At 40.3% G+C, this 72,089-nt stretch overlaps 1 protein-coding gene across 1 annotated transcript; it reads right to left on the bottom strand.

Annotated features, from left to right (window-relative positions):
* Positions 1 to 19,953: 19,953 nt before the first annotated feature.
* On the bottom strand, positions 19,954 to 53,671 carry SLC39A8 (solute carrier family 39 member 8). Its single transcript, XM_067553567.1, has 8 exons — positions 53,346 to 53,671; positions 40,118 to 40,283; positions 30,944 to 31,113; positions 28,893 to 29,015; positions 27,648 to 27,815; positions 26,065 to 26,272; positions 25,710 to 25,894; positions 19,954 to 20,801 (listed from the first exon to the last, which is right to left on the bottom strand). Exons 1-8 carry the CDS (start codon positions 53,571 to 53,573, stop codon positions 20,652 to 20,654), a joined length of 1,398 nt encoding a protein of 465 aa, XP_067409668.1. The 5' UTR covers positions 53,574 to 53,671; the 3' UTR covers positions 19,954 to 20,651.
* Between the last annotated feature and the right edge of the window lie 18,418 nt (positions 53,672 to 72,089).

Genomic DNA, 72,089 nt, shown 5'->3' with positions numbered 1-72,089 from the left:
GATCATGTAACTCAGTTTTCTTTTTTTTTTTTTTTTTTTTTTTTTTTTTTTAAAGTACATTTCTAGCCTTCATAGCTGTGAAGTTTGAAAAGGAATAAAGTTAAGGGGAAGGGATGACCAGGAAAAAAAATATATATATAAATATAATATATCCCATTGTATCCAGTAATTAAGAATCTTGCTTTACTTTGCCAGGAGAACTTAGGTTCTCGTCAGTTTGTCCTTCTGAATGCTGTTGCTGCTGTCTTTCTGTAATTTAAACAAATGCCACTTAATTTCAGACACAAACTATGATTCCCATCTCATATCACCAGGAGAAAACTACTTGAGCATTGTAAAACTTTTGAAGCTCATTTTCTAGTGTAAATAACAATTTTCATGGGTGTTAACTGCACAATTGTCAATGCAGTAGAGAATCCGAAACACAGGTTGTCCTGCACAAGGGTTATCCTCTTACCTGGCTAGATTAGGTGCTCTTATGCATGTTGGTACCCACTCACTCCTTTATGTGAGTAGTCCCATTGACTTCAGTGGGATAGTTTGTACACCCACATGAGGAGAGGATGGCCCAGTCCTTCATAATCTATTTAATACCTGAATAATTGTTGGTATTTAAAACAAACCAAGAACAATTTCTTAAATTACAGTTGATATCTGAACAGGATCTCAAGAGCATTCATGTCTTTGGAGGATATTGTCAGTGGCATTACGTGCCCTTTAGAACAACATGGCTCCTGGCCAGATGACCATATTTGTAGCCTAGAACGTCTCGGGATTTCTCTTCAATGGCGTAACTGGAGAGACTATATCTTAAAATGATCAGATATTGTACAGTTATTTCAATTTCTTAATTGCAAACTCACAGTTGGGGTTTGGTGAGGAAAGTAGTTAGTCACTAGCAATCAGTATGCCACATTCATTACATTTTTAAATGTCTTTGAATTGTATCCTGCTATAAAGAAGTGTAACTTGTTCGGTAGGGAGACCCCAGCCTTAGCAGTGAAGCTATGCTGGGCTAGGAGATGATTCATTGGCAGTGATAAATGTATGACAGCTCAGGGCCTTATTTTTGCCTTGAGAAAACGCGAAAGTGCCTCTCAGTCCTGTAATTAGTGTCTGCCTTTAACTTTGAGTTCACCCACACTGAAGAGTAGTGCTTTCTCTGGAATCTGGTTTATTTTGGGGGGAGTCTGAATGCTGTTGATTTACCAACCCAGAAGTTATTTTCCCTCAGATCTAACCATGGACTTTATTTGCTAGCAATTCACCTGTTGCAACCTTTCAGCAAATTATGGTGATTAATCCACTTTCATGGATCTCTAAAGTGTGAATTAAAGTAGAGTTTGAGCAGAAGGAGTCGGAGTATGTGATCACAATGAAATTCCTCTTTCTGCATGTAATGTCTCTTGGAAAAGAGATAAATTTGCCCATGAGAAGGATGAACTAGCCTTCACATTGAGCTATGGTGCCCCGGAGATAGAAGTACAAGAAAAGTGATGGATAGTGCCAATCTGAACTAGCCAAACCTCTCAGCCTTGCTTTGTGACAAATAAACATTGATGTTAGTAACTATAGACACTCCGTTTAAACCAATGGAGCTATGCTGATTTACACCTGCTGAGGGATCTGGCCCCTGATTTCTAATGATTGCAGGTTCAGATGTGATTCTCTTTAAAAGTTGTCTCATAAGCAAATCCAAAATATTTCAAGATGAAGATACATGTATGCAGCAAACTGTGTGACTCATATGCCATGTTACATGACTGATATCTTTTCATTCCTCAGTGGCAGCTAGCACTGTAGTTTACTGTTGTATATACTGACTTCTAGGTGACACCTTTTGGCTGACTTTAAGAGCCTCAGAAGTTGACTCTCCCATGATTTTTCTATCAGGTTGTTCAGAATGCTGGGGGGGGACAACCAAAATGTTGAGGAGATAGCAGAGAAGTAGACTGTGGGGAAGAGGAGGGAATATTATTGGTAGTGACGGTGATATACATGGAGCATTATTCTTTCCTGGCAGTGAGATGAGATAATGCCAGGGATAGACGTATCAAATAGAATAGATAGATTATGACTTAATTGCTCAATCGAGGGGGCCATAGGGCATTTATCTGAAGAGTCTGAGGGGACTATGACTACAGGCTCTCACTGCTAACGAAATGGAAGGTGGCTCACCTCAGCCACCAGCTGCAGCAATTCAAGAGGGAAGAATGAAGACCTTGAAACCAGGGTTTATTTCCTCTCGCAGCAGGAACTTCTGCCCACTTACTGTTCCCTCAAAGGACATCAGATCTAAAGGAAGGAATCTTATTTAACTGGACTGTCACATACAAGTGGCTGTTATCCGCTCTCCACCATCACCCTCCCAGAAGCTATCATCCCCAAAGGTGGTGAGGAGGCCCCTATTGCCATCTCCCTCCCAGAAGCAGATGAGCGTCACCTCCACTACTAGGGCCCTGGTTGACAGCAGCCTTGGAGTGGTAGGGGAGGCAAATATAGTTTTGGGTCTTTTTACATGTCAGCTATGAGATTTTATTTGTTGAGTTGGTTTAATTCTCTTTTGCTATAATGGCTCCAAAATTATGAGTAAATAATAAGAATCTTTGTAAAGGCAAAGTCCAGGTGTAGCAGGGGAGGGAATATTTCATGGGAATTTTCTCGTAGGGACCCCTCTTTCTCCTATATGCTCCGCTGCATTATTTTGGGAGAAATTCTTTAAGAGCATGTGCATCTTCAGACACTACGTTAAACATGGTCAAGATGGCCATTAAAGCTATGGAGCAGAGAGTGGTTCTAACCTGGAATCAAATGAGTCCTCAAGACAAATTAGAGACAAATCTGGGAAAACAGATGAAAATTTTTTAGTTCTGGTTGTTTGAAATCTGATCTTAGTAGCCTAACATCTGTCTTTGCTATGATAAGTGAAGAAAATGCCAAAGTTTATAAACTATATAAAAGCACATAGAAGAAGGAGCTTTCAGATGGTTTGTGTGTAGGATGTTAATGGTAGGTATAAGATGGTAACCAGAATTCAAGGTATTCAGTCACTTCAGACCAATTTGATTTTTAAACCTGGCACATGCAATACAATTATAAAAGCACTCAAATGGAAAGCTCTTGAATGGGGAAATTGTAAAGGTAATTGTTTACCAAATATAAGTAAAGGACACCTAAAACTCATTGGTCCACATCCTCTGTTGATATAAATCGACTGAATTGGTGCTCTAGTGACCTACACCGGCTGAAGATCTGGCCTGTGATCTCCACAGACGGCAAAAGTGAAGACAGACCCGTATGAGAAATCCAAGGCAACCTTTGTGACATTTGCTTCACCCTCAACCTTCCTTGCAAACTAGTAGTTAAATAATCAAAAGAAATAGACTTTTTTCATTCTATTTTTATCTTGCCATGAGGTGGCACGATCTCCACGCTTGTCTTAATCAGACAGAGTTTTTAGGGGGTGGGAAAACCTCTTGCATTTTGATGGAACCAATTTATAGCTTGCCAGGAGAAGAGTTTAGGGAATCTGAGCTCCTAGTCCCCCATTCCCCAAGTAAATTCAAATTTACCTTTTAACTTTCACTACTGATCTTGCCTCAGTACAGTCTTCCAGCACTCATTTTTCAACAGAAATCTTAGGCAATGGGTCATCTTCTTTCCCTCCCCACTCCAGTCACTAAGAAGTACGTGTACTGGGAGGGAAAATGGAGGTGGCAGATGTAGTGGAACCTGTTTATCTTCCTCTCCAGACCTCTGTTCTGTGCTGCTGTCCCTGCTCCTCCTCTCCCAAGGTGCTTTCTCTTCAACTCTTGTCTCCTCATTCTCTATCCCCCTTATGCATTCCATTCCTCTTCCTTGTTTAGAGAGACAAAGTGATGGGATGCTGTTGTCTTTTTAATGTTGAATGCTGTGTCTTTGTCACTGATGACCTCGCTAACCCAGGACTTTCCTTTCTTCTTTTGCGTGTGCACACACATACTCTTGTTCCAAGAGAGATCGTACTGCACTGATCTCATCTCAGACTAACAAATTACTTTCAGCCTTAGCCACATGTGGGTTCACTGGTCCCACAGGCTTGACATGAGTGGTACCACTCCTGTGCTTAAAGCTAAGGAGGTGTGCAAGGGTTTGCGCAATCAAGACCAAAATTTGTCTGGTTACAGTTTAAATGTTGAATGCTTTTTTTTTTTTTTCTTTTTCCTTCAGACTTTTTCTTCATCGGGAACTCCAAGATGCATCAGATTCAGCCGTAGGATAATCACGTATAGCTCTATTGACTTCAGGGGAGTGCTTATTTCCACGAGGTTTGAGTTGACCCATTCACACCAACCATGTAGATTCAAACTAACAGGCAAATAGCTGATGAAAAGTTTTTGTTCAGTTTGTCTGTGGGGAAAATGAAATTGTACTATACAAAAGCACTGTGTCATGGAGTCTCTTAACAAGCATGTCTTCAAGGGAAGATTGAAGAAATCAGACCACTGTTTGTGTTTGACCAGGGATTTATGGAGCCTATTCTGATTTGAAAAACAAACTCTTTGTAACTAACTACAATAACATGTTTTTGCAGGATTAAGTTAATGAACTGATGTCATAGGAATGAGTTAGAAGGATGGGGAAGCTTTCAAAGACATTCAGTAGGAACTGGACACACAGCTACACTTAGTCAGGGGGATTATCTCCCCACTATGAATATATGATTCTAATTTTTTCAGTCAAAGTTAGTCAGATTTTAAAGTCAGAAGAGACTGATAGAACATCTAGTCAGATTTTAAAGTCAGAAGAGACTGATAGAACATCTAGTCAGATCTGCTGTAACACAGGACATGGACTTTATCCACGTGGACTGCACATCCTCTCAAATTCACTGAGTTAATTGTATTTCTTTTTAACGCTCCGTATTTATTTAGTTTAATGTTCAGCCCTTCAAAAATGGAAAAACATTTTATATTAAGTAAAAAGAATAAAGAACCTCCTAGCCTGGGTTGCCTTAGAGGCCTCAGACTAAACCAGGTAATTTATCTACATAATCTGGTGGTGGTTTATCATCTTGTCAACTTGAATGTTGTAATTTTTAGCCCCAATGCTATTTCCACTTAGGCCAGTCGTGTAAAATAATGTTGACTGGCTCCTGCTATCATACCAAATCCTGTTCATCTTACTCCTGAGAGTTGTTCGAATGAAATCAGTGGGAGCAGGATTTAGCCCATCACGTACTGTGCTCTGGTGGCACGACAGTATTTATAAGTATGAAATGGCAACTTTGCTGTCACTGTGTATCTGAAGGACAGTTGTGGACATGAAGTCAGATCTATGGATTTCAAGCACAGTCCATTTAAACTAATATTGCTATCTATTGCTGTGTGCGCTAAAGGAGCAGGGCCTCCTTTAGTACACATAGTCAACATCACCTGATGAGCTGTTATAGCCTCTTCTCTCTGTTTTCCTCACCCCATCTTTTCTGTTGGTCTTTTGGTATCTGGGTGTTTTGTCCTTTTACCATTCCCAGGTCTCTTCTCTGCAAGGCTTAACACCATGTTCCTTTTGCTTGAAGTGATTTGCCTGCAGCGAGAGCATTGAGGTGGGCTGTGTGGTGTTTTCATTCTGAAGTCCCCAAGCACTTTTCTTCCCTTATCTGTAGTTTTTGGAGACACGACCGCAAATAACTCAGTTGCTGTCACCTGGATTTAAAAAAAAAAAGAAGCTTCTTCAGATATGGATCTTGTTGTTGTGCCTGGGGTCATAAATGGATCTTTACGCAGACTGCCACTGATGTGTAATTATCTTTCAGTGGAGAGGATGGCATGGCAATTCTTATTTGTCTGCTGATCCTGCTTTTCATTTTCAAAGGGCTTCACAAACAGTAACTGGTTATGCTTGACAGCGCTGTGGGGAGTTAGATAAGGAAGATGTTCCCGTCTTGCAGAGAATGGGAAAGAGGTTAAGCAATTAGCTCAAGACCACAGTAGCAGTCAGACCTGAGCTAGAAATTCAGCTGTTCCTATCCCCTATGACTGTGCTAAGACCACTAGACAATGCCACTGTTTATTTTAGTGTTAAAGCACTTGAAAAGTCTGTCACTAGAATAACATGTCTCACTTTAAAGGATTTGAAAATGTGACGTGTAGTGATACACTATGGGAGCTCAATTTATTTAGTTTAACAAAGAAGGTTAAAGGAGTGACTTGATCGATTTTTGTGTACTGCATGGGGAACAAAAATTTCATAATGGGACTTTTTACCCTAGCAGACAAAGATGAAACAAGATCTAATAAGTGGAAGCTGAAGTTAGACAATTTCAGAGTGGAAATAAGGTGCAAATTTTTAACAGTGAAGATAATTAACTAGTAGAATAACTTATCAAGGCTTGTGGTAGTTCCTCCATCACTAGCAATTTAAAAATCATTGATCTTCAATCGGGGCTTTGTTTGGGACATCATGAGTGGCCACAATGCTGGCATCATTTCCGTTGTCCTGTAGCACTAATGTGTGGATCCAGAAAGGCTTCCTGGATTGGAGTTGGAAGAGTTTTTTTTTGTTTTTTTTTGTTTTTTTTAAATCACTTTAAATGTTTCATTGATGTTCCTTTTAATTATTGTACATAAACAAAGGTGGATAGGAATGCCTGATTCAGCATTCTCTATACCAGCGGTTCTCAACCTTTTTTTACAGAGTACCACTCGGGTCAGGTACAGTTCGGGTCAAGTACCCCTTCACCGAACTGTACCTGGCCAGAGTAGGACTCAGTAAAATTGAGGGGTTGCGTAAGGGATCAATGCCCTACGCCGAAACCCTGCCGCCGTTTCACACTTTTCGGCGGCAGAGAGGATGGTGCATTCGGTGGCGGCGCGGCAGCAAATGCGTTTCGCGGCGGGGGGGGGGAGGATTTAATTCAGCGGCAAAAAGTTTTTTGACAGGAGGCGGGGGAAGAGATTCGGCGGCGGCAAAGTTTCCAGGCGGCGGAAGGGGGGGGTTCGGCGGCGGCACGGTTTAGCGGCGGCGGCAAGGGGGGGAAATCGGCGGCGGCAGGGTTTATCGGTGGCGGTGAGGGGGATTCGGCGGCGGAATCGGCGGCGCGTTTTCCATTGCGTACCACTGGTGGTACGCGTACCACCGGTTGAGAACCCCTGCTCTATACCATTGCACATTGCTATGCTGTCTTCTGAGTCAAGCTCCGTATACCTCTGCATTATTTGGCATACTACTTCAGTCATGTTCTCCAAGGGTAGCCATTGTTTCAGATATAAAACCTGCTGAACTAATGACTGCAATGGAACATGAGCCACAGCTATAAGAAGCAAAACACCTGGCAAACAAGTCCTTTATGTCTGATTCTGGGAACAGTAGATTTGGTCTCTTGGGGGTTGTTTTTTTAGGGTACATCTACATGGGGGGGTTAACAAAAAAAGTGGCAGCATGTCTCAGAGCCCAGATCAACTGACTCAAGTTAGAAGTCTAAAAATAACAGTGTAATGTTCCTGCTCAGGCTGGAGCATGGGCTCTAGAACCTGATGATGTGGGAGGGTCCTGGAGCCTGGCCATTTACATTGCAATTTTTAGACCCACAGCATAAATCCAAGTCCATTAACCTGGGCTCTGAGACTCTCTGCTGCAGAACTTTTTTTGCAGTGAAAACATAATCTTTGGTGCTTCAAAATGAGGGACTGGGCTAGGGGGCAGTCATAGCCAGCTGCCCTATATTCCTTGTTTGCAGTTCACTCACTTCTCCTAGTGCTGTTTGTCAGGAATGGGCGCTTCACTAGCATTTGAAATGACCTCCGTGGCACAGTATAGAAAGCGAGTTGAGCAGTGTCAGATGCAGCTGTGTGACCCTCTCATTCGCTATTGAAAGGAAGCTTTGATGGTCTGGGAAAACTGATTCTCCAGAGCTGAGAGTGATTCTCACTACTTCCCCCACCATTGTCTTCACTTTCATATCAGTTGTTGGTTGGAGAATTTTACTGCAGACATACTGTGGTTGCTGCCTCCCCAGCATGCCAGTCTACAACTGCAGCCCATCAGTCAGTTACCATACTCCCACTGCCTGTTTCCACACCAGCATGGCTACTGTGTAAAGCCATGTACAAAAGGGATTGCAGAGATGCGATTTTTTTTTTCAAGGCTATTTATCTCTTTACATAGCACAAACTGAAAAACAATTAGCGCTTTTAGACTGTACTGATCAAGAGAGAACATTTTTTTTCTGCTCCTCCAGTGGGAACTGGGCTTGAGCGGTAATCGTTGAAGAAGGAGAACTCCCTCCTTTCTATTGTCTCTTGCAGATCTGTTTCAGGGCTGCCAAGCATCCTGCATCTTAGGTGACATTTAGTCATCATGCATCCACCTGGATGTGGGCAGGAGGTGCAGTTCCCATGCCAGGCACCAGGCAGCCTCTCTGGCTCCCATCTCTCTTTGTGGTTTGTGGGTGCCAGGCTGACTGAGGGAGTCTGGAAGGGGGCTGGGAAAGGAGAGCGAATGAGGGGACATGGCCTAAAAACAGCCAGGGAGAGAATGGAGCAGCATGGCTCTGATCTGTCATGCCCACAACAGCTCCTGCAGGGTCCTCCCCCACTCTGTTCTTTCCTCCCAACAATCCCTCTTCCAGATTCTCTTCTCCCAGCAACAGCCTTGCCACCCCACTAGCCCTGGTCTCCCATCATTAGCTTATTACCTATGGGCTTTCCTAACACCCACCCACCCACTCAGGGCTTCTGGTTCCTTGTAAGCCCCCAGTCACGATTCCATCCTTGGGTTCCCCCCCCCCTTGTTCCAAGGGAAAGTGAACTGGATCAGCTCTTTTCCATGCCCACCTCTAGAGCTAAGGGGAAGTGAAGGCCCCTCCAAAGCCTACTCTTCCTTCTGTGCACATACTATCCATTGAGGTAATCCTTGCAAAGGAACGAGGGTACATTCCTGCTTACTCTCCTCTTCACTGTGGGCTAGCAACCCAAATACATATCCAGGGTCCCCAGCAGACATCAAGTGGGGCAGCTCGCCCATGCTGAAGCCTGTGCTGCCACAGCTTCACAATTATCGCCACCCATGCTAGCTAAATTAAAGGTAATGCAGATATGCCTCCCCCTGTACAACCACACGTTAATGTGTGGTATAAATGTAATATCTGGGGCAGGATGTTGTCTTTAGCGTCTTCTGGTGAGCACCTAGCACACTTCTTGGGCACCCAAAAAGAATAAGTAACAACCCCAGGCAAAGCCCAGACAGTACGCTTGACTGCACTAGCAGTGCATTCGGGCTGCATTTCTATCCTTAGGTCTGCAGCTGAAAGATGTTATTTCAAGTGTGAAAGTATAAAAGTAATTCCTTAGCCATGTGAGGAAGGGAGTAACTATTCAGTGCTAAGAGGAAAGCTCTGCTTGAATCATCTTTCATTTCACAAGCCACAAATCACAGTGTGTCCAAAATGTTAATTACAGTATTTAGCGCAGAATTAAATTTATGTAAATAGAAGTGATTACAATAATTACTGTTACTGTGGTGCAATTATATTGGTAATTGTGTCCTGGCAAATAATGAATTGTCCTGACTTTTACTTATGTTTTTGCTCAGAGGGGAGAAGAAAAAGTTCAATTACTTCAGTCTTAATCAGCACTCCTTAAACCGTTTCACAACCTTAAAGCAACAGCTAAAAGCAAAACTGTCATCTCTGATCTACTGAGTATACAAAAATTAGAGTGTTAGAGTTTAGCAAGTTTACTCTACATTGTCTGTTCAGGAGACAAACGTTGTAGACCGCAAGATGGCTATGTTTAATGTTAATGGACATAGTCTCCTCCACTTTGTAGTTCCCCATGAGTTTCTACCTCTAACTATGGCTGTGTGGCTCAGGGAAGAGGGCACTTGGTTTGTAGTCAAGAGATAGGAGTGCCTTCTCACCGATAACCCTAACCTGATGTGTCACAATCTAAGCACATTATGCTGATGTCTTATCTTGCAGAGGGCACTATGAAAGGCACCTTTTTTTCCCCCTCCCCAGGTATGAAATTGGATGAGCACATATATCTTTAAAGGACCAATCCTGCATCTTCCTACAAACTCAAAACTCCCACTGAAGAATAGTTTTACTGAAGTAAAATTGCAGAATCAGGCCCTTCACTGTTGGAAATATATGGAAAAAGCTCCTTTCTGCCAGTGTATATGGGCTGCTAGGTAACTGTAAAATATAAGACACACAAGCACGGATTTAGCCATCACTGAAAGAATAAGTGTCGCAATGGGTCTGCAAACAAGAGAACTTGCAGAGAAATGTACTCTTTCAAAATACAGGAACTTGTTTTAAAAAAAAAAAAAAAAAAAAAAGTCCCCAGGGAAAAATATACACCTCACTTATTTGGCAATTCAACAGCAGCTGTAGTTTTTTATTTCATTAATACAAGAAAAGGTGAAAAATTATAACTGGTGAATGCAGGGTGACTTCTCTTTTGGCACAGACTGAATAAATATAATGTGAACATTAATCTTGATGGATCTCTGCATCTAATCTGGTGCATGTAGTAAGAAGTTTCAGAGAAATGGCACTATAATTTAGCTTTAATTAATGCTTAGTTATTGTAAAGTGTTATCAACATTTTACAACCAAAAAGCTGGGGAGCTGTTTTATCCTACAATTGCTCATTTAAATGTCCAGAGTACCTATTCCATTAAATTGCAAGAAATATTTAGAAATTTGGGGGTTGGGGTGGAAAGAGACCAGAAGCTTGTTGGCTCTCACTGAGATTGTTTACATTAATCAAAGGAATTGATTTCAATAAGTAACCTGAAAAAGGAGTAATACCTATCTTTAAATCTGCTTCACACAAACTACATTTATTTCACTACTTATGCTTTGTGGGTAATTTGAGACATGAATGTGAAAGATATATTGTAATTGTAATATCACTGAAATACCATATTGAACTAAGTTTACATATCTCTGGGATCCTTTGAATTAAATGAATGGCTGATGTATTATTGTGGGCCTGGATGATCAAAAGACTGTATCGGACAATGTGGAAGACAAGAATGGACTTTGATAAACTGTGTCTATTGGGTGTCTCTAGTGGGGAGGGGGAGTAAATGCAAATTCCTCCCTCTGTTTATGCAAAAGGCCATCCTTTTGGAGCTGCGTCCTGGTGGGGGTAGAGGATTATGTTGTCTCCTGATTACTTGTTCCTAGAATCTGAAGATCAAAGGTCCAAGAGGTATAAAGACTGATTTATGGTGCACTTGTTCTGAACTAAAGCAGTTTTGAACTTGTAACCACAGAAAAAACCTGTTTGTGGTGGCTGAAGGACTGACTCCTACCACAGCCCCTGCTAAGAGTGGAGGGGGAAGGGGTATGGTCTCTTGTAAGCATCCATATAGGCTTTTGTTGTTTTTAATGTTTTCTTTGTAATCTTTTCACCTTCAGAATAAATGTGCTTGCTTAAAGAGCTGTGTGGTGATTTTAACTGTGGGCAATTACACCGTTTATAGCCTTCAAAGAGAGCAAAGTGCAGGTGCTAGCCTGTTTAGGCAGTAATGGAGTAGACAGGGAAAAGCCTGTGGGGGGGGGGGGGGGAGGAGAAACACCTGGCCAGGAGGAAGACACAAGTCTGCGCCACTGAGGAGCTGGGAGCACTAGACTGGGTGTCCTTGCTGGACTACAGCGGGGGAATACCTGAACTGGGCCAAGAGACTTGCAGATCTGAATTAGCCACCGTGGTAGACAGGCACACAAGGTTCTACTCATGAACATCAGCCATGAGCTGAAGCTGCAGGTGAAGTTCTCCTCATCAGGGGTTGCCGATCATGGTGAATTGCCAGGTGGCTTTTTAAGGAAAATCTCTGCAATACTTCACTGTGGAAAATGATTTCTGTAGTAAGTGAATACACTGTATCCTTCTTCCTCTGAGTTGAGGGCAACTGTCAGGGTGGGTTATACTTCGTCTGTCTGGAAACACTAGCAGAGCTGAATGATGGACAGTAACGTTAACATGTAGTTCAGGTACCTGTTACAGGTATTTCATGAGAACTTAGGGGCTTGATTTTTCAGAAGTGCAAAGTACCATCATTCCTGTTGACTTTAGTTAGACTTCCAAGCACTAAGTGACTCTGAAAACCAGCCCCTAACTATTTGGGACTGTGTACTACCTCCCTATCCAGAAATGTATCGGAACAAAATACTGTACTCTTGTATTCAAAACAATCCATGTTTGTCATATGCCCATGTCACTGTTCCACCTTCCACTTTTTCAAATGTAACTCACTTTTTCCATGGGAGTACCTTGAGTTTGTGAAGATTAATTAGAGAATACTTACTTTCAACAAGTTCACTCCTTGATCTACATTTAAAAGACTAAATCCATAGAAAATAGTGCTACTCTAACCCATCACTTAGTAATCCCTGGGGTAAAAAAAACTTGATATTGCTTCCAATTAAGCAAATTTCAAAGCGCTCATTGACTCCAGTGAGAATAGGATTGGGCCTCTACATAACTATTAGGCCCAACTGAGTGTATTTGTAAAGTACCATAAGCTCCTCCCACCCTGAAATGGAAGTGTTAATTGTGAAAATACAACAGTAATATTGCTTTTAATTTTCCAAGTATTTTACAATCAAACTGATGACTTGGTAATGGAAACTTGATATTAAAGTTCAGCAGGCCCTAACCCAGCAAACACTTGCACATGGGCAAACTACCAGGACAACTGAAAGTCTTCAACACAACATGAATTCAGAGAAAATTCCAAACAAAACCAGCCAAGCTAAAGTGCATTTCATTTCTATCTTCCAGTCTTACTGCTTTCAATGGCAGCCCTTCCTCTTCCTTCTGTATGCTGCCTATTTAACAACTTGCAGGATGAGGTCCTAAAAACCCACAACTCCCTTCTCAAGGAGGGTCCAAGGGTGCTTAGCACCTTGCGTCAGCAGTCAATTTCAATAAGACCATCAGTTGTCTCGGAAGTGAGCCCATTTCACAGAGGACATGGGCTTAGAGGCATCTCTTCCATTTCCTCTGTGATCTCAAAAACACACTCATGAAGCATTTCACAGACTTTGCAAATATCTAAGATGTGTGGCAAAAATAGAGAACTCATAGATTTAACTAACAACATACTACTTAAAAAACAAAAAGCAAGCTGTTAAAATTCTCACTTCCTGAATGCTTTGTAGCAGATTGATGGAGTGAAGGTTAGGTCAAACTGGGGCCTTTAAGCTTTCCCCCAAGAACATGCATCTCTGGTGTTGCCAGAGCATTGGAAGGGTGTAATAGGAAGTTCATAAAGGAACTAGGAAGAAAAAATCAGGGTGCATTTCCAGGATGATGGGGCTTTGGCTGCAGGGAGTCCTGACCTGCTCCACATCCTTCTTTTTGGAGACTGGCCAATTCCCCAAATATATACTTCCAACTTGGAGTGGCTTATACAGGACTTGATTTAATAAAGATTAAAGGAGTGTAATAAAATTAATGCCAATCACCATGGATACATGGACAATAGATATTTGAGAAAAATTACAAGTTTGGTTGATGAATTAACTTGATCCTGCATGACATTTTGATTTAAAAAAAAAAAAACCTACCCTGATATAAAATTAACATGGCACACATTGAATGGATTAAAAATGGCTAACTGATGGGTCGCAATGTAATTATAAACAGGGACTCATCAAGCAGGTTTGTTTCTAGTGGGGTCCTGGACCTATGCTATTTAACACGTTTATTAATGACCTGGAAGAAAACAAAATCATCCTTTGACAAAGCTTGCACATGACACAAATTGGGGAATGGTAAACAATGAAGAGGACCAGTCACTGATTCAGAGTAAGCGGATCATTTGGTAAACTGGGAACAAGCAAACACATTATTTAATATGGCTAAATGTATAAATCTAGGAACAAAGAACGTAGGCCATACTTATGGAGTGAGGGACTCTGTTAATCGATGCTTCTTCATATAAAGATTTGTGGTGGTGGGAGATAATCAGCTTGACATAAGCTCCCAGTGCAACATTGTGACCAAAAGGGCTAATGCAATCATTGGATGTATAAATAGGGGAATCGCAAGTAAGAGTAAAGAGGTTATTTTCTCTTATTTGACACTGGCACAACTGCTGATGGAATACTATGTTCAGTTCTGGTGTCAACCGTTCCAGAAGGATGTTGATAAATTGGAGAAGGCTCAGATAACAGCTAGAAGAATGATTAAAGAATTAGAAGACATGCCTTATGATATACTTCGAGCCCAATCTATTTAGGTTAAAGGGGTGAGTTGATTAGTCTAAATACCAACATGGGGCACAAATATTAAGTAACAGGCTCCTCAGTCTAGCAGCAAAAAGGTATAACATGCTCCATTGGCTGGAAGTTGAAGCTAGAAAAATTCAGGAGTGGAAATAAGGTGTAAATTTATAAAAGAGTTGTTAGCCATTGGAACAACTTGCCAAGCATTGTGGGGGGATTTGTCATCACTGGCAACTTTTAAATCAACACTGGATCTTTCTAAAAGATATGCTCTAGGAATTATTTTGCAGACATTTTATGGCCTGTGCCATACAGGAAAACAGACTAATGATCTTTATGGTCATTTCTGGCTTTGGAATCTATGAATTAACAGTTAAAATATCTGCTCCTGCAGTATGTAATCAGAATGTACATTGAGTATTTATTTGCATTAAACAAGCATGTTTTCCCAATTTGTTGACTCCAGTAGTTTCCCCAGCATGTATTAAATTAGATGGGCCTGTTGCCTGATACAAACCATTGTGCATCAGAGATTGTTTAGTAGAACTGGTGCTAAAACAGTTTATTCAACAGATTTACCTACCGTATTCCAGGAGATTCTTCTTTCAAATGTTGTGGGGCAAAAAAAATTAAGGGGAAAAAAGCCTTATGCTGGGATTCTGTAACCCGATGATATAAACTAAAATATGTATAATCACAGGCCTTTGGATTTCAGGACTCTACCTCAAAGAGCAATTTTGGAGGCAGAATGAAACAAATGGAACCAGCGAAGGGTAAATGTCTGAGCTTAATATCATTTTTAGAGCATGGATCAGGGTGTCTACAAATTGCATTTGCATCTCAGACATTCTGCAGCACACGAACTTTTATGTGGTATAGTGGTACATGCCGTTGATTTCAGATCAGGAGTCTCTTTGAACATGACAACTATAAAACTAAGACTCCAAAATACAAACACAAATGGATCTGAGGTTCCCCTCGGTGCTGCTAAAAGAAGCCACAGTAGGCAGTTTAGGGGTGGAAGCAGAGGTTCTGCTGTATCTGCTCCCTGGCCAGTCTCTGCAGGGGAAAGCCATAAGGGGCCTGAGAGTCAGAGAGGCATGTTCAGTGCAGACAAGTGCCCTTCAGATTCACAAATGGTATATAGTTATTGGGCCTACATAGCCTAGAATTAGTATAGGATTCACACAGGGCTTTAGCACTGCTTTGGAGTTGAAGACTCCATCTCATTGCTCATTTCATTTTAGTTTCCCAGGCGCAGCTGTTTTGCTTCAGCTTTGTTCACACAGGACTTAATCATGACTTAACCACTGACCCATCCCATGGGGTGCCAGAAAGAGACTGATCCTGAGAGCTGTGGTGAGCAAAGGAACTGAAATTACACTAAGATCTAGGATACACAGCCTGTTCCCTGCACGACATCTTGCCTCTTGCATGGGCTGGTGCAAAAGTAGTTGGGATCACTGCTCCCTTTCCCCCCTGCAAGACCTGATCACAAGATAAAGAACTGGATGCTGTTGCCATTATCCTACTAGTTACTAACAGTTAAAATCTGTCTGAGTACATTTTCCAGACTTGAAGAGCAGCTCTGTGTAAACTCAAAAGCTTGTGTCTCTCATCAACAGAAGTAGGTCCAGTATTAACTCACCCAGTTAAATTTACACAGTTGAGTCAATATGTAACTATGCCACATTCTTATATGGATTGTAATTAAAAGTACAAATTTACTGTATAGGTTTAAGACTCTAAATGTATTGGGAATGAAATCCTAAACACATTATGTAACCATACTGTGGGCAGATGCTTCATTTGTTGTATCTATCTCTAACAGACAGGAAGCCTTCTGTCTGCTGTTGATTTTAGCCATGCTCATTTAACTTGTCACACCAACATATACTGAACTGTGAGAGATAGGAGGGTGTTTTCTCTAAACTCTACAGAGATAATGAGCATCAGGTACCACAGGAGTTGAGAAGGGAGTGATGCAGTTCTGTGAATCTTGTAGCTGTTCTAGTGGAGCCACAATCTGCCATTAGATATTAATATACAGAACTCCCACTGGAATCCACAGGTGAGTGGATGGGGTAGCATATTACTGTAACAGATTTGGTCCTCTCATACTATGTAAAATGGCAGCAGTTTGCACACTGACAATCCAAGTTACGGTCTCGTTTCAAACTTGTTTCTGCTCCTGTAAGTAATATGCTTATCTAGGGCCACATCTTCCCATCTTTATTCAGTCCTTAACTCACTGTTTCTGAATGGGAGCAGGCCTAAGTAAAGAATTCCCAGTAGAATCCTTAGAGAATGACTGATTAGCATCTAGTTCTGGCATGAAATGGGTGTTTCAGTGTAGGGAGCAGTGTTTGGACAAATTGTTGTCTAAACATCTGAGCTTGATCTGTCCCATTTAGTAATCATCCTAGACCAGTTTAACACACAGTTATACAGGGGGCTTCTTTGCCTCTCTCATTCATGTTATAAATTTCTTACTGTCTGCTTTGCAGACAAATTGGATGCCAAGGCAATTCTTGGATTGTTTAAAAAGCTGTTTGACCAGTGTAAAGGACAATTTTAATTCAAAAGTTCTGTTAGATGTTTTAAATCAAGTTACTGACTAGCACTACAGCAAACACATACACAATCCTACAATCCCAAATTAAGTTACAGTAGCATGCTTGGGGCCAAAATATGCTAGCGCAACCCTGTTGATGTCACTGAATTTGTGCTTCAGGGGGATTGTTCAGGTGAGAAACTTGTTCCTCTTCTAAAACTTTTTTCCTTCCAGCTGGGGCCTAGATTTATGAAAATTCACACAACTTAAAAAATTCATGATCACGGAAAACTAAAAACCTTTAATAGTGTGTGAGACCTCTAAAGATGTAAGCCTATTAGTCAATCTAAAGATGACGACACCAGCAGTTTCAATAGGAAAAGCTTGGATGTACTACTGCTGCAAAAGTACATTTTCAAAGTGGTATGTAAGAATGAGCTATTAACTTACATATGCTTAATCTTCCACCTACGTGAGTGAGAGAACACTGAGTAGACAGATGGCCATTCATGGCCCAAATTGTGGTGGCACTGGTCATGATTCCATAGTTAAGGTTGAGTCAGAAGTTCAGTTTAACAGGTACTTTTAAATGAATTGGTACAGAAAGAATAAGTTCAAAAATCTTGGACAGTTTTCATGGGATTGTCACACTTTTCTTTGTACCCCTATTGGAAGAAATCATGGACTGGTTGTTTGTCCATGTTGTTGTTTCTCCTATGCTGATTGATAGTGTTGGTCTACAGGGCCTCTTACAGCTTTTTAGCCATGAACATGGCACAAAGGTGAATCAACATATCTGCTGCAGTGCAAACCTGTCACGAGAGAAACGTGACTGAGGCCACTGCCTCAAATTTATGGACTGTGTGACAGTTGGATATACCGATCTGTTGACGTGATATAAAAACATACAAGGTCACTCTGAAGGCTTTCATTACAGGCCAAGCTTGAAGCTCGGATACCCAAAAGCAATATGTATCTGTTGGAGATTGAGTGAAAGTCTCGAGGGGCATTGGAATGTGTTGTGTTGCAGGCACTATGTGAAAGTGGAAAGGAATGTACAAGTCACTTCCATTGACTTATTTCCATGTTTCCAAGGTGGGGTTAATGGGGTGTGTCCTCCCAGTCTTACCTCTCATCAAATATAGCCTTTGTTTGCTAATGAGTGTCTGATATTCCACATGGAAGTGAAGCACTTGTATGGGACAGAACTATATCTTCCTCTGCATCTGGACAAAGTCTAGCACATTTGACACTCCTGGAATCAACATACATAATTCTTTTTTAAAAAGGGAACAGGGATTAGAAAAAACAACTGTCAAATGACCAGCTCTGCCATCACACAGAACTGAATTAAATCAAGGCACTTGCCTAAGTTGTTGTACCAGCTGTAGGCAGCAGTGTGGTTCAGTATATAGACCATAATTAGAGGAAGGGGAGCTCCTAGAAAGCAGTGACTCTGAGAAAGATGTGGGGGTCATGGTGGATAACCAACTGAACATGAGCTCCTAGTGCAATGTTGCAGCCACAAGGGCTAATGCAATCCTTGGATGCATAAACAGGGGAATTGAGAGTTCAAGTAAAGGGTGTTTTTTTTTTACCTCTTGTTTGACACTGTTGCATCTGCTGCTGAAATACTGTGTCCAGTTCTGGTGTCAACAGTTCAAGAAGGTTGTTGATAACTTAGAGTTCAGAGAAGAGCCATGAGAATGATTAGAGGATTAAAAAACATGCCTTGTAGTGATAAGCCCAAAGAGCTAAAGCTATTTAGCATATGAGATGGTTAAGGGGTGACTTGATTACAATTTAAGTATCTAAATGGGGAACAAATATTTAATAAGGAGCTCTTCAATCTAGCAGAGAAAGGTATAACACGATCCAGTGGTTGGAAGCCAAAGCGGAAATAGGGTGTACATTTTTAACAGTAAGGGTAATTAACCATTGGAACAACTAAAGAGTTGTGGTGAATTCTCAGTTTGTGACAACTTTTAAATCAAGATCAGATGTATTTCTCAAATCTGCTCTAGGAATTATTTTGCAGAAGTTCTATAGCTTGTGTTATACAGGAGGTCAGACTACATGATCACTGGTCTCTTCAAGCCTTGGGATCTCTGAATCTAGGCTATAAGTCAGAGCTGGGATCTCTTCCTGCCTCTGCCACTGTGTGACCTGTGCTTCAGTTACATCGTCTGTAACATGGAGATATTTAATCTCCTTTGCAAAGAGTCTTTGGATCTATGGATGAAAAAGTGCTACGTGAGCATATCCGTTTGATCAAGGAGGAGTGATCACCTGCAGAAAAACAGTAGCCATTCCAATGACTGACCGCTATGAAGGCTCATTGTGTCTTGTTGTCATCACACACATTGTAAGGAAATAAAACTCAAGGAGTCAGACAATGATAAAAAGAAAGTATTGGGTGATGTCAGGGCACTTTTCCTTCTGAGACCTGAAATTTAGATGGCTGGTAAATTCAGTTTCTATATAGCAAACTGTATGAAATGTATGTGTAATATTTAAAATAATCAAGCCTAACCAATGACTTTGAGTTCCCATGCAGTTTGCCTTAAACTTGTTCTATCCATCAGCAACTCTGAAATGTAACACTTTTATATAGTGTCATTAGAAACCCAAGATAAAATTGATTTGAATATTCTAATTGTATTGCCTTGGAAGATATATTTTAACTACAAATGGGAAAAGTCCAAGTTGTCCCAGTAGAAAGGATAGTGGGTGACAGTATTTACTTTGAAATAGTAAAGCTGTCCTTGAACAATTCACTATAAAACAATATTCTTCTCCTTCCAAAGATTAGTGGTAATTGAAAAGAAATACTAGATGTATTTCCTTCCTTTCCCTGCAAAGCACAATCCAGACCAGTTATTTAAAAAAACAAATTCTTGCAAGCATGATTTTGGAAAACTCTGATCCAATAAAAATTAATGTTTTGGGAGTGCAAGGAATGCATGATTGATCCTCCAAAACTGTATATTTTCCTTACTACACTGAACTTCATATAAGGAAACTACTCGCATTACAGAAATCTATTGACATTAACATTTGTTTTAGTGCCATTTGGCAATAAGACCTTAAAAGCTAAATCAGATTTTTTTTAAGAGTAATATCTATGGAACTTGAAATATAACTGAATATAAAACAAACCCAAAAACATTGCAAGGCAAGGTATTTGCAAAGTTTAAAATACACAATCTTTTTAAAACATTACAGAATTATAAATTGTCAAATTTAATACAAGGTTTTTACTTTTAAAAAAATTGTTCTCAGCATAAATCCACAATCCCCTAAAGAGAAAAGATCAAAAGCAGTAACTGCTATCTTTCTTTTCAGTGTTAATTAGAATCATTTATATCTATTCTGAAACAGTTTTTTGGGTTTTTTCTATGCTTATAGGGAAATCCTGCATCAAAAGCATGAAAGCAGGTAGTTTCCAGGCTGATTCATTTTCCATCAGTTAAATTAAGACTATGAATCTTACCACTTTCTTTTATATTTATGTCCATCCTGGTGAACTCATTTCTTTAAGTCCAAGCCTATGGAATACATATAGCTGCCTCCTACTTAAATCCATTGAACACAACATCCTTTTTACCATTGTTCAGGTATGTCTGGCACCTTCAATTAAAAATAAGTGTTTGAATCCATTGCTTGTAATACTCAGAAGTTGATGGCCCATTGTATAGGACTGATTTGGGAGTCCTAAGAGGAGAAACTAACTTTCCGTGATTTTTGCAGAAGAAAACAGGGCATTGTTTTAAACCAGGTAGATTAACTGAAAGTCCCTTTATGAATTTCAAGAGTTCTTCCATTTCTAATTTACTAATCACCTTCATTATCCGTACTGCCTTCAGAGTCTCATTATTCCAGCTCAATGTCTCCTGCATACACGGTAATCAGCAGTATAGCAGCAAATCCTGTTAGTAAACCAGCATTCTGAATGAGGAAGAAGGTTAAATCTGTTCTCCTTCCAGTCACTTTCTCTCTCAGCATATCACTCATCTCTGGGAACTAAAAGAGAGAGATTATTTTTTAGGTAGTTGTTGCCATCTTGTGGTGGAATGTGTAATTTAGCATCTTGTAGGGATGTAAAAATGGAAGTCTGTTTAAATGTTCTAAAACTAGAACAGTTGAACGCTGTGGGGAAGGGGAGCCGTGCTGGGCTCAGCTCCTCACTGCCAAGTGAGAGCTGCCTAGCTGTGGCTCCCTCCTGCCACGGTAGCTGGGCAGCTTTTGCTCGCGGGGAGCTGAGCTGAGCCCAGCTGCGTCCCCCCGCTCTGGGCTCCAGGCTCTGCGTCTCCCTGTGAGCAAGAGCTGCCCAGCTGCTCTCGCTTGCGGGGACCCAGCCCAGCTGCCATTCCCTCCCCCCCCAAGTTTAAATGGTAATCAGCTGTTTAAAATGTTTAAAAAGCTGATTACCGTTTAAACGGTTAACCATTTACATCCCTAGCATCTTGACAGTGATTTTTATTTTGTAACTTATAGTTGTGTTTGGATCTTAAACCTAATAAAAAGGAGAGGTGGTGGTAGGGATCAGTCAAAGGGCCCATTTCACCAAAGACAAATACTGAAATGGAGTTCTATTCTCCTCTGCTGTAATCTAGAGAGGTCACCCAGATCTGAACCACTTTCCTCATATGACATCAGGAATCTATGGGGATCCATCTACTAGGCTAGATATTGTTAATACAAGTAGCTGCTGACATCATGTCAGTTATAAAATTATAATAAGAAGGCTGTATCATTTCAAGCACTACTACAGTCAGCATCTGTCTAGGCTCTTTTAGGGAATGTAAAATAAGGATTCTGGGGACAGATCTATCAAGTAACATGATGGAACTGAAAATCGGTACATCCTTTCATCCTAAGTGAGATAACGCGTGTGTTGATGAGCTGAGGTGAATCAGGGTGGAAGGAGTAATGGCTCTATGGTGATAATCCCTTCACCTAAGGTACAAATGCACTAAAGGGACAGACTGTAATAAAGGAAGATTGATGTATTTTAATCAGACATAGGCAGTTTCATGTAGCAATAAGAAAGTATGATCATTCAACACACTGGACCAGAAGACTGAAGCAACACATTAGAGTTATTCCAGTTTCCTGGCAGTCAAGGGAGACACGGTCATCGAGGGCGACAAAAGTCTGGTAAATTTGGGAGGCCTTAATATCCATGTCAACAAACCCTTTAACCGACAGTTCCTTACATCCATGTTATCAATCACAGGCTGCTCTCAGATGGTCACAGGTTCCACCAATCTGTGGCCACAGATGGCCACGTCCAGCTTGAATACAAGGTTCCATCGTCAATGCAAGAATTACATTGCTACCGTGGATGGACCACTATCTACTTCTAGTGGATATCTGAACACTTCCTCTTACATAACAAGGACGAGCTTTCTTAGTCTGACTTAGCGAGTTTCCACTGCACTCTTACACAGCCAGGTAGTCAAGGTACTGAGCACCTACTAAAACAATATAATTACAAAATACCCACTGCTAGTGACATTGGCTTCTAATCAATGCCTCCCTTTCCCTTCCTACACACGCACACTGCCTCCACTCATCTCCAAGGTTCTCAAGCCAACTAATGCAGTAACTTATTAAAGGCAGCTTCAGATCACCTAACCAGAGCCAATTTCCCACTCAGGCTTCAGATGAGGGTATGACATGGAAATGGTACTGGCTGTCCTGATGGAGGTGTGTTTCCTGACCACTGCCAGCCAAACATCTTTTAATCTGTCTGCAGCAACTAAAACCTAATTGATGAGATACTGCAGGATTGACTTAGAGCTAGCAAGAGGTAGTGATCGTACACCCGGATGTTTTCATCCTTCTGAACAGATCACACTCAGAGGATAGTAACCGTTAACTGCACTTCTGCAACCATGGGCCTTGTCTCTATGTTCCACAACGCTCCTCTCAACCTTTACAATATCAACATTAAACCCCTAGGGAAAGATTATCAGATGCTATGACTTTAATGCCAAGAGTATGTGGATGACGCTGGGCTATTTATCCCTTTCACCTCCCCTGCAAACTATGCCATCTCCAGCTCTCCTGCACCTGGACAACATCAGCTCTTAGATGAGGAGCAGTTGGTTGAAGCTGAACCCAGGAAAAAAAACATGGGTGATGCTAGCAGTTACAGGGTGACACCTATCAGAACTAGGCAACACATCAATACAGCAGGCCTACCCCACTATGGACAAAGTATGCAGCCTAGAACTCCTCATGGAATTATTTGACACTAGACACCAAAATAACAGCAGCTTATTTCAACCTGCAACATGCCAGGAGAGTATGCCCTGTCCTGTTTGTCCAGAACACCTTCTATCCTGTCAGACACAAACCTAAACACAGTGATCCATTCATTTGTGACCTCCAGGCTCAATTATTATAACCTGAGTAATTGGAAATAAATCCAAAAGACACTAAAAACTTCAGTTGGCGCGAAATGTAGTTCACTTGCTGGCATAGACAGGCCAGCAGCAGCTTTTCATTCCCATGCTCAAATCATGGTACTGGCTACCTTCAATTGTCAAATTCTAGTCTCGGTGGGGGGGGGTTCCCTCCAAAGATCTGTGGGGTGATACAAAACCAGTTCAAACTGCCTCTCTCTTCATGACCCCCGAAGGCAAGTGCAATCCCCTCACACAGGTTGACTAGTGGGAGTAGAAGGCTCATCACTGCACAAGTCCCTTCCACAAGAGTGCACACACAATGACTTGACATGGATGAGTCAATAACAAAAGCACTACACTGCCTCCTCTCAGAACAGGGGAGAGAAGAACTAGAAGAGCAACAAAGTTCTAATTAATCCTACCTGCTTCTAGACAGAGGATTGTGAAAATCAAGGGAGAAATGGAAAATCAGACCTCTCTATAGAGCACTCACATACCTTTTTTTCAACTACAATTGTAATGGACAATCTAAAAACAGAAGAGCAATGGATATGGAGACAGAGTGTTATCTAGATAATGGGTTTAATAACAATTATTTTAAATTGAGCTACTGCGAATGTAAGCAAACTTCATAATTTTTGCATGATATTCATATTACTAGGAGTTCATGTTACATGAGCGCTTGCATTTATGATCTATCAAAGAACATTTGGAGTGAAATTAAACTCTCTCAGGAGTGAAATTTTTCTTCTAGAAGTTACTAAGCTATTGTGAGTTTGAAAGACTCTTGGTGTGCTGGTTGACTCTAAAATGACCTCAAATGCTACCTGTGCAATCATAGCTTATTGGGCTGTAACTGGAATGCAATAACTAGAGGTGGACCAAAACTGCCACCTCACTCGGAGGCCCTTCAAATTCTGGGAAGAGGAAGCTTCAGGTTTGAACTCTGATCTGTGAACCTGCCCAAACAGATGTGGTTCACAGCTCAGATCCATTTAACAAGAACAGCTGTTCTTGTAAGTTTTAAGCCCAAGACAGTAATACTTATAAGGGGTAGTTAACAAGATTTCTGCCATTTTGTGATTTAAAAATCCAATCATGAAAACAGATCACATGACTTTGATGTTGTTGAGTCTAATCTGCAGCTCTCTCAAACCCAAAACCCAGTCTAAAACTGATCTGGATCTGAACACTGTCTCCCCAGCCCATCTATACTATGCCTTGTTTATGAAAGATAGGTAGGCCACAGGGACTATTATGAAGACAAAGGTTTAGCACATCATCTGTACTGAATCAGCAAGTATAAAGTGAGGGTCTTCACTCCTGGCTGATGTTTGGTTTTGGATCATTCTAATTATTTTTTAGCTGTAGTATTGGGGTGGGGAACACTTGATTACTAAAGCCCTAAACTGAATAAAAAGCACCTAAAAATGCAACAAGTAAGATTACTGACAAGGCTTTTTAATAACTTAAAGCATGATGCTAGAGTTGGAGCAAAATGTCCCCTGAAAATCTATGTTTGGAAAAGACCAGTTAATGCTGACATTAAAGGTTATTATTCCCCATAACTCTTACTCAACAAACAGTTAATGAAAGATGTCCTACTTAATACACTGGTATTGAAATATAAAGATGAAGAATTGTTTAATGGTAAAATATGGGGTTTGTTTCATTATGTATAGTGAATAAGTTTGGATGGTACCCATGCCAAGGCTTTGACTTAGCCTTTTGCTTGACATGAATGTCTTGCCAATCTCTCTCTCGTATAGGCTTATTTAGATAATGCTTGCAGCTGACAGGACAAAGGTGATATGTGTTGGAAGATTCAGATAAGACGACGTTAACTAGTATCATACACACAACCTAACGCTAAGTCCCTATATTGGAAAAACATGAGTAAGAGGACAAAGATGTGACATGAAAATAGTGGAGAAGAAAGGTTATGTAAAGTGAAGCATACGTGTGCATATTGTACAAGTTACATAAGACAATGCTTACTGTTAAGTGGCAGAAAGCTAATGAATATGTAATGTGAAAAGGTATGAGACCAAGTGAACAAGAGCTCAAGTCTCAAAAATACTAAACCAGAGACTACCATCATGAAATGCCGAAAGAGCCTCCCGCTACCCTGGAACTCAGTAACTTGGGCCCCTTACCTGTTCTATCTTCTGGGGGGTTTTTTGTCTGGCATAAATATGATCAAATTATAAATGATGATAATTGACTGAAAACTTACAAAGTTGGGTGGACTTGTGACTCAGTTTCCAACCTCACAAGAGGATTTTTTCTTAATACGGATTACTGCTGGGGTAACAAAACAATTTTTCTCCGTTCATATAGTGTTGCACAGTTGGCCAGGTGCACTAAAAAAGGTTTTCACTTGATGCTGTACCCAGTTTTAGGGGGTCAGAGGTAGAAAGTCCAGTCACTAGATTTTGGCTATTATTGAGTTCCACTGTGTAAATGGCTATATTCCTATGCATCAATAAATAAATAAAATGAAACTTTATCTCACCATGTCTGCCAGAGAAATGTACAGGAACATACCGCCAGCTAGTGCAAAGATAATGTTAGGAGCAAAGTTGCTGCCCACTAATATACCAAAAGCCAGCCCAAGGTAGCAGGAACATGCAGAAATAAAGTTGAAAAACAAAGCCTGGTAGGTGCTCATTCCTGCATTTAGCAAAATGACAAAATCCCCTGGAAGAAAAAAAAAAAGGGGGGGGGGGACATTAAACGATTAATCTCTGACGGTTTTAAGAGATTTGTAACTTGTCTGAAAGTTATAACCCAGCACTCATGTAAATACTGAAGAATGTTTTCAGTCAGCACTAACGTGACTAAAAGCTGAGTTAATGGAAACATCTTACCCAGTTCATGAGGAAACTCCTCACATAAGATTGCTATAGATGTACTAAGTCCCTGAAGCAGAGACAGGGTGAAGGAAGCACCAATAGCCAGACCATCAATGAAGTTGTGTAAGGCATCACTCAGCGTGATCATCCAGGCAATTGTTCCAATCTCTGAGAGCGTGGGTCCCTTTAAACACTTACATGAGCAGCTTTGGGTTTTCTCTTCCTGCAGAAAGAACATGACAATTACGTGAAGCATTAAACAGCTGCAAATAAGCCAATAGATTTTTCCCTTTTTTAATGTAGAACTGCTAAAAGGTAAATACTGATTGTCACGGAGACCAAAGTTCTGTGTCAGCTCAGAGCTGACACTGAAGAGGGTAGCAGCTGCACATGCTTTCCCACACCACTGAGTTAATATACTCTGACCCAAATGTGGAGGGATCACCACTCTGACTGTGAAATGGCAGCTCAATGCCCTTTCAGCCCGTGGCTCTTCTGCTGAGACAAACATCAAGGATGAGGACTGAGATAGTGGATTTTACAATTCACACACCAATCCACAAGAAATTAGACCGAGTACAAACGTGGTTCGCGCAGGGCACTGAGGAGCCATCACTCCACCCAAACCAGTTTATTAGAAATGAAAATAGTACCAATCCCCATAACTGATGTAGGCACGTGATACCATGGTGATGGGCAACTATATAAAACCCTAGACAGCCATCAGGAGCCTCAGAGGTTGTTTCACGTGTAACTTTGGGCATTGTAAGTCATGTCCTGGGGTTACAATCAGTTTCTAAGGCGTGCATTTTCAATGTCATTGGCAGTAAGTAATTTTCACTGTGCCGCTGAATGGTTCTAGGTTTTTCAAACAAAAAACCAAACAAGCTCCATGCAGAGCTGCTGAGTATGAACATTTAGGACTCAATACTGTATCCCAGAGGTAGAAATGGACATGTCTGGCACCATGTAGTAATGAATCCCTTTAGGCAGATAAATCACACAAGGAACTAAGTCTCCTTTGAAAAATTTGATTGTACTATCTGATTTCCTAGATGTTTGCACATACCATTTACAGTAATAGTGCTACATTTGTGAACACAACCACATTTGTACATAAAGGCTCTTGGAAATCCATTAGCTAGGGCTAGTGGTTGAAATGGATAGTTATATATATGTTACATAAACAACTCCCTTTCTTGTCAGCAAACTCTGTATGCATCAATGTGTACCATATTCCTCCAATTACAAGAGGACTACAAAAATAGTTGTAAAGTTGCTTAATTATGAACTATAAAAGAGGTGGGGTTTTTGTTTTGTTTTTTGGCTATGTGACAGGTAGATGCTAGTGAGCAATTAAAATTTGAGTTTCGTAAATGAGATCATAAAATACTGATCCATATCTTATCTCTGCTGGCATTGCTATGTTAGTGTTGACTTGGCAACAAGCACGGACCTTGTGCAACCTTGCCAAAAAGAGTTTTTTCATATTGTTCAAGTGTGTTGTGAGCTAGAAGATTTTAACTAGGAAGAAGAATTAAGAGGCTTTTATACTTACACAACCAAGAACACTACATTAAATAAAAAAACATTCATACCTGAGCAGAGACCACACTAACAGTGTCAAAACCAAGGTTTCCATTAGGCTCTAGTGTGGCTGGATTTGCATAGCACATCATCCCATTACTAGATTTCAATGATGTGGGTGGATTACCCTTAACCTGAGGAGGATTCTGTTCATGATTTTCAAAGTGAGCGTGGCCAGTCTAAGCGGGGGGAGAAATAAAACAAAAAGTCATAAAAATACAGACCGCAAACTAGGAATGTATTTAAACAAACTGTGCAAGAAAAATCAGCTTGTCCATTTGGATGAACCTATAGATGTATATGTTTGTGCTTATTATACTGTTAGGCAGAACTTCCCAAACCGGTCAGTGGTCTGCAGAGACTTGCTGATCATCAGTGGAAAACCAGCTCTTCATATGGTGGTGCTTTTTCTTCCTCATTTCCAGCTGTTAAGTTGCACTAAAGGCAACTAAAAATACATTAAATTATTGACTGTTGCTGTTCCATCTAAGTAATCTGTATAAATTGCCACAGGGATGTTATGCAATGGCAGGGGAGATGGGTCTGAGGGATCTCGAATGGAGAAGAAGAGAGAGTTGACAGCTGAGTTGTGATTTAAACTATGAACAAGTTTGAGAAGCCCTGCTCTGGAGGACAAATCCTGCAGCCTGGAGGTGAGCACACAAGACAAAAATGATCTGACAGGAACCCGACAGCCTGTGCAAAACTCACAATTCCTGTGAAGTTTTATGCACTGGAACATGGAGGGGAAATTGACAGTGAGGTTAGAGCACAGTCAGTGTAGAGCCAAGAGACAATAAAACTTCATGTGCGGAAGTATCTGACTGCATCCATTTCTCCTGCTTATAACTTACAATAGCTGCACGAGTGCTGCTTATGTATTTCCAGCAGGCAAAGGCCATTCATTCAGGCTTTGCTCATAGGATTTGATCCTTGAGGGTGAATAGGGTCTGGCCTAGTGGTTAGAGCAGGAGACTGGAACTCTGCTTCTGGGTTCAGTTCCCAGCTTGTAATTCTCTGTGTGTGCTAGGTTAAGTTACTTTTCCTCTCTAAGCCTCAGTTTAAACAACTATCCCAAAGGGGTGTTGAGAGACTGAGATCCTTGGAAAATAGTGTAACACATTGTATTTCTTCAAACTATCAAATATCGAATAAAAAATGTAACAGCTGTTTAAAACCAAGGCTTGATTTTGTCATCATATAACTTGCTGATACATGGTTATACACCCATTTAATACATCAGTCCAGTTAGCTACCTGGCCATAAGTCTTCAGTATCATTTTAAGAATCCTTTCCACAAAGAAGAGAATATAGAATCCACCAAACACAGCTACTGCTTTCTCAACATAGTTATCAGTTTTAGGATCAAATCCAAATGCCTAGAAGAGAATGTAACAGCAAATCAGGTTAGTTCATCTTAGCACACTTTCAGGAAAGAAATACACTAGTTGGGCTGGATCCTGTGAAGGACTCTCCCCTACTACCCATTGGCTTTAATGGGTCTTAGGTTTGAGTAATAACTTAGATCTTTTAAGTTAGGCCATCAAAAGTTGGGCTGATGTATTGAAACAGTATAATTTACACACACACTGTAGAATGTGACTGAAAGTCTCTCCATTGACTTCAATGGGCTTAGTTCCCAGTAAGCAATAGTTACTGTCCTAGAGCCATTACGTACTTGGCAACTATTGTTTTTGTTTTGGACACTGCATGCATAACAAATGAACCCTTCCCTTTCAAATAGTAATATAGATACGGCTAGTCATAGGTTAAATTGAAATTATGACACATCACTTTAATTACTAGATGGTAGAATGTTGCAAGAACACAATCCCAAATGCAATTAAACCAAATGTTTGGAAAATACAGCATGTCTGTTTCTCTAATCTCTTTCTATAACAGGTAATTCAAATGTGAAAAGTTCCAGAGGAGTAGCCGCGTTAATTTGTTAGTCTTTAAATTGCTACAGGACTCTCGTTGATTTTAATTCAAATGTGTTTCTCTACATGTGCAATTTTGATATTGGTTTGCCACCATTTGATCTAACTAAGTTTAGTCTCTTGACTCATGGTAGTATTTGAGGTATTTCCTTGACAGCTAAAAGCCCTGCTAAATCTGAGCCAGAAAGAAAATTCGGTCACTTGAATGGGAAGGGGAGTGTCTGCTTGCATGAGGACCCATCAGAACACAGACCTGAATGGGAATTTTATCTGAGTAAGGAGAGAGTAAGCAGAATTTGCCTAAGGCCTAATTTAGCCTTCAATGAATTTAGCCTTCAATGATGCATGTGCAACTCTCAGTGCCACCAGTAAGAACAGCATGCACTCGGAGGACAGAATTCAGTTGTAACACTTTAGCTTGCTGGAGATATCTGAAGTAAATGCAGTAAAGTAAAAACTGCCATGCTGACTTTAATGCCTAAACTACTAATTACTCAAATCTAATCTGGTGCCTCGGAAGGGGAGGACCAAAGTCTGGAGTTTTACTCCAAAGTGCATATGAACTTTTCCATGTGCCTGATTTAGATGCACAAAATTCACTGTGCTAGCACATGCACTTATATCTAACTCAGGCATACACAAAAGTACCTGTACAGTCAGCAAAATACCTGTTGGAGAATATAGGCCCAATATTTTAAAAACCCAATGGTTGGCGCTGTGCATTTTTTAAACTGGTCTAAAATCCTCTGTATGCAGATTAACTTTCCACTCATTTATTCAATGAACTGAAATAAGAATTGCAAGCACTTTGATAAGTGACAGTAAAAGTTGTCTGTCATCCTGTTGTATACCTGTAGGGTCTGAGCCTGCAAACATTTACTCACTTGAATCCCATTGTTGTGTTTGGCACTGATTGCATTATTAACAGCATGTAAGGGTGTGTTCCGTTATTGTTACATCTTGCAACATTACTACACAATGAACTACATCAGACATTCCTAAACCTTCCAACAGTATAGCCATAACACAATACAGAGCCTGGAACAAATTGAGCACTATTGTAATTTCATTTACTTCAGAGTTACAGCAGGGATAACTTTGTTCTAATGAATTTTCCCCTTTCTTCAGTGGTGGAAGCACCGTATAGTACAGTGGTCCTCCATCTCTTCCATGCCATGCCTCCACGTTGCAATAAAGTAGTATGGGGGTTCCCACCCATCTAGCCATTAAGAAAGATGATAGTCAGGCCCCCCTGAAATCTGTTCACCTTCCCCTCTGAGTCACAACCCACATGTTGAGGACCCAAAAATGACAATGCTTTGGAAATGGATAGGTGCCACGGGCAAAGAATGAATACCCTTCCTTACCTCTGGGATGAGTTGGAAAATCGCATTGGAAAAGAGGGTCCCAATGGCTAAGCCCACAAAATAGGTTAAAATCTTGGAGAAATACGGCTTCTTTAAGAAAGGGGTTAAAACCAATCCAAGCAGTGATGCCAGGTTAATGATCGTCACGGCAAGGAACCCAAACCCCCAAACTGTGGATGAGAGTACAGCAGAAATATGAAGTGTGTTAATAGTATACACAATGTATTTTTTAAACAGCTGAATTGCTATGACACTAAAAAAACAAAGTTCACAAATCTTTTATGCACTGCAGTTGAAGTTGGAACTTACCCATATAGAAATAATAAAAAGTACACTGTAACTTAAAAGGAGCTGATCTGAACCCACAGAAGCAAGGAAACCAAAATACTTGAACTGATTAGTTCCAGTCTGGGACCAGTCACATCAAGGACTGAAAACACACTGCGGTCTGAAGTCCAGGATTTGCTGGGCCAGAGCATCAGCTGATGCAAATCAGCTTAGTCTGAAGTAAATGGAGACTCTAGCCTTGCAATATTTAGCCTGGAACTAGTGCTTCAAAGGCAAAACCAGAGGTCAGTGTAGTCTTGACACAGGAATTGTAAATATTTAATACTTCCAGGGCCAGATTCCCAAGATGATGTAAATCAGCACAGCTCATTAATTTAAACAAATACCGATGTACACCAGCTGAGAATCTGCACCTTTCTGGAGTAGTTTCATTATTACAACATTGGATGTCTCTGCGGTTGATGCCCTTCTCTATTGACATCCAATGTTGTAATAATGAAACCAATCAACTTAGTGAGCTATGCAAATTTACACCATCTTGGTAATCTGGCCCAGAAAGTATTAAATATTTTTACAAAAATAAATCTTGCACTAAGACCTGCTATAACTGGAGCCAGTTGGAGTGAATAGCATATTTGCACAGAGGTTTAATCCACTCCTAAAATAGGGGTTATCAAATACTAAAATTTTCTTTGTGAAGCACTTTGGGCCCTATAACTCCATGCCATAGAAAACACCCACGAGAGGGAAATTTACATGGAAAACACCATGTGATTGATGGTGGGAAGCTTCCAATAAATCATTCCCTCATGAAAGGCAATTTGACCTAACAGAATGGGGGAGGGGAAAATCTGTGAATCTGAGGAATTCATGCTGGGAGCCAGCATTTCCATTGTCTTTTCTCCAACAGCGTAGTACCATGTTCAGCAATTGCCTCCATCTGACTTGTTGCCATCCAGAAACCCAATGAGGTCTCTAATATGCAGTGTTTGGGTGGAGATGCTTCTGTGCATCCAGAAAGAAGTGAGATGTTTCCATGTGGACTCTGCTCCCTCCCATCAAATATTTTGTGGGAAGCGATTTTTCTGGCAGAGATTCTGCTTCTCTGACACCCTCTGTGCTATGCAGCTGAATGCTAATGGGGCTCTCTAAACAGAAGTGCAACAACTCACATGAAAATGAACAGGTGAAAAGCCAAATGAATCTCAAACCTTCTGTATCAATGAAAAAGTGGCACTGGCAAGTGGAAAAGCAAGTGGATCGTTAGTGATTAGAGAACTTCAAACAATTCAGAAAGTAGCACTAGGCTCCTCAAAAAATGCAAAAATTGTGCAGAAGTAAAGTGAGAAAAGCCTCTTCTAAAGATAAGTAAGGTAGAATCAGACTTGGCGAAGCTCAGTGCCATGCACCATGAGTATAGTTTCAGGTGATATTAAGAAAAGATACCATAATTTGTAAATGCTGTGCCATAAATGTTCCTGAATCTGCAGTATTGATTGTTATATGCAATGTGAAATTATCAAGATTGAGGTGTATTGTTCATGAGTATCAAAGTTTTGTCTGTACACAGACTTGCCTCTTACCTCACCTTTAAAGAAGTTATGACATAAACATAATCAGATTTCCATATAAACCGCTAGTTCTACCGTAAAATCATCTGCAAACAATCACAGCTAGTGTTATATTGGAACATATGAGAGCAATGGGATAATCCAAAAAACTGTACAGTATAAAAGTTGCTCTAAGTTCCTCTTTGCGCTGCTGGAGTGGTGGAAAGGCAACTTAGCATGGGCCCAGTGTCGTGCCTGATTTTTTTCCTATGTCACACAACAACAAACATACTGAGTCACATCCTTCAGAGCACTGGAGTTGCACCAGGGTTGAACTTAGCTTACTTTGCTTGCATGATGTCTGTTATGACAGGAAAGTAAACCCTTGTGCAAACATTTGAAAAGCCTACATCAATATTAACTAAAGCTTTGATTTTCATCTGTGCTGAAAATAAATCAACATTTGGGTTCTGTAGTTATCACAATCCACACAACTTCTGCTTTTACCATTTAGGATCATCATAAAAGCTGTGCCTTTTAATTTTGTATATTGTCAGCTCCTTTAAAAAAATAAATTAAGCCCATTTTCAGGTCTCACCTGGGTCAAGATCACTAAAAACCTTGATCAAAACACTGAATTAGGACAAACATTTTAAAATTGATTTGTTTTTAATTTGATACTATCTATTTTGACAGCAAACAAACAGGATACATATTAATATCTACATGTTACTGTAGAAAGATAGGGACAGCAGAAAAATTGAGGTCACAAAATAGTAGAAAATTAGGTTAAAGCCAAATTGCTAGAAATGTGCTGACTGTGAAAGATTCTCTAGTAAGAAATGATCATGCATTCATAATGGCACTCACTCTCTCAGAATAACCAAATTTATTGATGTATACAGTGTTGTTGTAGCTGTGTTGGTCCCAGGATATTAGAGAGACAAGGTGGGTGAGGTAATATTTTATTGGACTAACTTCTGTTGGTGAGAGAGAATGGTCCCTTGAAATGTATTAACTACTTACGCTAGACAATCTGTTCCACCTTGTATTTAGCTGTGACACTGAGTTAGTTTCCCAGACCTGAAGAAGAGCTCTCTTTAAGCTCAAAAGTGTCTCTCTCCAACAGAAATTGGTCCAATAAAATATTACCTCACCTACCTTGTCTCTAGAATTTGTTAGGACAATGGTTGTAAAATACAGATACTGCTATTTTATGTGATTAATTACATGACACATTATGTTGTACTAAAGGACTTGTATTCATGACTGAGGATATATTCCACTCATCTGATTTCTGTGTATTATCCTGTTACATCACAGATTAACATTAAAAGGGAACACTTTCCACTTGCCATTTTGCAATTTTACAGGGTATTGTATTAGAATGTAAATATGGTCTAAGGACAGTCAGATGTTCTCTCTTCAGTAGTGTGTCAAAATGCATAACTAATTTTGCACATTATTTTAATCTTTACAATGGGGGAGCTGTTTGATTGGTGCTAATTTCATAGCCTCCTTTCAGATGAATGCAAACACCAAGGGCTTGATTTTTTCAAAAAAGATCAGCTCTGATTTAGGCTTTTAAGTGGCTAGATTTTCAAGGCCCTGATTGAGCAAAGCACTTAAAGAATGTGTTTAAAGTTAAGCAGGTGCTTAAAGTACTTTGCTGAATAGGGATGGAATTATTCACATGCTCAAGTGCTTTGCTGAATAGGAGTCCAAAATAATTGGGGATGATCTTTTTGAAATTCTGGCTTCACATTTCTATGGCCTAAGTCCTTTGATATTGATTCAAAATGGGAATTAAGTATTGCTTCATGATTTTACTTATTTGATATCTTATGTCTGCTCTGCTCAGACAAGGTGAATGTTCAATGGGTTGTTAATTGTTCCTTGTTAGGAAACTTAATACAGGAGACCAAATTATGTCCATCACTGATATAATCAAAGCAGTATGAACTGAAATTATTGCCAACCCCAAACAGTCACAAATCATGAGAAACTGAAAAAGCATTAAAAAAAAAAAAAAAAAAAAAACCAAAACACAACAACTTGGGTGTTTTTATTTGCTTTCAGTTATCTGAATGGTTAGGGATCACTTAGGTCACATTTTCAAGCTTTATTCTGCAATCATGAGAGCTAGAGATCTTACTAGAGGAAAAAAAAACAAAAAGACTGAGATTCTAACATATTACAGTTCCAGAGGGGTAGCCGTGTTGGTCTGTTTTCAGCAAAACAACGTGAGTTGTGGCACTTTAAAGATTAACAAATTGATTTGGGCACAAGCTTTCATGGGCAGAAACCCCCACAAAAGTTTATGCCCAAATAAATTTTAGTCTTTAAGATGCTACAGAACTCACCTTGTTTCACCTATTACATGATACCAAGAGCTGGTGCTTTCAAGAAAAATACCAGACATCACAAAACTCATGATAAAATTGCAAGTTAGCAACACTGCTGAAAATATTTTGTGTTCATTGTATTTTAACAGAGCAATATATGTACATCTGGTCTTTTAAAAGTATATTTATTACTAGAACTCGATCCAGCTTAAACTATCCTTGGCCTTTTATGCTACTCAAGCTCTGGAAAATTGCCAGTTCTGGTTTCATACTATAGCAGGCCAACCTATATAGCGAAAAAGTCAGCCTATTACAAGAGCCTCCTCCTTCAGCACCAAACTTCAGCGATCTCTGGCAGGCAAAGGTAGAGAATTCATACAATAATCTCTTCCCCCATGCTCTAACTCCTAATTCTTAGGTCCTTCAACACTCCAGTTATAGTAATAGTGTATGAGTTGTTCTAACTCTGTCCTGTGGCTGGCAGCCTGGACAGGATTGGCCTCTCCATCACCCTATTTTTTATTTTCTATAGGGCATGCTTGGCTCCCTCCATGGCTGACCAATTTATTACTGACGTCAGTCAAGGAGTGACGTTTACACCAGCTTTTGGCTGCAACCCTCTCACAGGCATCCTGGGAGACAAAGGGCAACAGCTAGAATATACTGAGCTCCCTTCCTGGAAACATGATCTAACCTTCAGCTAGGGAAGAGGGTAACAAAAATCTTAGGACCTTAGCCCTTTTATATTTCACCATCTGATTTTAGTAAGTTAAGAGACTCTTCTCCCTCAAACAAGAAAATTCCAGGAATGTATTTAATGGACGCACTGCATACCTAAAATGGTAAATTGTTATCTCTGGTTATCAGCTGGTGCAGCGTGGGCAGCTCTGCTCTGAAGAAGCAAGGGAGCAGGGGGCTGCCTATGATGCTTTGTTTGCCTTGGATAGGCAGAATGCCTTGGAGCATCACCAGTTGGCTACTGCAGCTCTCCCCATTACTCTTCGAAGAGGTATGATTTTGCCCACTGTGCGTTATCAAATAGGTTAGCTAGATGTTCAGTATTATACACTAAGTATACAACCTCTGTGGAAAATAGAAACACGTTACATGCGGCCTTTTAGCATTTCCTCTCTTTTCTGAAGCAGCATTTTCATTCTTCTAAATTTACTGAGTTATAGACTTTGTAATGAATTTTGGAATTTAAAAAAAAGTAGTATTTGAGCCTCTAAGATTTTCTGCATTACAGGTCCCTGCAATATACGTTAAAAAATCTTCAGGGGCCTCCTACCCTATCATTCTCAGAGAGCTGGATAAGAGTGTCTCTCTTATCTTGTCATTGGACACTGACAATGAGTTGGCAGAGTCCAGAAAAAAAAAAAAGGCGGGATGGTCACAATAGCATGGGAGGTCAATTATGGGTCAAGCTTTAAATGTACAGGCTACTTAACCCACACAGAAAAATAATATACTTCCTCTATTCTGTCTAGATACTTTTATGGCCCTTATCATGATATTAGAGATTCTACTATCTACGGTGTGTAGAGTTTGTAGGATTATTATTAAACAAGTTCAGTAACATTGTCTAACAGCCAGAAAGACGCAACACATTCCAAGTATAGAAAATAGCCTGTCCTCAGAATGACAAGTGGAAAAAATCAATATAGCTTTAATTAAATATTTACATTTACCTCTGCCCTTGGTTATGGCAGGATAAATTATCTGATTATTTTTTCAATAATGCCACTATTTTATGTATATATTTTGTTGATTTGAATTATTCTTTGCTCCAGTTTGTTTATTATTATTTATATTAGGTTAGCATTCAGAAGACCTGATCAGGGCCCTGTTGTTAGTCCTGGTACAAAAAATAACACAAAGATCATCGCAGTGCCCACAATTTAGGGTTATGATCGGATGCAATGGGTTTACTTTTTAAGAGAAATTTAATTTATTCTTTCTATATGAAAAATTAAACTTGTTTTGTTAATTGTATTATAACCAAGACAAACACAGTCATGGGAAAGTGAGATCATGGATTTAATGAAACCCTAAGCAGCACTGGTCAATGTTATTTATTTTTATAGCATCTCTAGAAAGCACCCGTAATTCATAATTACATATTTAATATATTAAACAACATTAATAAATACAGCTAAACACTATTATTGGCCGTATCCAGCATTTCTTCCTCCCTTTGAGCTCCCACTGAGCTCTTGGGGTGTTTTGGGTATGCAAGGAATGTCAGATCAGATCTGATGAGGTTTAGAAAAGAACAGCTGGAAAAAATAAACTTTGAATTTCAGGAAAAATATGCAGAATTTTGTACCATAGGTAATGAAAATCAAAGTACACAGTTCTACAAAAGTAAATATTCTTTCTAAAGCAATTAGTCCTGGGAGGGAACCTTATGGGAGTGAAGGCAGATGAGCTGGGGTTAGGTGGGCACAAATAGCTCGCTGCATTATTGTTCATTATTTCATGCAGTAAGAAAATAAACTGAGATAGAAGTCAGCAAAGAGCATAAAGTAACACGACAAGTGAGCCATAGCTCAGAGAGGCCATGCTGGTATCTCCCCCCCCCCAAAAAAAAAGTGAGCAAATATATTCCCACAGGTAGAAAGAAGGGACTGAAAGCTAGCAAATTCTTACAGAAAGTCTCTTTGAATCCTCCCACCAAGGAATCTGCAAGTTCTACTGCAAATCTTCACAGAAGATCCTACCATGTTTTAGCACACAACATTGAACAATGTCAGCTTTTAAGATGGTGTGCACAGCAGTCTGAAGGGCCAGAACTGAACTCATACGGTTTGTTCACATGCTTTTAAGAAGAGATGTAAAGGAAAGATTCCTCCTGAAAAGGCCAAAAAGAACAACCTCAAATGGAAACCTCTCTCTTAAAAGGGGCAGCATGCCGTTGGGTGAGAGTAATGGTTGTGACACCTAATGGCAACAGGGGCCGTAAGTCAGTAACACAGTTATAAAGTAAGAAATGTAACAAGATGGAAAAACCATTAGGGCCCTCCACCTATTTTATACCTAGAAACAAAAGGTGACAGTAATAAGATTCATAAACCAGGGTTGGCTAATGTGTGGCCCCTGGGCCAAATAAAGCTCCCATTGTTTTGTGTCTCTTAGTTGACCTCATGGTTAGTATGGAGGCATGGCCCACAGAATCTGCTGGTATCAGCATGCGATGCTCCATCGTGATCCAAGAAAATCAAGATGCATGGTGGGGACATGCAGCTTCCTGAATAAAGGCTGCAATCTGTTCTACCTTATATAAATTAGGTCCAGAGTTGGGACTGCTGGCAAGTTGTCAGTGTGGCCCTCATCTAAACAAAGCACAAAAATTTCAAACTTGGGTGTCTACATCTTGACTTAAGCACCCAAATAAGTGGCCTGAGTTTAAAAAGTCACAAGGGCAATGGGAATTGTGGGTGATCAGCACCACTGAAAAATAGAGAATTTATTTAGGTACCCAACTTAAAAAAAGATTGAGCTTTGTTGGTTCATTTTTTTGTGTTTCAATTCACAAACAATCTGATCCAAAGAAAAACAATGAGCTCTTAGGTTAACAGCATACCTGCCTCTGGCTTGGACTGATAAATTATGGTAATTTGACTGGGAAAACCATCTTCTCGTTCTAAAATTTATTTATTAAATAGTTACGAATGCCATCCAGAGTACCATCAGCTGTGACACTAGTGTTCAGCACAGCACAAAAGCCTATAGGAATATAAAAATTATTGCATCCACACATTATTTTGCACTAACACCATGGTAACCTTAGGACTCGTGTAAGTTCATTAGCTGCCAAGGAGAAGATGGAATCTTTTCTCCCACACCTATGTTGCTCCCAAACAGTCTTTGAATCCCCTCACTGGCTACAGTAGTGCAGTACAGGAGCTGCCACAGAAACTGAAAAGGTTCTGTATTCTGTCTCTATTATTGTTCGTTATTTTTAGAGATGAAAAGTGGGCTAGGTGCCTCACAGAACAGGATATCAGCTCTCCCCTGAAGACCTTACAGTCTGAATTCAACAATCAGGGTTATCAACAGACACAAAAGGAGGAGAAAGGGAAGAAGATAGATAAGGATAAAATTAAGTTCACACCATGACTCGGTAAGACATTTACACAGCAAGGCCTCAATTCTGCTGACATGTAGGGCCAGATTTTCAAAGCTACTGAGCACTCAGAGCTCCTGCTCACTGAAGTGGAGATGCAGGGGCTCAGCTGTTTTTAAAGAGGGGCCTGTAAGCATTTTGGAAATACCATCGTGTGTAGTTCCGTTGATTTTGCTAGTCTGCAGGATTCACGGCCACAGTTGATTCCATTACTATAGCTGGTTTTGCACATATCTTTTCTCCCCTCTCCCCCCATTTCTATGTATTATAATAATAATTAATTTGAGAGTCAGAAGAAGGGGGATTTAAGAACAGGCTTGGGAGAAGTGGTCATGCACAGTGGGAAGCATGGAAGAAGACACAAAAGCAGGAATGGGAAAGGGGCAGATATGGAAAATTTCCCTGGGCAGGATTCTCACTGATTCCTCCAAAAGAGCTTTGTTTCCCTGACCCCTATTTGCAAAATGACTAGATTCAAATGTCGACTCCTGTAAATCTTAAGGGAGCTGCCCATGTAAAACACACCACATTTAATATTTACCCTGTAAAGTATGATTTCTCCCTGCATCCACCAAGTCCAGCTTCACTCAAAGTCCCATCTTCTGTTTCAGAGAATAATTATTAGTGAAACAGGTCTTTGCTTTAGTGCATAATTGAACTCTAACTGAGAAGATTCGAAAAACTCCGCCGGCTGCTGCCGCTGCTTCTTCCCCCCCCCACATATGAAGGTTATTGCATAACTCCCTGCTGCAGAGTTTCTTGCAGTTTCCTCTGAATTTATCCATAGATTAGGCAGAAACAAATGGACACATTTCATCTGCACAAATCCTACTCCTGTTCCATTATGAATGAAAATAGTAACTACCTTCTGAAGGAGATGGTTTAGATTTGTTCTTGTCCTTTGAACTATCACAAGGGTGAAAAATCAACTGTTGTAAGACAGCTGGACAAATTGCAGAGAAGCTGGAATTTGTTATCTGGGTGTTGTTCGGCAATCCATGAAGTGAAAAGATGTCCTCACCAGACATGCACTAAAAAAAAAAAAAAGAAAAGATAATTTCATGTCATCTTAAAAAAAAAAAAAAAAGGTGACAGAAGAATAACTGCTACTCTAAAAATATTCGTGTTATGCAGTGAAAATACAGGGACAGATTTTCCAAGTAGTATATGCACATTTCTAATTTGTGCATGAAAACACCATGATTGAAAATCCCATCCAGAATGCACAAAGTTATCTAACTGATTTAGGAGCACAATTCACATTACAAGTCAATGTTTCTAAGTCACTTGGATGCTTTTGAAAAATCTCACCCGCTGTGTATTTATGACCCGTTAGCTCGTAACTTAAAACATTGAAAATACTGGCTCACCATATATAAAACTAGTCTAACAATTAAATAATTAAATCTATAAATATTTAGGATATAATTAAAATCTGTAACAACCTATCAACAAATGATTGAAATATTTCTCTATATGAGTAACAGTTGCTGCAGTAACAGTTACTCATATAGAGAAATATTTCAACGACATGCCATTTGATTGGCCTCAAACTTCAATTAGACTGTCCTAAGTAGTCCTAATGTAAATTGTATCCATTGTTTTTTATCCATTTCCTAGCAGTAACTGTTACAACACAGTTAAATAAATTTACTTAAAAAAAAAAAAAAAAAAAACCACCACCACCCAAAACAATTGACACAAGTGCCTCTTATTCATTATCCCTTTAGTTTAGGACAAACCAGTAGCGCTTGTATTAGCATAAATATATTTTGCTTTAGGATGTCAAGCTAGGAATTCTTTTCACCATACAACTAGTAAATAGAAATCTTGATTTAAGTCACACAGATATATAATGAATTGTTTCATAGTACATGTTTAGAATTCCTTGTTGTTCTCACATTTTGCTGTAATGACTAGTACTTGAAGTAGTTCTCGACTTTAGCATACAGATGAAACAAAGTTTTCACATACCAAGTCATGAAACAACAAGTGTGAAGTCCAATGTTCTTACTATACAAGACATTACATAATAGTCCACTTAGAACGTCTGTGTGATTATAAAAGGTTGGGGGCTTAGGGGCATTTTAGGAAATATAAAATCAAGGGTCATTCCCCTACAGTTTACAGATAATTTTGTTTAATTCTCTGCTCAAACCACAACAACTCCAAAATGTAATAATGAGTCTTCAGGTTAACATGACATTGCTATAATAACTTAAGGGCCAGATTCTCTGCTGCAGTAAATTGAAAGAAGTGTCCCAATCATTTACTTCAGTAATGCTGCATCAATTTACACTAGCAAAGCATTTGGCCAATAATATTAAAAGTGTTTCTGCTTAAACATGCAGCAATGAAACCCTCAGGCCAAATTCAATCCTAGTGAAATTCAAATATTGAGAGTTACATCCAGGATGTTTTTGCCCCTCACTCCTAATAACCCAATTCAGGAAGCATATGCTTAACTTTAATCACATGGCTAAATCTTATTGAAGTCATTGAGACTTAAGCTCATTCTTAAACAAATGCTTTAGTTGCCCTCCTTAATAGGGAGGGACTTAAGTACATGTTTAAGAACTTTCTTGAATTGGAGTCAGAGAGAGAGAGAGAGAGAGAGTCTTTCTAAAATGCCTTTTGCCAGTGCATTTAAGAGACTACTTTTAGACGGTAATGTCAGTGTGTAGACATTATGATGATTTATGTAAACAAATCAAGTATTGTCCCACTGGAAAAAAAAATGCCTAACACTTAAACTATAATTAAAACCTGAATGTCTACACAGCTGTTTTTAGTGCTGTAGCTTGAGCCCCATGAGCCCCAGTCTATAGATACAGGCTCTAAGGATATGTCTGCACTGCAATTAGACACCCATGGTTTGCCAGGCTCATGGGGCTGTTTAGTTGTGGTGCAGATATTCAGGCTTAAGCTGGAGCCTGAATTATAGTGGCCAGTGGGAGGGTCCCAGAGCTCAAGCTGCAGCTCCAGCCCAAATGTCTACACCACAATTAAATAGCCTCCTAGCATTAGCCCTGTGAGCCCAAGTCAGCTGGCACCAGCCAGCCACAGGTGTCTAATTGCAGTGTAGACAGACCCTGAGACTTGCTGCCTTGGGCTACTGCTTGCTGTTTAGATGTCCCCTAAGGGCTCAATCTCTCTATTGTGTATTCTGTGCTGGTTCTGTGCTTCTAGTGGGCATTCTGCAGACTAAATGAGTGCAAAATATATTACAGGTATCTAGAATGTGGCAGAGAGAGGAGAGTTTTGATGTGAAGTAGTGGTTCTTAAACAATGGTCTACAGCCCACCAATGGGCTACAGACCCTTTCTGGAGGTCTGCAGCATGAACCAAGCAGGAGAGTGCTTGGGTTTGGGAGAGTAGGTGTCCATTAAAAGAACTTTTTCTAAGAGGAACACAGAATAAAATGGATAACAAGTGTATTGAAGTATTATAGTGATCGCCTCAGAAAGCGCATCATGTCATGTTACTTAGGACAGCAAGACTGAAACACGTGACTTTTTCTAGGGCTAGAACCTGCTTTAAGGGCATCCTTATAGAAATAGTGAAGCTAGACTACCATTATGAGGTCATGAAGATGAAAACTTTTTAGCAGCAAGTTTCCTTAACAAAATGAAAGCTTCCAGATTTTTCCTTCAAAGGAAAGTTAACTGGAGTGTATTGTTCTTGTCTCAGTGGTACAGTACAGAGGGACATTATTAATGAGATGCTATAAGAGGCTTGGAAGGATTAGATTTTCATTAAACCTCGATCATCACACACACAACCAGACAAAAAAATTTCCATTGATAATTGAAGTTTACAGATAGGCACAGTAGGAAAAATGTTGCTTGAGACCTTAGTGTTTGATTTAAGGATATTTACTTTGTATATTTTGACATGATGTTGACAATTTGTGTTAAATTATAAAGCTAACTTTTCTCATCTCAATATCCACTGTCATTTAATAATTGTCACACCTTCCCCTATAATTTCCCACAGCCAGGATAATTTAGATGCATAAAAATTGAAAAAATGCTTTAAAATAAACACTATCTGTTGAAATTTAAAAAAAAAAAAAAAAAAATATCAACTTCTGCCAAACCTTGTTATAAATTAATAAGATTTAAAGCTTGGAAATCTGGTTACATGTGATTTAAAAAAAAAAAAAAAAAACAGCAAGAAATGCCATTGGCCAGTAACTAATTTAAAAGGAAGGGGGAGATAGAAGTAGGATTTTTTGTGGGTTTGTTTTTTTAAAGAGACAAATGTATGCACAATATAATTGCTCTTGCCCCATCCATCCAGTTTGATGCCCCATGCATCCACTTCACTTTTTTCAATAATGCCTATAGCCATCCATGATCTAACACAATTTATATACGAGTTGATTTACATTATACAAAAATATTAAACATTTTGGAAACCTTGAAATGGAACCACCCTTGTTTGCAAACTGTGAGGCTCCATGTTTTTCTCAGGCAGATAAATATGCTGAGACAGCCAAGTTATTGTATAGATGTAAGCTGATTAATGTTTATGAGTAGCTTCCTTGAAAATAGAATTCTAAAAAAAGAGTAGTTTAGTCTAGTGCTTTGAGCATGGGAATGAATCAGGACACCAGAGTCCTTGATTCTGCCATTGGTTTGCTCCAAGACCTTGGATAAGGTTTATGCCTTTAGCTACCCTATGCTTCAGTTCCTCCAGCTGCCAAAGGGAAAGAATACTATGTAAAGCATTTTGAGATCCCTGAATGTCTCTCTCTAAGTGCAAAGTACTACTACTATTATTAATTAGAAATAATTCAAGCGGGAACATCAGAAATAAAATGCAATAAATTTAGAAAAATTAAAGTAGGTATCAAGGATTCCAAATCCTTCTTACTGAGCAAATGTCTCAGTTCTAGTGATATTCTGTAAGTCATTAAAAGATGTTCTAGCCTAATCAATGGATTTGAAGATTCTCTCCACTACTGAAAATAACGATGTAACACCCAAACTCAAGTCTTGAAGATGGGATCAAAAGAATATCATTTAAAGGAATTGTGAGACGGGGGGAGGGAGGGGGGGGAAAGAGAGAGAAAGAAGGTATCAGTCAACATATATTTACACCAAAATTAACTTTTTTCTTCATATTTGGGTTCAAATAATTACATGAAGGTTGCTTTTTAAGATTGTAAATGGACCTTCTATATGTTTCATACTTGAATTCTAAACTACACTCAATGTACTTAATAATATACAGCTTTCATTATGCTTAATTTTATATATTCTTTAGACATCACTTTTTGTATGACTGCATTTAAAAGCTTTAGACGAGAGGCAATATTTCCATATCTATTGGACTGGACTTCTGGAAAAAGCCTGTACCTGATCAGAAGCATGTTAACAAGGACTCAGTCTACGCTATTGTTGAACCTATGCCAACCATTACGATTTGTTCCAGAGTGGACAGTGTTTTATGAAAATCATCATAACCAAGCCATGCTACCCATTACTCTGGGCAGTCTGCAGTATGATTTTAACCAGTAAGTCAGATTGGTTTGGAATGCTATTCCAGCACTTCCCTGGTGGCCCCATTAGCTTCTGCAGAATTTAACTTTTCATGTGTTTAAAGGCCAACTTTAAAAAAAAAAATGCCTACTGATTTTGGGTGCCTTAGTTTGAGTGCCCAACTTGAAAATCCTTTGGTCTAACACTTCTGAAAATCCAGTTCTCTCAAACTGGGCATCTAAAATCAGGGACTAAAATGAACGTCCCAGCTGAGCTAAAAATCAAAGTGTCCATCTTTCAGGAAATTCTGATATTTTGAAATTTGTTTTCATCCCAAATAGGGATAAAAAATATATATATATATATATATATATATATACTGACATTTTTCACAAGACAAGAAGTTCCAAATCAACTTTTTCAAATGTTTAAAGCACAATGACATTCCTGAATCAGTGTGTTTTGTTAAGGTTTGTTGAACCAAATTAATGATTTTTTCCCCAAGTCAGTTCAAGATTAAAATTCACTTCAGTAGAAAATGATTAACCTGCTCTCATTAAAGTCTTTCTGTGAGAGACGTGCCCCAAAGTCTACACAGAATGACCCTTCCGTGACTTTCCCTGCATACCCACTTCGAAATTAAAGCAATTCTTTCTGGGCAGCTATAAAGTACTGTAGGCAGGAAGCCCACACCTGTGTTTTAAACACGTTCCTGTTTTACCTAACCCTGGACCTGCACTGTGTCTGTTTTTCTGCTAACACAGACACCTTTTGAAAAATCTGGCCTGAGCTTCTAGCCTTTCTGATTGCAGAGAAAACATTTGAAATGTGAACCAATTGCACTGTTGGCTTTCTGAATCTGCAGTCAGGCTGAAACAATAGCTCTACGGAGGACTGCCCCCATTCACTGCCATTGGCTGTTAGCGCTGAAGACTAATAACAGAACTTCTATAGTTAAATTGTTTCAGGGGACCTCATTATAAACAATGAAAATTCAAGAGGGGAAAAAACCTTCATGTTTGTACACAAAATGAAGCTGGCATGATTCTAAAGACGGTCCCTTTACATCAGAGTCAGATACCTTCATGAGATAAAAAAAGGCATCTAACTACATTCTATCATTCATGCCAGTAAAAACGAAGGGACTACTAGCATTCGTTTGTATAGTATTGGGTGAACATTTTCAAAAGGATTTTAAAAAACTGTTGCTACGTTTCTGACTAACAGCATCTCATAACATATTAATAGCAAATTTCATCTCTCTCTCTGCTCCTCTCCCTTCATATTCTAGAGGTTGGTTCTTACACCTTTTTTGGCGTGTCTCCTATGTAAAGCACTAAGCTGAGTCAGTATTTTATCAACAGTGGTAAGTGGTAGAACCATCATCTGCGATAGCACTAAGCTTTACAGATGTTAGCATTTCAAATGGGAACATCAGCTGTCAACTCAAATGAATGCTGAACAGAGAAATGGGTAGTGCACGAGAGGCTGCAATGGCCGCACGTACTGAATGCCTCTGTTTGATATCCTTTTTAATTTTGCCTTTGTGTTTTTAAGGTTTCTTATATCCCCGATCTTAAGCTAATTAACACTTTTTCCAACTAGGGATAAATCCAGTTGTTTCCTCGATGGGTGAAGTGTTTCCCGCAGACAGTGGAACCAGCCTAGTTTCACTGCACAAAGAAGAAATGGATGCTGGAGGGTATGTGGCCCAGGCATGCCCTTGAAGTATATTAAATCTGTCTCAAACCATCTCCTTGATATTTCACCAAGGGCCTGGGAGCGTTATGTACAATCTCTACCAAAAGCTTAAAATCTAGCTGGGCATGGTGGTGGTGTTGATGGGAATTTTTTATGGGAAAAATCTGTTGAGGAATGTGACTTGTAGAATATTGGTTTCCAAAACTGAAGGAGGTGAAACTTGTCACTTGAGGTGGTGTTGGTCTCAGCGCTGACTCAATCAAAACTGAAAAACAGCTGACATCCATCAATTCAGCCAGTGCTGTGTTTATAGTCCAGAGAAGATGCATACTTGAGTTCTGACAAAGACAAAGATACGGGATTGTAGAAGAGAAGGAAAGACAACTCCAATGTCATCCATTATGGAAGCAACATTCTGCCAACAGGAGCGTCTCATGAAAAGTGGACCCCAGCTCTTTGTACTGGATAAGTGCTGTCCACTGGGTAAAAAATACCATAGACAGGAAAGTAGCTTCATGAGTATAGGCTCCAGCCTGCATTTTAGATTTCTTTTATCTGTAACCTGGTGTTTCCCATCCTTTTATTTCAATCTTTAACTTCCACTTGTTAAATAAACTTCTATTAGGTTTTACTATAGACATATCCAAGTGCCTTGTCCCAAGGAGAATGTTGCTCTGAGATGATGCTGGTATACTGGTGTACACTGCTCCCACAGAGACAGTGGATTGGTGTACACGGTGGCTGTCCAGAAGACAAGGGAGTTGGTACTCACAGATTCCTATATAGTAAGGCCAAAAGGGTCCTCTGTGATAGACTAGTCTGACCTCCTGCATAACACACTATAGATTTGAGTGGAACACAGTGAGGTGTGTAAACTGCTAGCCTGCAGAGGGAAAGAGTGGGACTCAAGGAACCCAGAACAGAGTGCTTGTACTGCCAGCAGAGTTGGGAGGATTTTCCCTAGTGGGCACAGACAAATCTCTTATGGTGTAAGCAGATGGTAATGATTCACCCTGGACACCTTGGCTATCCTTGAAGTGTCCCAGAGAGGCCCTGCAGGATGGAGGAGAGGCAAGGCAGAGCCAGAGGAGGCTCTGCAACGTTTCTGCAACCCTGGCGTTAGGATTCCTCCTTGCACTCAACACTCCACCACCCATTCTGGCTACTCAGGCTGGGTGCAGGGGGTTAAAGTTACCCATCAGTGCTCATGTTCACCAAGTCCTAAGATATACTGAAAATGTGAAGCGTAAGAGACAGGATGCAACAGCATATCTAAGCTGTATGCACCCTGCCCCTCCCTATACTGCCCAGATAACATTCTGACCACCCCTTCAAGTTGAGACAACAGGCATCATTCTGCCTTAGAGGATACAGATGTTCACCCTGGCTATATCTTACAGGAAGCAAAGTTTAGAAGAAAAGACAGACTACAGAAATTAGGTTTTACTGTTACCAAAAATGGGGGGGGGGGGGAGGAGAGAAGTCAGAGGTAGTTCATATCCAGCTTCCTTTTAATTCAAACCACTGTCATTTTAGGGGACCTGAATAATAGGTTCCTATTGTGGCTCATCTCTAGTTAGAAACTACTTGTTTCTAAAGAAACCTGACATTATTATTTAAAGACTGAATATCAGTTATAGTAAAACCAGACATGCATATCTATAAAGTCAGAGACAGTATTTGAAATATGATTCTCACATCTACTGATTCCCACCCCCACCTATAATTTCAGGGGATGATGTTACCAAATTTTCTTCCCCCCACTACCCAATTTCTTTGCAAGCACTCTTGTTAATATAAAGGCTTGTAAAGAGAGCTTATAGTTTGTTCAAATATAAGTGTTGGAGGATTAATCCTATTACTATGAAGCTTAGACAAGATTAATGTGCAGTTGAATTGTTAATGTAAAAAAATATTAAGTACATATGTGCAACTGTTATACTGAAAATGTTAATACAGAACAACATCTAAAGCTCAGTAAAATGAAAATATAAAGTTGTTGATTGAGAGTAGCCAGCGTCCGAGTCTGCTAATTTTGTTGATTTCAGTACTCTAACTTTATTTTCATAATCACTATAATCTTTCCACATTTGGCTTTTATTGAGAGAAAAGGTGATAATGAGAAAAAAAGATGATTAAAGAAAAAAAACTAACTCAAAATAAAGAGATTTTCAAGGAAAAAAGTGAGAACCTACCAGATCATGGAGGCAGATAACTCATTTTGAATAAGTACCTATTTTTTTTTAAATCTATGTTACTTTACCTTATGATTTCCCTTGTTTCTCAGAAGACAGATACATTTCCATTGACATCACAGGCTATCAGTCACCATAAGTGGCTGATTACAAGTATTCCTTTAAGCTCCACCACCCACCTTTTCTTCTTCCAGGAATCTTATCTTTTCAAAGTAATCCATGGCCACAAGAACCACGCTATTCCTCTCTCTTGGGCTTGCATATTGCAAAACTTTTTCAGATTCTGAAAAAAGTGGGACAACTCCTACCCTTTCCTCCACTTGTTCAGTTTCAGGGCTTGGGATATATTCTGGAGGTTTAGGGGCCAGATGATTAGCAGGGCTTCTAAAATTGTTACTGTTAGTCTATTTTTACTGCCGCACTAACATGGGAAAAAATACTTAAAGATTGTTCATACCTGCCAATTTTAGACATACCATAAGGCATCAGAGTAGCTGGCCCTGCAGGATCATTTTCTCCTCATAGGGTGCTTTGTGCTTGGGAAAGGAGATCTTTTTATGGTGCAATAGGCATCTTTACTGGAGCAAACAGCTTTGGTTTCCCATTCCTAGCCTCCATGTTTTCTATCATACCCACTGAAAGCTCCAAATTGTAGACATATGAGTACATGTTAAGTGTTGTTTGCATGCTAAGGTGCTTTTCAGGGCTGTGAGTCGTCTTGTTACCACCTCCTTTGAGCATGAAGGAATCTTGCCTATACAAGCCCAGTGTTCCATAACATAACCAGCCTGTCAGCCACTCAAGCATTCTCCTCTGAGCTACACCAGCCCTGCCTGTGCTTTGCAGATTGACAACAGATATAACCCAGATCCCAAGTCCCTTCAAAGTGTACCCCTGAAGTATCCAGCCCCTGATCACTGGATACCCACTGGAATCCCCAATCCTGTGTTCCCAAAGGAAGAGTGTGCCCCAGTTTACCAATTTCACCATAAATCACTGCTCCTGTATTATGCACAGCACTTGAGGTCAATTATAAAAAACAAAAAAATTCATTTAAGACTGAATAGAGATTCAAATAAAAGCCAGTGTGAGAAATGGAAACAAATGATTGCATATAAAAAACATCACATGCATTGTGAAGCCTAAACTTCACTCAAGTTATCCTCCTATCCAAAAGGAGTTTCTCACCCAAAATTCTCTTCATTATTTTCAACCAAGCCTGGCTGAGATCTCTTTTTCTGAAGCAGACTTGATGTCCTTTACTTTCTCCATGAAGGATGCCACTGTCTTGCTTGGCCCCCCTAAATATACCAGAAAAGACCTTTGATGTTCACCTCAAGATAGGGTTCCTCTCTGTTTACCTTTTCCTGTTAATTTCCTTCTCCAATCTCATCAGCTCTTCATTAGCTTTTGACTTAGAATGCTAATAGACTCCTATTAGAGAGAAAAGGTATGAGGTAATATATTTTATTGGACCAACTTCTGTTGGTGAGAGAAACAAGCTTTCACACCACACAGAACTGTTCTTCAGTTCTGGGAAATCTTGTCTCTTCCAGCAACAGAAGCTGGTCCAATAAAGGTTATCACCTCACCCATCCTCTCTCTAATATGCTGGGACCAATGTGCCTACAGCTGCACTGCATACAATAGACTAGTATTGTATGAAATACAATACACAATCATCTCCCCCCTAGAGACAAGTATCACCCATCCCATCTGGAGGAGTTTCTCAAGAGTAGGTACCTTTGATTTACCTGTTTTTAACTATAAATATAGTTTGTATGGGTGTAACATCATTCCTCACACATTCTCCACATAGACGTCTCACAATGGTTATGATGTCTAATGTAAGATCTCACTGAAAGCCTGTGTCACATGACATTCTTTTGGTGAACTCATGGGATCCCTCTATACCCCAGCAACCTCTGCTAGTTGCCATCCAGTGTTTCTTTGGGTCACACATGCAATCAGCACACTTTGGGTAAATGCATGAGTTGCTAAGTATATACTTGTGATGACATCTGCCAACAGGCTTTTGTAGACCAGCATGAGACACCAACACCTGAATGCACATACACTGAGGGGGTCTTGGAACTGGAAGAACCATTTTCCTATTCTTAACAAAGAACAGATATTGGTAACTGCTCAACAGACTCAAATACAGAACCCAGCCTATGCAACATGGCTTCCTCTCACTAAACAGACTTTCACCTAACAGAATGTAGAAGCAGCATAAGTCTTTCCAGATAAGCTTCAAGTGCCTTCTGGTAAACATACCAGTGCAGATATTTTATAAAGGAACCCATAAAAAGTTTTCCCCAGTAGCCTGTTCCATGTGATTTCAGAGGAAAAGGCTGGAGGACTGGGGAATCCAGTCATTTCTTTTATTTTATTATTGGGTTTTTTTGGAAAGAAAAACATTTTCACAACCATAACCAAAATTGCAGACATATTTAGTACATTTAGTTGGAAATGTTTACACTTTCTTCCTTTAAAAATACTCTGCATATTGGTACAGCGTTCAACCTGTGAAATTTGAAATAGGTGAAGTGAAGACTTTGGGCCCAATTCTATGCCTCTTACTCATGAGGAGTCCTATCTTGTTTTCAGTTGGGCTAATTGCATAGTAAACATCTCAACATGAGTAAGGATGGCAGAACTGTACCCTTTATACACTGCAGCCTTTATAGAGAGATAGGAGAAGTATTACCCTGGGACATTTTTATTTATATACACACACAATGCAGTCTGGTACATACAATAAGCAAAAAAATCTGCTCTTCAGAGGTATGCTAGCAGCAATAGCTCAACTGTATCCAGAGAGGGGTTCTACTCCAGAGACAGTAAAATTATCCTAACCCTACCTTCAACTTGGTGTCAGTTTTATAAAAAGGGGTTCTTGCCAGCCCTCAAGACCCCCCTTCACTACTTCAATTAAACATACTTATTCTGAGATATTAACCATGGAAGTTTATAGAAAATTGAAACTAAGGTGACTTTAAAGGCAACACTGAGTTTAGGGAGGAAGATGTCCGAGTTACATATAGCAGCACTTCGAGAAGAAAAAGTTATTTTCATAGATAGCTATATGTCCCTTTAGCAGCCAGAATATTGACAGATTATTTGATGTAAAGAGTTAACAGTTAAGTTGCACTCTGTAATAAGATATGACTAATTCTGAAAGAGGATCTCTATACAGTGGATCAAGTAGTTGTTTTCACATGACAACTTCCTTGTAGGCCAAATCCTGAGGTTCTGCTTACACACAGTTTGCTAGCATTTCACCCTAAGAACCGCTATTGACTTTTGCCTGTAGCACAGCTGCTGTTACTCAGGAAGCTTGCCTGCTTCAGAATTCAATAAGCAACCTCAGGATTTGATCCTATATTGCAGAATATCACAACTTGCATGCAGAAATTCAGTGATAATAGCCAAGGTTTCAGTTCTATAGTCCTTCATTCTAAACACACAGTTTCACTTTAATCTGATTCCATTGTATGAATAACTTTTGTAAGTACAGTGCATGAAGTAAATATCAAATAGTGCAACAGATCTTTGGTCTGTTTTGTCCCCAAACACAGGACATAAGCAGACACAATGCTGCAGGACAATACATCTGCAATGGGCTTCAAAGAATTAAAACAATGTTGCCTACTATGGAAGAACATGTGGCATTTAGTTTGCAGTATGTGGCCATGCTGGTTAATTTGAAGGGTCTATTATTAACTTATAACAAAAATTAAAAAAAAACAAACAAACTTTTCAATAGAAGTTTTTCCCCAATTAAATGGACCCTTTTGGAAGGCATCTTACACACACCTATTATATGTAACGTATACATTTTCAATACTTCTCTATAAATCGCTCACAAGTCACTTTATAAAGGATCAAGATACTTACATCAATTTCAGTCTCTATCTGTAGTTATATCTGTATCTTACACATCCTACCTTATCTTTCAGCACTATACTCTTAACCTAACTCTCAACCTTTCCAGATTACTGTACCCCTTTCAGGAGTCTGATTTGTCTTGTATCCTCAAGTTCCACCTCACTTAAAAACTACTTGCTTACCAGATCAGACATAAAAATATGAAAGTGTCTCAGCCCACTATTACTGAAAAAAAAAAATCAACTTCCTTTCTCATTTTTCCCATATAATTATAAAATAAAATCAACTGGAATGCAAATATTCTTACATTTCAGTGTATCGTGTGTAGGGAGAGCAGTACAAACAAGTCTCTGCCCAATATTTTAGTATGTACTGGCCAAGCTAGTGCTTTTCACGTAGCCTGTTGTAAAACTAGGCAAAGGTCTAGCGGAGCTGATGATCTCTGCGTGCCCCCAGCGGTGCACGTGGTGGAGAAGCACGGAGCTGCAAGACAGCTGTACCCTTTGCTGGGCACGGACTTAAAACGTCCCTGCCTGGAATTCTCTGAACAAGAAGAGCTCAGCTCTTGGGCTGGGCCCCCCACCAAGATTTTGATGGCGCTTTGTTTTATTTCCACCTAACTGGGTGGTGATGGTGGTGGTGATCTCCCGGCCCCGGGCTTAGCTGCTGCCGGCCAAGAATCAGACGAACGGAAGGGAAAACCAGCCGCTGGAGTCCCCGCCCGGCCCCATCACAGGGCAGCGGCGTGAAGCCGATTTCTAGCCTGGTCCCCCGCAGCGGCCGGCCTGGGAGGGGAGCGGCGCGGGCGCGTAGCAGGTACCTGGTTGTAGTGCAGCTGGAGCTGGCCCGGCGGCGCTGCCCCCTTCACCCGCGCGGCGGCTCCCAGCGTCTCCAGCAGGTGAGTGAGGCGGCCGGGCGAGAGGCTGCGGTTCTCCCCCCACACGCTCAGCACGTCCTCCGCGAAGCCCCGCGGGCTGACGGCCAGGGCAGCGGCCAGGGCGAGGGCGGCCACCGCCCCCCGAAGCGCTGCGCCGGCGGGGCGGCCCATGGGCGGGCGGCCAAGCAGCGCCCCGGCTCGGCAGAGGCTCCCGGAGCCGCGGCGCGGGACCTCGCTCCGCCGCTTTGCTCGCCGCCCGTCCCGCTGCTCCGCCGCCTGCTCGCCTCGCCTCGGCCCCGGCGGCAGGCGAGTATCTGCCGCTGCCCGCAGCCTCCGCCGCGCCGAGGCAGAAACGCTGCTGCGGCCGCCCGGCTCCTCTCCTCGGCGCGCCTAAGAAGAGAGCACAAGAGGCCGCGCGATAAGGACGAGCGGCGCAAGCTCCAGCCGGATGGCTCCGGAGCCGGGCAAGGGCAAGGGCCAGGGCAGCCTGCGGCCGCCACAAGTTTGTCTCTCCCCCAAGGATCGAGAGCGGGCCCCGGCTCCGCTACAAACCCCGCAGGATCGCGCCACGTTCCCCAGCCAGCTCAGGTAGAAGCTGCTTCCTTCCCCCCCCCCCCCAAAGAAAGAAAGAAAGCTCCGAGGTGTATGTCTAGCCTCCTTAAAAAACTCTCACAGCTCCGTCTCCATCGCCCTTGCCTTGCCTGTCACAGACCCCGTGTGACCCACCCACCCACGAACCATCACACCCCGTCCTCACCTGTGTCGCTGCCTCCTTTATAGCCCTGCCTCTGCCCAGATAAAGGCTCGAGGAGGAGCACGTGTTGCAATTCCACCGCCCAGCCCAGGACCCGCACGTCGTCCGCTCCGGCCCTTGCCCTGACTTCGCTGTCAAAGATCGGGCAGCCCTACAGCTTTGGCCTCTCGCCTGCTCCCACGCTGGAGCCGCCGACCTGAACGGGGTTAGGGAATAACTCTTGTTCCCCACGTAGCCACCCCTCATACGACCCAGCAACAGATGTGGCTGAACCTTAGCCTGGGTTGGGAAATAAGTGATTTATTGGGTAGGCTTGGCAGCTTGTCAGGCAGGGATAGCGCCGCTAGTTCTCCGATCCGAGACCAAAAAATTCCCTCCCCTTCCCCCTCGAGGTGTGTCTCTCTCCTTGAAGTGAGGGGTGTAGGTGACAGAGAACTCGCTACGCTGGATTGTTGCAACACAAGGTTTCCACTGGCAGAAGGAATCCTTGGCTCCCTCTTTCTTTAGGGCACAGTCCATCTGCTATGCACGAGTGAGTTAGCGCACAGGAGGCAGAACTGGCGTGTAAGATGCTTTCTGCCGCAATGCATCCATCTATAATGTGGGTGTAGTAATGTTTAGGTAGGTGCTGCAAGTGCTTTGGAATTTAAGATTTGCAAATGCTTTCGGATGAGTGGATGAACAGTGCTGTGTAACTACAAAGTATTATATATATTTGTCAAAACCATACATTGATTGAGACATACACAAGTTAGACACTTCCTATGTTGTGCTGTCTCTGGTTTGTTTGTTTTAAATTGCAGAATTTATTACTTTAAAGTCCCCAATTTTCTTAGCAACGGTATGTAAATGATGATAAAAACAGTATAAATAAGCTTTTTTGCATTGGAGATTCAGCCCATATTTGCATAATGCTGCAGAGTTCAAGGAATTCCTGGGCAATTCCAGGGGGAATTATTTTCTGTTACCAATCCTCTACAGAATGAAAATCCTCCACTGCTTGGTGGATAGCCAAAGTTGTGTTTTGTTTTGTTATGTTTTACTGAAAGAGCGATACATTCTTACTCTTTTGGTTAAAAGAGCTTCTAAGATGAATGTCCTATGAAAAGAAAATCAAAGAGCTAGAAAGTAGTATTAAATAAGGCCAACAGGTATATGTTTAGAAGTACATGTAGAACTGAAGGGCTAATTAAGATTTACACACACACATATATGCACCAAATATAGTTTTTGTTCCTTAGGTAACCAATCAGGGAAGCAGTTTCCCTTGCAGTCAAGTCTGGCAATGAATCTGACCATATCTTGTAGAGCCATTGAGGTGAAAGAACAACATACAACATGACCCTTTTGTATTCCATGGCCTGATTCGGCATTCTCTTGCATCTTCCTGAGTTATTTACACCTGTACTGTGTGAGGGCACTTTGGGCGAGGTAATAGAAAAATTATGCCTGTAACCAACAGTTCAATTCTTCATGGAGCACCAAACCCAGCCATGGTGTGAATGGTTGCATCTTACATCAAAGGTGGATTTGGCTTCTAATGTTTTTTATTGTTTATTAGATATTTCAAATTCAGGTTAGTATGAATGAAATAAAGAATCTGATTGAACAAAAATCATATTACATTCTATAGTTTGATAGCTAAGATGCATATATCCCTCACACCAACAATTTTTCCAGGATACCTTATTGAAATAATTTATTCTTAAATATGATGTGAAAATGTATTTAGGTGGTAGTGTAAATGATTTTCGTCTTAAAAAACTTTATCCTGTGGTTAACCACTCAAGAATAAAGCAATCCATGTAAATGGAGTTGGAAATATGGCTACTGGTATGTAAAAATATTGGGCACACATTTGTTGCATCTTCCCTTAATTTTTATTTTCCAAATTGATCTACTCAGTTGTTACTACTGGACTCCAATAGATTTTTTTTTTAAGTTGGCCTGAGGGATTCTGGCATTTATTGGAAACACAAGTCATGATTATTTTAGGCTCCACTGCCTGATAATCATAACATTTGGAGAAATAAACGGTATACCAACCCAGATCCTAAGCTGGGGTAAATTGATTTAAATAATCACTGTTGTTGAATCTTGTGTTATTTGGTGATTTTCTTAAATTCCTGGCTCCTGGAGCATGTAACTAGGTGATAAGATCAGGTTTTATTTTCATATTTTAAAGTATGTTTGCAGCCCTCATAGTTGCCTTGAAAAGCTGGAAAATATGACCCAAGTGTACTCTAAAGACTCAAAAAGCAGAAGGGCAAATAAAAAGAATCCATCATTTTTTGGTTTTTTAAATCTCCAAATTTTTAAGCCAAGATCATGATTTTGGGGGAGGGGAGTGATAATTAAATGCTTGGAGCTGGAGGAAAATTATAGAAATATAAACTGATTTGTGTTCTAAGGTATGTTTGTTAGGAACAAGAAATTGCTGTATTTCAATGATCCTACATCCCTTACGCACACAAAACTTTAATGAAGACAATAGGGGTGTTCTGGATTTGCAAGAAAACAGAATCAAGACCCAATTTTTTTTAAGAATAAGTGGTTTCTTACTGACTGTGAAGTGGATAAAAATGTATTTGTGAGGAAAAAGAAAGAATTAAAAACAATAGGGGCCCATTCTCCTATCACACACTGTTACATTGGTATAACTCCATTGAATTCAACTCCTAATTTACTCTGGCGTAAGAGAGACCAGAATCAAACCCATTGATTGTATATATATCCTTTGCAGCTCAGGTAGAAAAAATATTTGGTATTTTGACTCTCTTCTCATGTCTCTCTGGGCAAAAGAATATATTTGGTATGAGACTGTCACTCTAACAAGAAGATATTTATAGTTTGATATAGTGATATATATGCACTGTTTCTAAAAAAAAACCCAGCACGTTACATGTTCTGTTTCATCAGAACAGTTTTCCATTTTTCTGTTCTTTGTGTATTTTTCTTGTTTTTTTTTTTTTTAAACCTAATAAGCAATAAAAAAGTTACACATCACAGAACTTAATGAAGGATTCTGTGCTAGATCCTGCTGCTGTTTGAAGTTGGTGACAAAACTCCCATTAAGTTCCAGGGGAGTAGGATCAAGCTTCTAAAAAATTCCACTCGTCCCCAGTGTTTTCCCACTTTACAGATCAAACATAGAGGGCTTCGTGTTGTGATGTCTTAGGCAAATAACCTCCCAGCAGTAGAAAGGTTGCTTTCTCAATACTGCACTGTCACAGTTTGCAGAATAAGTATTGCTGTGGTAATCAGTCATAATTTGTATGAGATATTGTGTATTAGCTATAATATCCCATAGGTAGTTTGCTGTACTGAGAACCGGGAATCTTGGCTCATGTTGCATAATGTCACTTTTTACAAGTTTCAGTCAGCCATATAGGTATTACTAATTCTACAACTCCCTTTTTACAAGTTAAGTAGTTCTTTCTCGGAAGACATATATTAACTTGTTTATCACAAGAAGCATATGCCATCCTATATCCATTTTGCAGATGCCTATCCAATGTATAAGGAAACATATATTTAAAAACAATGTCTCCTAGTCAAACAGAAACGAGAGTCCTGTAGCACTTTAAAGACTAACAAATTAAATTTCTGCAGGCATAAGCTTTCGTGGCTGTAAGCACTTCATCTTACGAAGTGGGTTACAGCCCACGAAAGCTTATGTCTGCAGAAATTTAATGTGTTAGTCTTTAAAATGCTACAGGACTCTCATTGTTTTTGCTGTATACAGACTAACACAGCTACCCCTCTGGAACTAGTCAAACAGAGGCTATCTCAGTACTAAAGCACCCCAGATCAAACACATATTCACTGACAGAGTTCTGTATTCACTTGCAACTAGGCTGACCAGATAGTAAGAGGGAAAAGTTGGGAGGGGATGTGGGCTCCTATGTAATAGGAGCATAATAAGCTCCTGTGTAACAAAAAGCTCCAAATATTGGGACCGTCTCATAAAATTGGGACATCTGGTAATCGTACTTGCAACTCTGCAATGTAAGTGCACTTTAACATAAGATGGATATAAAGAATTTTGGGCTCTTTTGGGCAACCATGAAATAGATGTAATTAAAAAGATGTATTTTAATAAAGAATGAGTGTTTACTTTAGAAACATTGTCTAAATGGTGTTGGCCCATCAAAAGATGAAACATGGACAGGACCTCAAAGCAGTATTTTTCAGGTGTTGGCAAAGATGTGGTTGTGGGAGAGAGCATGACTGAAACACAGCCACATACCATGCTCTCTAAAGGGTAATATGGAGTATACATTAATTCGCTTCTTAACTTTGCTTATAACCAAGAACTTTCTCTTAGCCTCATTAGACTCACCTGTGAAACTGTGTAATGCAACTATAAATCAGGCAAGCTCATGAATGGACATACTGATCCCTCCTTCCTTATAGAAGGCCCATCAATGGGTTTTGGTTCAGATTCTAGAACTGGAACACTTTCTATGTTCTGAGGCGTAAGATTTGGGGGTTCTGCAATTCTATGGAATTCACAGCACGGTGGTGTGAGGGTTCATTGCATACAGGGGGGTTGTGGAGATAGATTGTGAGAGGGAGATAGGGTGAGGTTGTGAACCTGCAGCTATGCAGGTTATTATTTTTATTTATTTGTATTACAGTAATGCTTAGGAGCTCCAATAAAGATCCAAGGCTCCACTGGGCTAGGCACTATACAGACACACAAGAATAGACAGTCCCTGTCCCAAAGAGCTTGGAAACTAAATACACAAGACAGGGAAAGAAGTATTACCAGCTTCATTTTGCAGACATGTAGCTGAGACAGAGAGAAATTAAGTGATTTGTCCAAGGTCACATAGGAAGTCTGTGCCAGAGCTATCAATTGAATCCACATCTCTTGAGTTCCAGTCTAATAGCTTAAGAACAAGACCATCCTTCTTCCATCTGGTTCTGTTCCTTCTTCTCACTACAGAGAGGAACTCTGGGCCTACTGTAGTCTTAAGGCCACAGTAGAAGCTGTGGAGTGTAGTCTAGGGGGAAGAGTCCTTCCATCCATCCTCTCCACCAGCCTGCCTAGAAATGCTCAGCTCATTTACTCAGGCTTTGCACCAATACCATGATTTGATCCTTAATATTAAAAGCCTTTGTTTTTATGTTCTCCTCTGGTAAAATCAACCTGGTTAAAATTAAGATGTATTTTATACAGTGTTTGAATCCCATTGTTATTTTCTGAGGTAATGCATAAAACCATTCCGAAAAGAGAATTACTATCTGTCTTGCTTCCAAAAGAAGAAAGGTGAATGGGACTTCTGGGACTGCTGTGTGTCTCTTAAAAAAAAAAGCTATTGGATTAGTCCTATCCCAAGAAATTACCAGGATAGGGCCCAGAAAGAGGACTGAGCATAAAAAGAGAAAGTCAGCATTATATCTTTTCCCTTTCCCTCAGAGGTAGGAAGGATGGAGAACAAATGACTATAACAACAGCTGATCCAGAGGAACCAAGTTTACATACATCTCCCTACCCTGAAAGAGATGTCAGCAAGGGAAAGAGCTGGACGGTTGCAAAAGCAGCAATCTATCAAGAGTACCATGTTTAGTACAGATTGACCAAGGCACAAAGTTAGGATCTGAATCTGAATTTCCCCAAAGTTTCAGGATGTTTAGATCTGGGATTTTGGCTTGGGCTTATTTTCAGTGGGAAGTTGCAGAGAGCCATTTGCTATAATGGCTTTTGAATTACAAATACTGTAATATATATAATAGAAAATGTGAGTGTTAAAGAGCTTGGAAAATGCTCTACTTCATAAAGTAAGAAAGGAAAAAAATGCTCGGTTGTAATTTAAATGGGCCAAATGCTATGGAACAATGGGAGAGTGTGTGAATAAAGATGAGAAGAAAGTGAAGTGGAAACTGATTAAGACTCTCAGGCTTTAGTCCTAGGATATAAGGAGAGGATCATGAAAAGTAGTTAGGAAAAAGAGGATATAGAAATGGATAAAAGAGAGAGTAGTGTAGCAAATTAATGTATCCTGAATTGCAAAAAATTGCCTAATTATAGTGTCACCATTTAAAAAGTCAACATTTACTGAGCATATACAATACTCTGGCATCACACTATGGTATCTGAAATAGCACAGTATTGCCCTGTATTTGGAATAAGAAACAGCTTTGCTATCTGAAATACTCTGGTGTGGTAAACATTGCCTTCTTAATTATCAATATTGTAGGTACTGGGCCAGACCATCAGATAGTGTAAATTGGCATGGCTCTGTTGACGTCAGTGGAGGTGAGTCAATTTGCACCCGTTGAGAATCTTGCTCATAAATTCATTTAAAGAATTAGTGGGAGTAGAGAAGAAGAATGTGAAAAGTAGAAAAGGCCCTGTTGCAAGGTCCTAACGAGGGCAGATGTTAGCTGTAGGAATAATTGGCTGGAAAAACTTCAGTGGAACAGTTTTGTGTCAAAAAAATGCAGCTCCATTGAAAATGAAACATTTTGCAAAACAGTATCAATTTCACCGAAATTTTGTTTGAGACGACAAAGGGGGAAAGTTCCAAAAATGGCAACATGAACCAATTCAATTTTTTGTTTAGAAATTTATTTTAATTTCAAATTTTTTATTTTTTTAAATTATATATTTTTAATATATATATATTTTTAAAATTATAACTTTTTTTAAAAGGCAAAATCAATATGTTTTGATTTGATCTAAACAAATTTTCAATCAATCCAATATTAATTTTTTTTATGTTTTTTCTTTTGCAGAGGATTTCAAAATTTCCAAATTGAAACAAAACCAAATTTTGAAATCTCAAAATCTTCAATGAAATGGAATTTCCATTCTTTTTAGAGTTCTAGGAAAAATCCTTCTAAGCTATGAACCAGTTAAGAGCTCTAAGACTCAGAGTATGTCTACACTGTAACCTAAGGCCATGCTTGAGCCTGGGCTAAAGCCTAACCCCTCTGACACTGCAATTGTGCTAACCCAGAGCTTGGTCCCAGGACCCTGCAGGCTGGAGGGTCTGAACTCAAGTTAAGCTGGGACACAAAGGCTGAGCACTATGGCTTTGCACTGTAGATGCAGCCCAGATTGACTTGAGTTCTAGGGCCAGCTGGAAGTATCCCACAATTCAATGGGACTACTTCCTTAGTCCTCTCTATCCCAACAATCTACAATCCACTCTACTGAAAATGGAAGCCACCTCCCCCCCTTTGCAAACAGCAGAAGCTCAACTAAGCATTAACCTGTTCTCTTGTGCCAGCACACTATCAAAGAGCCTCCTGGGTTTGCACTGGAGAGTGAACTGATCAAGTCTTTTGCAAAGTGAGTTGCTTCAAACTTCCCATAATGTGTTTGGTGGGCAGTAAAGTTTTCCCACAGTGCACCATAGTCCTAGGACTAGAGCGGACACATTTTGGGGGAGGAGAGGGCACAAGGGTCTCTGGGGTATGATTACTTTCATATGGGTCTGCGCACTGCAGGATGGATGCCAGAGCCCTAGGTTTGATCATGGGTTAGAAAAGTCTTAATGTAGGGTTAAAATTCAGTGTAGATGCTCAAGCCCAGGGTTCCCTAATGCAGGTCAGCTGACTCAAATCCCACTAACCCTGAGTTTACATTGCAGTAAACTCAATGACTGCTTTAAGTTAGCAGGAACTGTGTAAACATGTAAACACCAGAGAGAGAGTTCTGAGAAGAAATAACTGGATGGTGACAGCTAAAAGCTCCTGTTAAATTGGACTTATCCCTTGATTATGAGAGAAACAGAGGGAAAGGAATGTTGATATGTCACTATTAGTCTGACTAGATGGGTGTATTAGTCTCAGAAGGTTTGTTTGCTGGACAACATGTTGGCATTGTGGTTTATGGGTGTGATCATGCAGGGGTGCAGAGGAAGATTGTGAAACCACAACACTGAACCACCAGCAGATCTGGGGGCATGATGCCTACTTACTCACACTTCAATAAGATGAAGTAAGCTGAAAGGAGTGGGGGAGGCAGGCTGTTGGGCTGGTGAGAACATTGTGTCCAGATCACATTACAGCTCTGTGTGGGACATTGTTTTCTTGGACACATTTGTGTGTTAATGACCAGCTCACATACTTGATCCCTCTCTTAATGTTTTTTAAGTGCAGCTGCTAATCATGCTTGAGTGAGCCACTAACTACTGGAATCCCTAAGGGTGAAATCCTGACTCCACTGAAGTCAATGGGAGTTTTGCCATTTACTTCAATAGGGCCAGGATTTCACCCTAGGGCTTGAGGGACTGGGAAATCTGCATTGGTGGGAATAGAAGAACCCAGGTTAAACTTTAAAGGTCTGGTGCCAATTTACCTTCACTGGAGGGGAAAAAAAGAGTGTACGTCTCAAAAATGCTACTTACAGTCTTTGATTGTTGACCTGATTCTTGTTACACCAGGGTTAACCAGCTGCACCTCCACCACTTTGGGATCCACTGGCATTAAATAGTTATAGTAGAGTGGAGACTCAGATCCCATATCTCTAAAAGTGCAAACTGTCTGCCTTGAGACAAATTTCTACTGCACATACACAATACTTAGCATTGTCATTTCAATTTAATTACCAGAAAAATTCTAGTCACATATGAACTCCTCAGTGAGTACAAACAGCATGCCAACTTTTAAATTTGAAAGTTCAGCCATTTTTGGTGTTTTCTGAGTTTAAAAAAAAAACCCAAACAAACCAAACCACAATAACTTTAACACCACATTCATTTGTTTTCAAAGCATTTTGCTCCTCTCACTGGCATGGTGCTAAACAGCCTGGGTCAGCAGTTAGCCAGAGTAAAATAATTAGATTTGAGGGGTGGCCACATGAAGCAGAATGATCATGTGAGCACACCAATTTTGTGTGTGTGGCTGAGAGCTTTCAAATTACTTGTACTTTTGTGGCTTCCTAACTGTTTGTGCCGTTGTTTAGTATTCAAAACCTCTGTCTCTCTTGTCCTTCCTCTCTCATGGAAAACAAGACAAAATTCTTTTTCACACAGCGTATAATGAGCTTGTGGAATTCACTGCCACAAACTCTCTGTAAGGCCAAATTGGACATTTATGTGGTTAATGAAAATACTCACAGTTACATTAGACAGGATTTTAAAAATAAAACCGGAAGGGATATGAACTTTCATGCCTAAATGATGGGGGTTAGACAAAAACTTGCCTATGGGCAGATTATTCCATAATTTCCCACTTTGGGAAATTGCATCTTTCAATGAAATATCTAGTGCTGCCCACAGCTGAAGACAGGATGCTGGATTAGATGGACCACTAGTGTGATCTGGTATAGTGATTCCTATTCTCCAGTAAGACCTATTTAAATGTAAAGTGTGCAGTAAAGTGGAAGTGGTTTAAAAAAAAACAACTATAGGCTGTACTCACTGTGAAGTAGCATAAATGTCTATTTTTTTTTTCACTGAAACACTTGTACTTGTGCACAAGCACGCACAAGAGCACTGTAAATATTTCTCTGTCTGTAAATAATTTTCAACAAAAATATTTAATCTATGCAGTCAAATGCACATGCAGACTCATTGGCTATGTACAGTCCTTGAAAACTGTTATAAAAAGACTCTATTATATTCAGTAGTAAAGAAAGTTAAAGAAGTTATTTCATTTACAATGCCACTGAATGTAACTTGTGAATTTGTTTCACTAATTTATATTCTTCTTCACCATATGAAGCACTTTGTTGTTAATTTCTCAAGGTTCCTTCCAAATTAATGAAAGTGGGAAACATATATGTAGTTCAATAAAACTGTAAAAGACAACCTTTTGGGTGTTGTATGGGTACACTAACGGCCTCTGAAATTACTGGGAAGACTCTCCTAATATGATGAACATAGTAAAATTTCCAGACACGTGTCTGTACACTGCCGTATTCACTGGGTGGGTAGAGGTTTCTTTCTGACATTCATTCTGCCGCCTAAGATCTATTGCTCAATGCAATCACTGCGCCATGAAGTTCTCTCCCACCCTCATTGTACCTCAGTATTGTATGATATTTCTCTCTTAGCAGAGACGTAAGAGAAAATATGAGCTACGAAGTTCTTATGCTTCCCTGAAGGTGTTTCATTGTTCTTTGAATGATTTGTCTGGTATGCTAAATGGAGGCACTATCAGTTGGTATGAAATGTAAATTTGCATCACTTGGCTTTTGCCAGTTTTATGACTATTAAAAATATGTATGGAATGATTTTTCTGACACTTACAAAAAGGTCTTTATATAGTATACAATTTCTGTTGCTGCTGAATAGTTATTTTCAAATTGTGCATATTTTTATTGGCATAAATATGAGGAATTTTAGTGAGAAATTACTGTTTTGACTCACGTTTCCCATGTATTGTCACTGCGGTAGAATAGCAGGAAAAATCTATTTGGGCACGTTTGTTTTGTGAATTTCACTTGGTGCTCGGGTTAGAATGGTACCTTTGTATGTGTAACCTTTTTTTGTGAAAAGAGTTTACAACGAGAACCTAAATTCCATCAGTATTCATCTCAGCTTATTAAACCAGAAGAATAGCCAATGGTGAGATTCTTGGGCACGTGAATATGTATGCTTTTTCTGAAATGACTGATGCCAAGGATGAAATGACTGGTGTCAAGGGTGAAATGAATGGTGCCAGCCTCCATTGAAGTGAATGGAAGTTTTGTCATTGGCTTCAGGAGGGACAGTATTTCACCCTACCTTTTTAGCCTAGTCTTAACAAGACTTCTCTTTGTGTGTGCATGTGCTTGCACGCTTATGTGTGCGCAATTATGCCAGCAATGTACACAAACCAAAAAATGGACTCTTTTTGTAAATCTGTCCTTAAGTGAGGACTTCAGGCTTCAAGAACACACAGAGCAACATAAATTATACAAACAAAGGGCATTTTGCCTGCAATTTTCTGACCTTTTGATCAGGTAGTAACAACATTTTAGTGTCGTTATAAAGCACATGGTTTACTAAAAACAAAACAACGTAAAAAAACAAAAACACAGTTTGCCTGGCTTACCACAAAGCTACAAGGGAATGGATGAGATAAGCCCTAAAAATGCAAAATTATTTCAAGAAAAGGTTGCAGCCACTCTTGGGAGAGAAGGTGTTAATATGTCTAAATACAAATCATGCAAACTCTTGGTAGACAATAGTCCATGAACAAGAAGATATTAATGCAAAAGGTTCACCTAGAGTTTATTGCTGCAGTTCAAATTACAAAAGAAGAAATGGATAAAGATAGGAAACTGATTCAATACCATAAACTCAGAGAAACTGTGATTACAGAAAACTTTGGTAAATATGTTACTTTATTTAAAGACACACAGTCTTTTCACCTTAACTTTAAAAGGCCATAGAGGACTTGCTGTTAATTAGTGAATGTTTGTGAAACTCTTTGAAGATGAGAAACACTATAAAAGTGGCCAGATCAAATTATGCACTACAGTTACTGTGTAAAACCAGACTAAAATTTCCACTGATTTCTGTGTAACAGAACAGGATTTGGTCCACAGTTTGAAGGTAACTACTTCAATGAGTCAGCAGGCCCAGAAGTCGTGATGGGATCTTCACACCAGAAAAAAAAAAATCAAGGGCCAGATTGTTCTGGCTCCTGTGATAGTGGACAAGGGAAAGTCTGTGTGCATAGTCACAAGAAGCTTTCCCTCCATCCTTTCTCCCTAAGGGCTAGCCTAAGGAAAATACTGATGTATTCTCACTCATGTAATCCACACCAAAAATGGTGGAGAGGCACATAAAGGAGGTGGGGCAATGCCACCATCCCACCTTCATATTGATATGTAGAACTGTCCATGGAGCAGGCTGCACCATCCAAAGGGAATAAGTTTTTCCCTGAAATTAACAAAAAAAAAAAAAAAAAGTTAAGAGCAAATGGTGTTAAACAAAGAGGGGAACTAAATGCAGAATTAAAGAATGACTAGAGAAGAACAACTATTTTCCTTTTTTTAAATTGAGGTTTTAGTGATGAAAGGAAATTAAAACAATATAACAAAGAATAATGGTGAAAGAAAGAGTCATTATAAGAAGTATATAGTTTCCAGTCCATTGGGTCAGATACAAAGCCTGGGTTCTAAAAGAACTAAGAGAAGACTGAATAACCACTACCTGTTATTCCCGATTACTTACAGGGAATTGGGAAAGATGCCTGCTCAGATGCCTGAAAATAAATATGGTTCCAATCTTCAATAAAAGTTATGAAGGACAACCAAAGTAACTGTGGTGCTTAATACATTTTAATAATAATAGGCACCTCTAAAGTGCCCTCCATCTGAGATCTCAAAGTGCTTTACAGATATTAATGAACTAATCTTACAACAACCACAAAAGCTGGGGGAATATTCATCTAGTTTTACAGATGTAGAAACTGCAGGGCAAAGCACTTAAATCACTTGCCCAAATTCACACGGAAGTCTGTGTGAGGCTCCAAGAATAGAATCTACCACTTCTTCATTTAACCACAAACCATCCTGTCCTTGATTTTGTAAAACATCTTTCATACTGTCACAGGATGGCTGGCCCTTTAAGGGAGAAGGATCTCAGTTCCAGCTGTGACACTGTTAACTCATCTACCCAGGTGGGGGAAAATGAGTATGTATCATGTGATTCAAACAGGCATCTGGATAAATAAGGGAGAGCCCAGCAGGGAGAGAAAATTCAGCAGAGAGCTAAGAGAAGGCTGCTGAGAGCAGTTAAGATGCCAAGAGAGCAGCAGGGACAGTTTGCCTGATAACTTCTCTGAGCCAGAAATAGTTAGAAGGCTGAGGATCCAGAGAGCAGCAGCAGAGAGGGTTTGCCTGCTGGCCTGTCTAAGCCAGAGAGAAAATGACCCAGGGAGAGTTTTGAATCCCCTTCTGCGGGAAAGGACTCTAGGCTGGAAGGTCTGTGTGTGGCTGCTTGAAGGGAAGAGAAGACCTCTGTCTTGAAAGGGCTGGGAGTGAGTGTTGACTGATGAGCCATCTGGGACTGAAGATGAGCCCCAGGACTTGCAGAAGATGCCAGAGCTGAGTGTGAACTCTTGTCTTGTGGTGATATGCTTCATTTTGGGACTTTGAGAACTGTTTTGAACTACGTTACTAAACCAGCCCCAAGCAGGGCTGTTATTAGCCAGGAGAAAGCCTGTGTAGATTATTTCTGGGCACCTCAAAAGGAAACTGAGGTAGGCCTGCTGTAGAGCCACCCTGGCCATGAGAGCCTATTTTGGAGACTGTGACCCTGTTACACCTACAAACCATATCCCAGCAGAGGTGCCACTATATCAGGGAATAAAGGCACATCTAGTGGTAGACAAGTAGAGGAAATAGGGAAATGGTGTATGAACAAACAAGGTTTGTGAGGTGGACTGGAGTAAATACAATAAGGTTTTCAGATACAAGGAGGACAGCTTTACTCTGGATCCTGAAATGAATGGAGAGTCAATGGGATTGCTCAAGGATAGGGTTGAGAATAGTTGGTCTTCTTCCATCAAAGAAAGTTGGAAGTGACACTAACACTTAGTCTAATTACAATTTCAGTCAACATTCTGGAAATATATATGTAGAATCCTAATGACGTCTTTGTAAATATGTAGTGCAGTGTTTCAGCACTGATATCCTTACATTGCTTAAAGTGATTTTCAATATGCTCAGATGGTCTTTGAAAAGGAAAGAAAGGAACCTTGCTCCGAGTAGTAACATCAGAAGACTTCTCAGAGGCACTTGTTGCATTAATGCCCGCTATTGAGATAATAACATTACCTGATCAGGTCCAATCAAACCTGCTGGTAACCGTCATTTGACCTGCTAACCCTCACCTTATGGATATATAAGGCTGTAATCGTGCACTGCCTCATTCTGCCAAAGTCTCCACAGTACTATTGCCGACAGTGGATTCTATGCCATCTTGCTGGTACATCTTGCAACAGTGGCAGAAGTGCACATGATGGCTAAAGGAGAAACAGGTCTGGCAGCTGTGGTAAAGAAACATGCTGCTGTTTTTTAAGAGGACCTGGGAAGTATGAAAGGAATCACTGTGAAATTGAACAATAAGCCTTACAGCCAACCAAAATGTCTGAAAGCCAGCACTGTGCCATATGCTATCAGGCCAAAAGTTGAAGTGGACCTGGAGAGCCTGGTCAAAAATGGAGTCCTAGTACCAGTTACCCATAGCCAATGGGCAACACCAATCATTCCAGTATTGAAGAAAGATGGCTCCATTCAGATTTGTGGAGTTTTAAGGTTACTGTTAACCTGGTGTTGTGTGCAGAGCAATACACTTTTCCCCACATTGATGACTTCTTTGCTGGCTTGGCTGTTGGACAGAAGTTGAGCAAGATTGATCTGTGTCAGGCGTACTTACAGATGCACGTTGATGAGACATCTCAAGCTGTTGACTATCATGACACATAAAGGGCTGTACCAATACTGTCGCTTGCCCTTCGGAATAACATCTGCTTCAGCTTTGTTCCAGAGGGCTATGCACCAGATCTTGAGTAGCTTGCCAGGAGTCCAGTGCTATCTTGACAACATCCCTGGTCACTGGCAAGAATGAGGAGGATTATCTTAAGAACTCGGAGGCTGCGCTGCAAAGACTGGAAGAAAACAGCCTATGAGTCCGCAAGGATAAATGTGAATTCTTTCAGCGCTCTGTTGAATATTTGGGCTGTCATTGATGCTATTGGTCTTCATAAGGCTCCTACAAAAGTCAAGGCTATTGTGGAAGCTCCACCTCCTCAAAACGTAAGCCAACTTCACTCTTTTTTAGGGCTATTGAACTATTATGGAAAGTTTATTCCACAGTTAACAACACTACTAAAACCACTAAATTAACTCCTCTGCCAAAACAAGGTCTGGAAGTGACTGAAGCCTATGATGTTGCATTTAACAAGGCTAAATGCACATTGATAAATTCAGAGATTTTGACACATTTTTGACCCAACCTTACCTCTACAGTTGGCCTGCAATGCCTCTCCTTATGGCGTGGGAGCGGTTGTGTCACACACATTATGCCTTCTGGAGAGGAGAGACCCATTGCTTTTGCATCACACACCTTAATCAAGGCAGAAACTAACTATGCCAAAATCAAACATGAAGCACTGGGAATTGTTTTTGGAATTCGGAAATTTCACCAGTACCTGTTTGGATGGAAGTTCACACTTCTCACCAACCATCAACCTCTAACATCAATTTTTGGACCACGCACAGGCATTCTACCATTGACTGCGAGTCATATGCAACAATAGGCATTGTTGCTTTCCACACACACACATGAGATCAAATATCAGAGATCCACTCAGCACTGCAACACAGATGATCTCTCAAGACTGCCTTTTACCAATTAAACATCAAGATATTGGCCAGAAAGAAATCTTCTACTTTGAACAGGTAGAGAACACACCCATCACTGCTACTCAAGTAAAGAAGGCAACTCGCGTTGACCCAATACTGTCCCAAGTTATGGACCTAGTGATACATGGAACATCTCTACGGGATTCTCAGGTCTCACCTGACCTTTGTCCCTACATGTCCAGGAGGATGGAGTTATCAATCCATGCTGGTTGCTTGTTGTGGCGGATGCGCATTATTATTCCACCACTTCTGAGATCACAGATGTTAGAACAGCTACATTCTGGTCACTATGGAATAGTGCACATGAAGGAAATTGCATGAAGCTACTTTTGGTGGCCTGGTCTGGACAGTGCTATTGAAGAGAAGGCAAGAGTGTGAAGAACATACCTCAGTTGGCGCTCCTACACCCATGGGATTGACCTGAAATCCATGGCAGCGTATTCACGTAGATTTTGCCAGCCCATTTGAAGGAATCATGTTCCTGGTTGTTGTCAACACTCACTTCAAATGGCCATAAATCTCTGTAATGCTGTCCACTACTGCTGAAAGTACTATTCAGAGACTGTATGAAATCTTTAGTCGTTTTGGTCTGCCAGAACAACTTGTGAGTGACAACGGACCGCAGTTCGTCTCTCAGGAGTTTGAAAACTTTATGAAAGCAAATGGGATACATCACATCACTTCAGCACTGTACCATCCATCCACCAATGAAAGCAGAAAGGTTTGTGCAGACCATGAAACAAGCTTTAAAATCTGTATGGGGACATTCGTCCATTCAAAAGCGTCTGGACACTTTCTTGCTATCCTACAGAAACACACCTCATGCTACAACCAAAGCATCTCCAGCCTTTCTAATGATGGGATGACAGCTGTGCACTTGCTTTGATCTGCTGAAACCCTCCAAAGCACGAGAAGTTGTGCAACGTCAACAGCACAACCAAGTCATCAGAGCAAAAGACTGAACATCACGCATCACACAGAGCAAAATACTGAACCTTTAGTCCTGGACAGCCTGTTCTAGCTCGAAACTATGCTTCTGGAACTAAATGGGTCCCTGCTACAGTCATTGCCCAAACAGGACCTGTTTCCTACACTGTCCAGACTGCAAATGATCTCACCTGGCAGCAGCATGTAGATCAGTTGTTGCCAGGTCATACAGGTCCCAAGGACACATCTCCAGTTGAATTGTCTGACCTCACCATTGCAGGTGAGATATTCTTGAGTCAAGCATCATCCTTGAGTCAAGAGTTACCTGATCCCGACTCACCTCCTCCATCCACCTCTGCAGCAGATACAGCACGTTCATCTGTTTGAGCTACAAGTCCAGAACCCATTGTTAGACACGCACCAATAACACCTTCTGGTGCAAAAACACTAGAAGTCCGCCGTAATCCACTTAGAGAGAGAAGGCCTCTTCAATGGTTGAATCTTTAGCTAGGGCAAACCCACGTTTACAGGGCAAAATAATCCCCGGGCTTTAGCCAGGAAATGAGGCAATTTACCCTCATTCCCTTGTTAGGTTATTGTTCTGTTAAATGGATGTTTTCATTAAGGGGGGAGGAATACATTTTTTATTTTGTGTCCTGCCTAGCTTGCCATAGCTAACAGAACTAGAGTATTATGGGATAGCTCAGCCAGTTCTGTCTAGTCTTAAAGTAGGAGAATAAACTCAGTCTGTTCGTGTTTACATCTCCCTGTGTTCCTGTCTGCTGGTTTCTCTCTGAGTGCAAGTAACTTCTAAGTAACCAAATATAACATTGTCCACTAGCAAATGGACAGACCAAACTCACTTCACCTTGGGTCTCAAATAGGGCCTTCTCGTAAAGCATTTAACTGGGTGTGAGTGAGATATTTGCATTATTAGGTCAAAACATATTTGTTTCATTAGAGCAAACGCAAGGCTTGTCCAAAGAAAATATAGGGTGGAACTTTTGCCGAGTTTGGTAGGTTCATCCCCCTAGATGAGCTCTGCCATCCTGTGAGGTCATTGGCTAGCGACTGGTTTATCGTTTGTTCTGCTCTCCGATTCTTTTATTGGCACTCCCCCAGGCAAACGGCGGCAGGTAACTGCTAATGTGGTGAAAAAGTAAAGGCATCATCCTTGGCTGCAGCAGCAAGTGCACGGAGCAGCACATGAGGAGAGAGGGGGAAGCCGGAGGGTTGCTAAGGTGATTCATGCTTTGCCAGTGCTGATTTCTGGCTGTCTTTCCCATCTGCTTCCCCAATCCTGGGTTAGCGGAAGGTTGCTCTGATTTACACTGGCTGCCAATAGTCCCAAGGTCTCTGGTGGCAGCCTAGAACAGTCAATATTTTTCATTTGAAATTAATCTAATTCTCCAACTCCCCCCCCCCCCCCACCCGCTTTTATTTACTTTTTTTTTTTTAAATCCTAAAGGAAGATACACTCAGACCTTTACTTTTCCCCCACCCTCCACAAATTACTCATTATTTTCTGAGCTGCCCTAACGATAGTGTCTGGGTTGTTAGCCGGTGCTAGTTCAGTCTTGAAGTGACATAGTCCTATGATCTATAACCACTAATGTGCCCATCTAAAGCCTAAATGGTCCCGGTCTGCAACTCCTCAAATCTTTCTCCTAAAACTGTAGCATTAATT

The sequence above is a fragment of the Emydura macquarii genome, unplaced genomic scaffold (genome assembly GCF_026122565.2).
Source record: "Emydura macquarii macquarii isolate MOO-44397 ecotype Brisbane River unplaced genomic scaffold, CSIRO-AGI_Emac_v2 contig_302, whole genome shotgun sequence".
NCBI lineage: Eukaryota > Metazoa > Chordata > Testudines > Chelidae > Emydura > Emydura macquarii.
This window is presented reverse-complemented; position numbering and strand designations above follow the sequence as displayed.

Bases quoted from the DNA above. Each gene is read 5' to 3' on its own strand.
- SLC39A8 (XM_067553567.1), bottom strand. From the start codon at position 53,573: ATGGGCCGCCCCGCCGGCGCAGCGCTTCGGGGGGCGGTGGCCGCCCTC. The intron at 27,816-28,892 runs GTAGCTAACTGG...CCCCCCGCTTAG, and splicing joins TACTGAAGACTTATGGCCAG to ACTGGCCACGCTCACTTTGA. The intron at 26,273-27,647 runs GTATGAATGTTT...TTCTTTCTGCAG, and splicing joins TTAGTGTGGTCTCTGCTCAG to GAAGAGAAAACCCAAAGCTG.